Raw genomic sequence first — 60,948 nt, forward strand, 5'->3', positions numbered from 1 at the left:
ATGTGGATGTTTATACAGAGTGTAGCACACTGTACAATAACAAGTCTTTGTCAGAAAAGTTCTAGACGCATCTGCTATGTTGTTTTATCCATGTTTGTTTCTCTGGCAGATAATATAGGATTCTCTGCCGAATACTGTACTCATTTTAGGGAGTTAATATGAAAGACTGTGACCTTACAACAGCCTTGAAGGTCCATTGTGAGGCCATAGTGGATGTTATTCTGAGAATGACACCCCGTTAGTGCTCAATTCCTTCTGCTCTGGGCAGTGATCACTGTAGTCATTCCCCTATGTGAAGCTTGTGGGTTGCCTCATAGTATTTTTAGTTCCTGGTCCAAATCCCCTTGAAGGCTTTGGCTTTTGATCAGGCCCTCTGAGAAGCTAAACTGTGATTTAGTTAGTGTGTGCAGAGGTTGGAAAACTGTAACACGTCTCAGCTGATGTTCTGAGAAGGGAATAGGGAAGGTGTCTTTCTCTGCTCATTAACCTTTGCTGTAAACAACACAGTGCCTGCCCCCATAATAAAATCCTTGCTTGCCCGTCACTAGTATTTGTCTCTACCTAATGTAAAGTGCAGTCACTATTTATGTGGAATTATACAGGGGAAAAAAATAGCATACTCCTCCTCTCAAAGTATAAATCCTGATTAGACTGTCTGATGGGGAGAGCTTGTAAAAGGTACTGAAATCCCTATAGCCAGAGGCCAAAACCTACTAGCCAGAAGGGAAAGTTACCTGCCCATCCTTTGAGCAAGGACCAGCAGCACGACCTGTCACAAAGCTCCCCAGCCCTGGATGACTGGAAAGAGTCACAGGGATTCCTCCTAAGACCTATTCCAAGGCCCTGTCTCTCTTTTTCATATTGGCCGTAGCAAGCAGATGTTTGATGAATGTAGAGTTCTCTCCTCTCCCTGCCTCCTGAGTGCTGTGATGGGGAAGCTGCTCTTTTCTCCCTCCAGGCCTTTGGGCAGCTGCAAGTACAGAACTTCTCTTTCCTCTGCCATCCTCTCGGCAGCTGGAGGGAGAAGGGGAGAGAATCTTTCACTTCTTAACTGACCCTGCCTCTTGGCTGTTGCGAAGAAAGGGTGATTCTTTCTCCTTCTCCTCAAACCAGCCTCCTGGTTTCTGTAAGTTGTTAAGACAGAAGTACTGCTCTTGGCAGGGGGCTGCATTTCAAGGAGTGGCTGCACTGTACTGGGGAGGGGTAACACACACCCATGTTTGTTCATTGTAAATAAATGCTGAGGTGCTATAATGGTTGAAACAAAAAATCCTTGAAACACAGATGCTGCAGGGGGGCAGAGGCAAGTGTAGTAGCTGAAACACTTTTTAAAAATTAAATTATTTGACCGTGTCCCTTTAAAAACTAACCTGCTGTTTTGGAAAATCTGTCTCAAAGTTTTCTCTTGTTTAAAAAGACAACACTAGCACAGTAATGTCTCTAATCATCGTGTTGTTGTAAATTGCAGTGCTTTGCACAATTATTGTAGAATACTATAATTCACCTTTTTGTGGGGATTATGGTCATGTCTGAGAAGGAAAGGATGAAACTGACTACAAACAGGAAGTGGAACTAACCAGACCAGTTCATTATTCAGACAGAATGAACACAAAACATGAACAACAACGAGCTGAGGCAGTATTAGAAACACAATATTAGTAACACAGTAAAGAAAAACGTTCAGTAGATAGTGTCTGTTCCTGCAGTCCTCATGGAAGCAAAACAACACCTGTTGCCTTTGATGGCAGTTTGCACTCCATTTTTATCACCCTACTTTTGTGGGCAATCGAAATGCAGAGCTGGTTACAGGGGTTGTTTGAAAGGGCATGCTCTGACAGTTGTGGGAGGGCTGCTGAATACCATCTGCTTTTGAATCCACTCTAACCTTTAGATGTGATTTCCCCACCCAGCAACATAGAGGATGCTTGCACTCCTGCTTGTCCCTAGTGTAGCTGTTCTGGGGATAAACAGAACATCAATCTGCGTCATTGTCAGTTGAGCAGAAATTTGCTTAATCTGGAGATCACAGGAGGCAGTATCTTGTGGGGTGGCAGGCTCCTTGGGGTACAATAACTGTCATTTCTATAACCTCATTCGTCTGTTAATCAAAACCACCTAAAGAGAGGAGAGTGGAAAGGTTGTGTACTGATTTCAGCACGCTTTTTGATGCAGCTGTAGTCCACTTCACACATTATGTAACCAAAACCAGCCACTCTTAGAGCCACAAACAGGGAAATCAAAAAGGGGAAGGAGTGTAAATCTCTGAGCATTTGAGGCCTGGTCTACACTTGCCTTCAAATTTGGCGGTAGTTGACAATGGGAGAGTAGCTTGAGTAATTCCCCTCGACTTCGTAACTCCTCTTCTATGTGACATCTTCTCTGCATTGTGCCACTTGAGGGGAATTCTGGATTGATTGAGCGGGTCTTCACTGACCGCTCAGTCGATCCAGATAGGTCGATCTGACAATGACGAATTTGCTGCCATCAGTGAAGATGTACTCTAGAAAGATTTTTTTTCAGTAGTCACGAGGGAGGGTTTGGTTGGGGAAGGGGCTGAGCACCTTCTGTAAGGTTATTGAACATGCTCCTCTCCCTGCAAATCAATGGACGATAAGGGTGTCTAGCACTTAGGAAGATCAGACCCTTTGTGAGCTCTTGAATCACTTAAATTTATTCAGGCAGATTAAACAAGTCAGTCAGGGTCAAATTTTCCTCTGTTACATCAGTTCAACTCTGTTGACTTCAATTGGATTTAGATGGTGTAATTGACAGAGAAATTTCACCCTTGGTACTAAAGTAGTAGTGTTGTGATTATTTTTTTTTTTTTTTTAAATTCTCAGACCAAATTCTACATTGATTTGCACCTGTGTAACCTCAGCTGAAAACAACACAGACTCTGACCCTGTGTTTTCCTAGTAAAGTAACTGAATTGCATAAGAATGGTCATAGTGGGTCAGACCAATGGATCATTTATCCCAGTATCCTGTCTTCCCATAGTGGCCAGTGCCAGATGCTTCAGCAGGAATGAACAGAACCGGGAAATCATTAGGTGATCCATCCCCTGTTGTCTGGTCCCAACTTCTGGCAGTCAGAGCAGGGGGTTGCATCCTTGATCAGGTTGGCTAATAGCCATTGATGGACCTATCCTCCAGGAACTTATCTAATTCTTGTTTGAACCAGTTATACTTCTGGCCTCCGCAACATCCTCTGGCAAGAAGTTCCACAGATTGACTATGCATTGTGTGAAGAAGTACTTCCTTATGTTTGTTTTAAAGCTGCTGTCTATTAATTTCATTGGGTGACGCCTGTTTTTGTATTATGTAAAGGGGTAAATAACACTTCATTATTCACTTTCTTAACACCCGTCATGATTTTATAGATCTCTATCATATCCCCCTTTAGTCATCTCTTTTCCAAGCATGATATTCTTGTGTAATGCATCCCTAGACAGTGATAGGAGAAATGGCTTGTGGGACGCAAATGCTAATTCTGCCACCCACACACAGTTGAGAATTAATTAGGAACGAAAGAACAGGATCAGACAAGATGACAAACATGCCAGTACAGCAATTGTTATTTACTTAAGAAGATGGAACAGTCAGAGGGATCTTAATTAAAAATACTTCTCTTATTATGACGCAGTGCTTGGCAGCATCTCCTGCTGATACTGTGATGGTGACAGACGACCTCCTTCCTGGAATGTATTTAGCATAGGTCTTTGTCACCATACAGGTATAATCCCCTTTGAAATCACAAGCTGAGGGAAAGAAGGGCAAAGCTCCCACAGTCAGGGAAAAATAAAGATTGTGCATTTATCAAGCTGACACTTGCCCCTAGGTGGAACACTTGTCCTACTTATGGGACTTTCAACCCTTACTCTATCTATGATTCAGTTTTCCCATCTGTAAAATGGGAATAATGATACAAGGGAGGTAAGTAAAATGCTTTGAGATCTATGGATGAAAAGTGCTACATGGGGGGAGGAGGGGTAACAATACCTTCTTGGTAAACCCTTTGAGCTCTACTGCTGAAAGGTGCTACAGAAGAACTACATACTATTAATCATAAAACAATAATGAGACAAATTCTACCCTCACTTACAAAGCTTAGTGTGAGCAAAGGCAGAATTTAGACTGTCCTCTACACTGATCTGGAAAGTTCTGTTTACATATGGGCTAAATTCTATTTGGAAATACACCCTATGCAACCCCATTTCATGGGGCATTATCTTAGATCAGAATTTGCTCCATAGTTCTCCAAAGGTCTTTCTTAATTAAATTAAAACCTAATTCTCATCCTTATTTTTAATTAATTCTTCTATCTTCTGTTTCTCTGTCTTTTTCTCCTATTTTCACTTATTGGTGTAAATATAACAATGTGGCTTCAGGGAAGCCAAAGGAGTTATGCCGATTTACACAAGTTGAGGATCTGGACCTGTGGATTAACACTGGTGTCACTGAAGTCAGAAACTGTCCCACTCTCTCTATTCAGCCTAAATTGCCACTTCGTGGAACCTTCTAATTCTGGCAATCTTCTGATTAAAGGCCTGCCCATGTCAGGCAGGGGCAACTATGGGACAAAGCTTCCTCCCAGAGATGTTCTGTTGAGATGCTTGTAAAAGCTGCCATCACCACATTCCTATGCTGATGTCTACCAGAAATGCAGGGCAGCTACCAGTAGGTGAGTACGTCCTCAACTGGCTATTACAGCAGTAAATATGCCTATTCTCTACTATTTTTCTTTTTATTTCCAGCCCTATGTGCCAGACCCAGTCTGTGCAGCCGGGCGGGCATGCACCGGACCGACCTGTGCCATCCAGGAGGGCATGTGCTGGAAGAGGCTTGCACCAGTTCCAGGAAAAATGACTTACTAGGTATAGCCTATTGCATGAAAAACCCTCTTCACCCCTGAGCCATAGCCCCGCCCTTCGAGTCAGAGCCCCGCCCCTTGAACTGCAGGCCCTCCTCTTCTCCAGCGATAGGCCCGCCCCCTGAGCCTCAGGCTCCGCCCCTCCAGCGCTACTCCCTGGCCGCTCGTGCTGCCTGTCAGCCTGGCCCTAGACCCCGCCCCTCCCGTGGCCGTGTTCGCGGCGTAGGTTTTCCCCATAAAGTCGCTGTGGGCGGGGCGGGAGGAGCGTTGAGCTGCGCTGCTCTGCGCTGCGCGCGGCCCGGGGAGGGACGCACACAAACAAACATGGCGGCTGGTGCGGGGCGATGCGGCGCCGCCGGGGATGGGCGGAGGCGAGGGGCCGAGTGAGCGCAGCCCCCGCGCGGCCCGAGCCCGCACTGCCGCCGCCGCCGCCCCGCGGGACACGGGATGGAGGCGGCGGGGTCCGGGGAGGAGGCTGAGGAGACGCCCAAGGAGGCCCGGATCCTGGGCTCGGAGCTGGTGGAGAGCTACACGGTGAGGGGGCGGAGGGCAGGCTGCCGCCGCCCGGGTGGGTGCCGGGGTGAGGTGGGGCTGCGGAGCGGGCGCAGGGCAGTGATGAGGGACGGGAGCTGCCCGAGACGTGGCTTGGAGTGGCCGCGCGTCGTCCCCTCAGTTGGCTGCGCTCCTCGCCCCGCTGCCGGCACTTCCCGGGGTGTCGCTGCCCCGCCGCCGGGCCGTGGAGAGCGCCCAGCTGAGCACGAGCGTGGGCCGCTAATGCGAGTTCCTGGGCGCTGGGCGCTCCTCGAAATCCGGCGGGTCCCCGTGGCTGGTGCGGAGCCCTTGAAAAGGAGGCCCTGGGGGTCTTTTGACGATCTAGCCCCGTGGAGCAACAAGCGACGCCTTTATTTAGGCAGGATTTGCCCGAGTGGCTGTCATGGCCTCAGCATGTATTTGCTGTGAGAATTTGTCAGCAAGTGAAGCGAGGTTTCAAACCTACAGTAAACCTTCGTGATTCACACACTTGAAACCTTTCTTCTAGCTGAAAAGTTGTGAGGGTTTTCTGGGGGAAATCCCGTGAGTTGGGGAGGGGGATTAGGGTTAAAAGTCTCAGCAAACATTTCTGAGTTTACTTAAACAACTTGGGGAAGGAGTTTAAAATGTTCACTCATTCTGTTTGTAAATTATGTGTATAAAATCGTTCATTGGTCTCTTTTTCAGGAAGAAAGAGTTTATTAAAAAACGAAACAAAACCTCATAGTAATTGAACACAGAAAACATTGTCACCAAACCACTGTTTATATAACTAAACATTTGTTCTCCTCCTTGCCTATTTTACTGTTAGAAATCTCACTGAATCCATCCGTATGACTACACACACGTCATTCAGCCCACTTTGGGCAGAACAAAGTGCTCAGAAAATGCTTAGAAAATTAAATGGGACAGTCATTTACAAATGGCATTTCTTTCTGAAAAAAATTGTACCTACTATTTTTACAAGTAACATCTAAGCTTACTGTAGCAGAAAAAATTTAAAAAATCCTCCTCTTTTTTCACATTATCTCAGGAACTTTCACACAGCAACAGGGGGCCGTTTTTAAATAGGAAAGTATGATTGTAGAACAGGGGTTCTCAAACTTTTTTTTTTGCTGGTGACCCCCTTTGAAAATATTTCAGGCTGTGGTGATCCCCCCAAAAAAGTGAGAAATCCCCCCCATACCACACCACTCTTCTGTGCTGCTGCTGGAGGTGGCACTGCTTCCAGTGGGTCTTTGGCCACCCAGCTCTGGTCGGGCTGTTAGCCCCGTGCATTCCTGACAACCACTACCCTGGCATGCGTGGGGGCTAACAACTCATGACCCCCTATATAATAACCTGGCGACCCCCTGAGATGTTGCGATCCCCCGCTTGAGAACCCCTGTAGACTTAGGAATTGGCAGGAGGACTTGAACAGATGTAGTGCCTGAAATTCTGTAACTGTTTAGATTTACTAGTTTTCAGGTTGGTGTTGTCCCTTGTAATATGACTGTCATTCTTATGTTTTTCCACACTTTGCAATGAGTCAGATGTTACAAGCAAATTTATTTGCTGTTTAAGAGCAATCACTGTTTGCTGTATAGGAGACTCCTATATTCGGAATAATAAATAAAAATATAAGTATCTAGCAAATATTTCAATTAACTTGGTTAAGAGGTGCATTCAGCCACATTAGTTTTGTTAGAAGTTAAATGCTTTTTAGAACTTTCTTATCAATGTTCTGACTGGTCCTCTTAATCTGATTATAACTAACATTTTTTGCATATTTATATTGTTGCTGAAATGCTAAAAGTGTACTGTATAGCTGGAAACACAGTTCCTGTCCCAAGGAATTTAATTTAAAAGGCAAACATCAGACACGGCATTGGGAGACCTAGACCAGAGAGCACTGTGATAATTTAGAACATTTTGCTTTGTGTTTGGAACTCAAGCAGTAAGGATGTTAGTTTTCATGATTTTGATGAGCACCTTCTAAGTTTATTTTTGTTTAATGACAATTGGGTTCAGGAAATCTTAGTGTGGTGGTGCCATGTTCTGTAGGTATTGTAGGAGAGTTATGTAATATTTTTGTAGATTCTGCCTCCATGATCTTGTTTTGGCTGTAATCTGGAGAATCTGACAGGATTAACACACTATATGTAAATGAATATAAACAGCTAGCATGTCTCAAAACAGTGCAGCAAATTTTAGTAGCTCCGCTGGCCTTTCAGGTAGGAGGTGGGATATAAAGTAAAGAGAGGTGTGGAGTTTCCTATATTTACATTTAGGATTATGAGATCCCTCCCTTCATGTGACTGTCTCAATGCTGAGATAATGCTTCACATCACTAGGAGCCTTGGATACATCGCCCATCCTCATAGTCTGCTATATAATGTAACTGTAGACAGAGCAACACAACCTGGATGGAAAGCATTTGTACTAAACTTATTTATTGCTGATCCCTGGATCACATCTTTGTATCCTATTTTACTACTGTAGTGTTAGCAGAAAATCTAAGTATTTAACTGACTCATTTTTTTCTGCTCTTCCTGCTCTCAAATAAGTAATGAGCACTATAAACTAAAAGGTACACTTGTAAACTTAAATTTGACCTAAAATTTAAATTGTATAAAATCAAGCTTTTATAAAACATAAGGCCAATTATAATGTGTTTATGCATTTTTAAAAAGTCTCCAGATTTTTTTTTTTTCCAAATAAACATTTGTCTTCAGCGTTTGAAACCAACATTGCAGCAGTGGGAATCTGAAAGTGAAGCGGATTGCACAAAAGTAAAAGTGACTTAATTGATTTTTTCCATTCTGAGAAAAATGTAAAAAATAAAGAACATAATGAGCAACAAACTGCATTTTTGAAACTTCCACTTCTAGTAATCCAAGATAGAGGTAGCAACATTTATACTGTCACTTTTAAGTTCTCTCCTTTAAAAATAAATAAATAAAGATGGCCTGATCCTAGGTTTTAATAAGGCACATATGTACTGAGAACTCCCAATTAACTTAAAAATGTAAGGGGAAATAAGGAAAAAGTCCTTCTCTGTTTTGAATTTTCTGCATGGACTTTTATTTTGTTAGTGGTTTTAAAAGAACCAGCACGCTTTACAATGATTGCTTCTTATTTTTTTTTCCACCCTGTGAGACTACTGAATTCAAGAAGGTCACAGAAACTGGAAAAATTTCAAAAGCCATTTTAATACCTTACCTTCATAACAGCTTTGTCTTGTAAAATGATGTCAAGGGTTAGCCAAAAGTTCTAGGTGGCTTTGGAGATACTAGCATGTAAACAGATGTTAGCATTTCTCACTGAAACTGTTACAGATGCTGAGGAATGGAAGGCAGGATTATGTATTAAACTAACCTGAAGGAAACTAAACTTGCTAATGAGTCTGTTTCTTTGAAAACATTTATTGACAAAAATATGAAGTCAGGGCTTTCTCTTGTTTTTTTCCTACCTTTGCTTCTGTATTGTTCTTCTTGTGACTTAAGCTTCAGACATACCATAGCTTTGTCCTTCTTACTTATGCCGTTGCTATTAGATACTGTATTCACTGAAGGTTGTCTGGTTAAAGAAAGGACTCTCATCCCACTAGTGCTGCATTGTTTCCCCCACACACCTGGTTCATTGCCCTTGAGTTATGTGCTCCTGCATTTCCTGGCAATTGCAAACATTTTTTAATATAAAAATATAATAAAAAATAAATAAAATAAAATACAAAAAAAATATAAAAACATACTTATCTTGATTTTTTTCTAAAGGAAATTATTGCAGCTTCTTGTATTGATATATAGAATGTTCACCTACCTGTAGCTTTATTAGGGAAGAAGTATGATTTTACAGTTATGTCACAGGTCTAGAATTTGGAAGTTGTTGGCGATATGCATATCTTTGGTCAAGTCCCCGTTTCTACGTCTGTAAAATGGAGGTAACTTGCCATTTTCACCATTATGTTAAGGCATAATTCTTTAACATCTACTGTGCTTTGAGGCCCTCAGGTAGAAGTTGCTATTGAAGTACAAAGCATTAAAGTCTATAATTTGAGACTAACAGTTTTCTTCCTTGCATATAGAGCAAGTGGACTGAAATCAGGCTGCGACATTAATGTTCACTTTAGCAAAAGGGGATAAAAATCATACTCTTTCTGAAATGCTAAATTATTATAACGTTTTCTTCATGTGCTTGAGTGGTATTTTATCTAGGAAGTAAATTCCTAACTATAACATCAATCTTAAAAAAAAAAAAATAGTAACAGCTATCTGTTGTTCTTACTAAAAATAGCCCGTTGTCTGATACGCACATTTCAAACAGATTAAAATATTGAAGTCACTCGTCTGAATAAATAACCTCAACAAGTCAAGAATGAAGAGAGATACACATGCCCAGTCCTGTAAACGTATTAGCATGAAAAAATGACTGCACTATAAATACACTGAAAACTTTACAAGAAAGGATCTAACCTGTCCAAGACAATTAGTATATGCTGAAGGGTACAGAACCCCCCATTAATCCTTTTTTAAATCGGATTTTTGCTTTAAAAATTAGTATTTAATTCTGTATCAATTTTTGAAACTCTGCTTTGCAGGAAATCCAAGGATCTATCTGTATTTACTGAGCAAGTTATGGGAATGTGGATTACTCTGGTTGCTAATGCTGTTAGGGGTGTGTATATGTGTACTAATGCACTGTGAATCAAATCTATACACAGGACTCTTGTTGCAGTTATTTTAAAATAGCATTTTATGACTCTTATCAATGCACCTAACAGTTGTTAATTTGATTAGATCCATTACTGATCATATGCATTTGCTTCTAATAATTGGCCAGTATTTGTTGCTTCAGCAGGAGTATGAACCCTCCATAATTCAGCTAAGTTAATTGTCTAGTACTTCATTACATTAGGTGAGAAGAGTAAATTCCTTCCTCCTTGCCGCAGGTTATCAGTTTATACTATGAAGTTTGAGATTTGATTAATTGTACCTTTATCATAGCTTGTCTACTTTGAGTACTGTTGATCATACAATCTGTGTTTTACATATAATCACAGGTTATAACCTCCGATAACAGTTAATTCATAAAGCTAATTTTGCTGCATAAAGTATTTCCTCTTATTGGTTCTAAATTTAATGCCCTCCTCTTTCATTAAGTCTTCCCCGTGCTTTTATATGGGAGTGGGTTATAGGGAGGGACTGATAGTTTTCATCGTACACTTAATAATTAACACTCCTCCAACTTGTTTCTGTTGAATAGTGCTAGGCCAGATACACACTACAGACATAGGTTGGTCTAACTTCGTTGCTCAGGGGTGTGAAAAATCCACACCCCCTGAGCAACATAGTTATACTGACCTAACCCTTGGCATAGACAGTGCTGTGTTGAAGGGAGAGCTTCTTCTGTCGACATAGCTACTGCCTCTCACGGAGTGGGATTAATTACGCTGATGGGAGAAACTCTCCCTTCAGTGTAGAAATGTCTTCACTTAAGCATACAGCAGCACAGCTGCATTGGTACAGCAGCACCAATGCAGGGTTTTAAATGTAGACCTGTTCCGAAGCTTTGCAAATTCTCATGGAGCGCAAGTTCCATCATACCCTGTGAGCTTTTATAATTGGACACAGTACTCAGATGAGTTTGTAATTCTTTGTATGACCTAACTTCTATCTTTTCTTTACTGTATTTCAAATACCCAAGCACTGTGTCCTGTAGCAGCTGCTCTGCACTAGCTAAATATCTTGATTGCATTCACCTCTGTGATTGTAGCCCTCATTTTTCTTACAGCATACTAACTAAGTTCAGATGTTTCGTGAACAATTAAGTATCTTTGATATAGCCCACTTTTAAAGTGTAAATTGTAGCCTATTTTAGTATCTTGTATCCTTGTCCTCTGGGCTGATTACATAAAACAAAGGCATTCTTCATTTGTTAAAAAGATTTGAAAATGGATCACACTTAATTTTTTTCAAATGTGATTAGTGATAGAACTGTTTTATTGAGTTACAAGAGCTGTGAAATGTGACCAGGTGACCTGCAGTCTCTTCCTGATTCTATCAAGTGATTTCAAGGTTTGCTGCTCAGCTGATTGTTTAACTTTCTTCTGGGATGTGCATGAAGTGAATAATGGGGTGCCTTACATTTTGTGTTTTCATGTTGTACACGTAGGGATTAGGTCTGTTGGTTCAGAGTTCACCCCTGTCCCCCTTTTTGTCTTCCTGCTTCAACAACTGCCAAGTTTCATCATGATGGCTTCCTTCCAACCTGTCAGAAGGTGGATTGTGAGTTTCCCGTAGACCCAGTCAATGTGGCTGTAAAAGGTTTCACAAATGAAAATCTTAAGGTTTATCTATTCAACATATACAGAGTAAAATACTTTTTGGGTCCCCCAATGTAAGTTGGGTCCAGTTTAGCTGGAATGCCCCATCATGCACAGTCACACCTACTGTGAAGCTCTGTCATGCCTGCAGCAAGCTCATTGGACCTTGAGTAAGCCTGTTTATCTTGTCTGGCTTCTCAGTTTCTGTACCCTTTTAAAAAACTGCAAAACCATTAAATGGACTTGCTTAGGCTTCTCTGAGCTCTGCTGGAGTTTCATGGCAACTGTGTGCAGAAAGAAGTGGAACTTTGAGATATTTGTGGTTCCCCTTTAAATCATACAGATAAATGGTAGCTGAGTTTAAATGAGAACCAACTGCCTGTCCTCATGTGCCAGCTTGGTAAGTGAGAGCAGGTTCCTTGTATATCAGCTCTGTCACTGATTAGTTGGGTGTGCTTAGACACTGGGTTTTGGTTAACCTTTATACATATAATAAACTACTACTGCGGGATCATTTTCCAATGTTATGTTAACATAGACCTAGAGTCATTGTCAGCTTTTCTTTAATGTTAATGCTTCTCAAGTGCTTTACTTTGCTGTTTGCTTTATTTAGGTATATATTATTCAAATCAGTGTTGGGACTCATCAGTGGACAGTCAAACATCGTTACAGTGACTTCCATGACCTGCATGAAAAGGTAAAGATCCTAAGTCTGTGGTCTTGAGCTCTTGCAAAATATTTTGAATAACTTGTCAAATCTTGCTGCATGGCACCAGCTTACTGACATCCTTTATAAAATATATATGTCTGCCAATAAGAGGGTAGTTGAACTACTAAGAAGGGTCCTGGCCATTTTGCTTGGCAGGGTGAAGAATGTTTTCATTGTGCCCATGCGAATGAGCCAAAAAAGCCCCTCAAAACCCAACCACAGCTGTCCAATCAGCAGAGGAAAAAAGCTGCTCATGTAGTGCAAAGCAAAAATAAAGAAAAGCAGTGTGACACCCCGTGGAAGTTGGCATTTGCTTGTCACCAAACCCTAGAACCAACCTTGCGGACACTAACCCTTACATTCTTTGCTGAGAGTGCCATATGTGATCTGTTCAACAGAATCTGGTTTCAGACCAAAGACATGCTTCATACCTGTACTGATTTAAACCAGAAAAATGGAAATGGAAGGATTTGAGTCCCAAGACATCCAGACCTGCTTTTTGAATGCCTCAGTGTCTCACTTGAGGTTCTATAGTACATGTCTACTTAAGTATTTATATTGCATTCATCACTGTGGTTTCTGAACATTTTGTGGAACAGTGCAGGTGGTTGTATTTAATGTTTTTGGGGAGGATAGGGATGAATGGATTCCCAAGATTTCAGACACAGTGAGCCAAAATAAAATATACGTATTGTTTGTTTTCATGTTCTAATATTTTTACTTCTCACCAAAAATATCTGACTGAAATTGATAGAAGTTGAGGTAACTGGCAAAACCTTTTGAAGTAACTGCAGTTTCAGAGAAATGTCACAGGAAAAAAGAAAACATTCTCTTAATACGTTTAGTTATACAATATTGCATCCTTCTTGCAAGATCAAAAACTACTTCGGGTAGTAATTTATAACATTGCTGTTTCTATAGCTTGTTTCAGAAAAGAAGATAGATAAAAACCTGCTGCCTCCCAAGAAGATTATTGGGAAAAATTCCAAAAGTCTGGTGGAAAAAAGACAGAAGGAATTAGAAGTCTACCTGCAAACGCTTCTGGTCAAGTTCCCCATTGCGGCACCCAAAGCGTTGTCACACTTCTTACACTTTAATTTATATGTAAGTTACATCCTAGCTATCTAGGTATTTATAAAGTGCACTCTCACTCTGATATCTTGCCCATTTGAGTCAATGAGCAGAGCAGGAGTCCAGTGAAGTTTTCACACTAACTTTGAATAGCTTGGCATTTTTTTACTTGATTTTTAACAAAATAGCTTTAAAATCAGTCCCTTTGCAAGATTTGGACAACAAAAAAGTTAGGCTCATAGGATGAGCTTTTCCAGTGAAGTCTTTCATGTTGTCCCTACTGTCATTGAAACTACTAGCAAATAATGTGGACTTTTGCAAGAAAAATACGTTGGAGGGATACTCTGATGCTGTGAATGAATCTGCAATTGCTTTAATTGTTGGACTGAAATCAATTATTGCTAGGTCTCAAAAGGAACATTATGTAATTGAACCCATCCCCTGCTTAATGGTTAGTGGTTAGAACTGTGGTTCATATTGAGACAGCTTTCAGTAGGCCAAATGAAGAAAAATGGTATCTCTCCATGAAAACATATTGATGGAGTGGCCTCTAGAGAAATATCTCTACCAGCAGATAGAGTATTATAGCAGAAGATGCTTGAAGTAAGAAGAAATAACTTCCTATTGTGGTTCACAGATTGAAAACGGTTGATTCATCTTTTGTGATTGGGTTTCTCCTTTTTGTAGCATGCTGTTGTGTTGTAAGGGTAAGCAGATATTACAAAGAGAAATATGCACTGGGATTTGAGCAAGAAAGAAAAGTAGCAATTGCTTTAAATGGAGGGATATGTGATGGGGATGGATAATTGTCGTTCAATCAAGAGGTCCTGGAAGTGGGTCGCAAATGATCAGTTAAGTAAGTTGATTAAGTTTTAGTGACCAAAGCAAAAACCATTTCAAGACACATAATGTGATCATAAATGAGTTTACAAAGCTTGACTTGGATAACTAGAGGGTTTGTTTCATATTGGTCTTTCATTTTGAACAGAAGCACTAGTTTGTACCCTGGTAAGTTAAAATGACTAACAGCTTTTTAAAATATTATAATTGTGCATAGTAACATGGCATAGTGTTTAAAATACAGGATAAGGAGATAGATGTGGATTCTAGTCTGGCTTTGCACAAGCTTCTTGAATGACCATGAGCAAGTCACTTAATCTTCCTGTACTTTAGTTTCCCTGTCTGTATAATGGGAGTTAATACTTTGATTCATTAATGTTTTGGAAGTGCTTTGATTTCAAAAGGAATTACGGATACGGTGGGCAGGTAAAGCATTTCTGTGTAGTCAATTCATCCTATATTCTCCCCCTTCAAAAAGTATTGGTTTGGAAAATGGCATATTTAGGAAGACCTCTAGATCTAAATTTTCAAATACATGTTGTTTTTGTGTCTTGACTGTGGCTGCCCAGTTTGAGATACTTGGACGTGTGAATTTCAGAGGTGCTGTATACCCATAGCTGCCACTGAAATTGTGCTTGCCCACACCTCTGAAAATCAACCTTTTGTATCTGACCTCGAGCATCTAAACTGTTTCTGTAACAGCATGTATAATTCGCTATTTAAATTGATTTTTGGTTCAGCATGCAAGCTGCTAAATTAATTCAGAATACCTCAGGATTCAAAATGCTTTACAAACCCTAAATATACTTTAGACTTGCAAGAATTTGATTTTTATTTTTTTTATAATTTTGACATGAGGTTTATTTTTAAGCATTTTTTCTATTTAAATTTTCACACTTGTGAGAAATTATTGGGGGGATCAGACAATTTAATGACAGTAGATAGTGAGATTCAGAAAGTTAAACCTTCATAGCTGTTAAACACAAATTGTGAACATCACATGTCAAAATAGACAAAGTAAATATCCTTAAAACAAACTCTAATTAGTTCTAAAGCAGCACATTTCTTGCTTTGACTATCTGTAAATTTTGATTGTTACCTAGGGTAATAGTTTTTCCTCCGTTTCTATGTTTATGGTGAAATCAGCGTTTATTGACATTTATCAATAACAATCTCATCCTTCCAAATCTAAGTATATATAATGAGAAAGGCATTGTAATAACATTTTAAGGTTGTGCAAACTCAGGGACAGAGGTAGAGACTTGATAAGTCAGTGGCAGAGATGAGAAGAGGATTAGGAGTCCCAACACCCAGTCCTCTGCTGTTATGCTAAACTACTTTCCCTCTTGTGTCTTGGAATATATCCAAATGCAACTCATTGAAATGTCTGGTAAATTTTTATTTAAACAGACCTGCTATGTATTCATTCACTTATCTTTATTTTTAAAATATTAGAACTAGGGTTAGTTAGTAGACATCAACCCTCATCCTGTCTTTGGATATTTGTATTTGTGTGTTAGCAGCAAGTGTAATGTTACTTAAATGATACCTCTTTTCCAGTAGGCAAATCTGGGTTGATGTATGAACTTAAGACTTTTGCTTGGATGTTCTAGAATACTTTTAAATATTTACAATATTAGTTAGTTGCATATCAAAATACCTAAATATTAACTTAGCAATTTTGCTAAATAAAAACTCCCTCCAGCAGGCCTTTAAGAACATAACATAAGAAAAGCCATACTGAGTCAGACGGATGGTCAGTCTAGCCCAGTGTCCTGTCTTCTGACAATGGCCGGTGCTAGATGCTTCAGAGGGAATGAACAGAACAGGACAATAATTGAGTGATCCATCCCTCATAGTCCAGTCCCAACTTCTGGCAGTCAGGAGGTTTGGGGACACCCCGAGCATGGGGTTGCATCCCGACCATTTTGGCTAACAGCCATTGATGGACCTATCCTCCATGAACTTACCTAATTCTTTTTTGACTCTAGTTATAGTTTTGACCTTCACAACACCCCCTGGCAAGGAGTTCCACAGGTTGACTGTGCACTGTGTGAAGTACTTCCTTATGTTTGCTTTAATCCTGCTGCCTGTTAATTTCATGATAACTCCTGATTCGTGTGTTATGTGTAGGGGTAAATAACACTTCCCTATTCACTTTCTCCACACCTTTCATGATTTTATAGCCCTCTATCATATCCCACTTTAGTTGTCCGTTTTCTAAATTGAACAGTCAGAGTATTTTTAATCTCTCCCTCTATGGAAGATTTACCACACCCTAATCATTTTTGTTGCTCTTCTGTACTATTTTCAATTCTAATGTATCTTTTCTGAGATGAGGCAACCAGAACAGCTCACAATAGTCAAGGTGTGGGTGTACCATGGATTTTATATAGTGGTGTGATACTTTGTCTTATTTTCTACTCCTTTTCTAATGGTCCCTAACATTCTGTTAGCATTTTTAATTGCCGCTGCATATTAAGCAGATGTTTTCAGAGAACTATCCATAGTGACTCCAAGTTTCCCTTCTTGAGCGGTAACAGCTAATTTAGACCCCCATCATTTTATATGTATAATTGGGATTGTGTTTTCCAGTGTGCATTACTTTGCATTGATCAACATTGAATTTCATCTGCCATTTTCTTGCCCAGATACCCCATTTTGTGAGATCCCTTTGTAACTCTTGACAGTCAGTTTTGCACCTGCGTATCTTGAGTAATTTAGTATTATCTGCAAACCTTGCCATCTCATTGTTTACCCCTTTATCTACATCACTTATGAATGAGTTGAACAGCTCTGGTCCCAATACGGTTCATTGGTGGACCCTGCTGTTTACCACTCTTAATTGTGAAAACCTATCCTTTGTTTCCTATCTTTTAACCAGTTATTGATCCATGAAAGGAGTTTCCTTCTTATCCCATGGCTGCTTTACTTTGCTGAAGAGCCTTTGGTGAGGAACCTTGTCAAAGGCTATGTACACTATTCACTGCATCATCCTTGTCCACGTGTTTGTTGGACCCCCTCAAATAATTCTAATAGACTGATGAAGCTTGATTTCCCTTTACAAAAACCATGTTGATTCTTCCTCAACGTATTGTGTTTATCAGTTTCTGGTAATTCTGTTCTTCACTATAGATTCAGCCAGTTTGTCTGGTGCTGAAGTTAGGCTTACTGGCCTGTAATTGCCAGGATCACCTCTGGATCCTTTTTAAAAATCAGCTATCCTCTGGTCATCTGGTACAGAGGTTGATTTAAGTGATAGGGTACATCCCACAATTAGTAGTTCTGCAGTTTGGTATTTGAGTTCCTTCAGAACTCTTGGGTGAATCCCAGCTGGTCCTGGTGACTTACTGCTGTTTAATTTATCAGTTAAAAGCATGGGAATCTCCCTCACATGCACTGCAGTGAAGACTAATTCAAAAAATTCATTTAGCTTCTCTGCAATGAACTTGTCTTCATTGAGTGTTTTAGCACCTTGATTATCCAATGGCCCCACTGATTGTTTGGCAGATTTCCTGCAGCTGATGTACTTAAAAAAACATTTTGCTGTTTAGTTTTTGTATCTTTTGCTAATTTCTCTTCAAATTCTTTTTTGGCCTACCTAATTATACTTTTACACTTGACTTGCCAGAGTGTATGCTCCTTTCTATTTTCCTAAGTAGGATTTGACTTTCAGTTTTTAAAGGATGTCTTTTTGTCTCTACCCACCTTTTACTCTGTTTAGCAATGGTGGCATTTTTTGGGTCCTCTTACTGTTATGTCATTTGGAGTTTACATTTAGTTTAAGCCTCTATTGTGATGTTTTAAAAAAGTTTCCATGCAGCATGCAGGCATTTCACTCTTGTGATGGTTTCTTTTAATTTCAATTTAACTAGCTTCCTCATTTTTGCATTGTTTCCCTTTCTGAAGTTAAATACTACTGTGGTGGGTTTCTCTGGTATTTTTCTCCCTACAAGGATTTTACATTTAATTACATTACAGTTGCTATTACCGAGTGATTCACCTATTTTCACCTCTTGGACCAGAACCTGTGTACTACTTAAAACTAAATCAAGAATTGCCTTGCGGGTTCCCACTCTAGATGCTTCAAGAAGTAGTCGTTAACGGTGTCTATAAATTTTATCTCTGCATCCATCGTGTGCCCGGTCAATATGGGGATAGTTGAAATCCCCAGTTATTGGATTTTCTGTTTTTGTAGCTTCTCTAATTTCCCTGAACATTTTACAGTCATCACTATCCTTGTCAGTGGGTTGGTAGTATATTCCTACTGCTATACTCTTATTATTCAAGCATGGAATTCTATTCATAAAGATTCTATGGTACAGTTTGAATCATTTAAGATTTTTACTATATTTGACTCTGTACTTCCTTATACATATAGTGTGCCACTCCCTCACCAGCATGACCTACTCTGTCACTCTTTCATATTTTGTACTCTAGTGTTGTCGTGTCCCATTGATTATCATTATTCCACCAAGTTTTTGTGATGTCTATCCTCATTTAATTACTAGGCACTGAGGTTCACCCATCTTAGTATTTAGACTTCTAGCATTTGTTTACAAGCACTTATAAACTTGGTCAATATTTAGTTGTCTGCCTTAATGTGATGCCTTTGGTCATGTTTTCTATTTGAGGCATGTACATAGTCCCAAATACATGCTTCAGCCAGTTTAGACCCCAGTATGTTTCATTCAGTTTTTCCAAGCAGATTGCTTTGCATCTGTTAACTCCTACATGCCGTATCTTCAACAGATGATTGCTCAATTTATTTTTCCAGTTAAATTAGGTAAAATGTACATAGTACTGAACAGTTTGACTGAATTTAAAGTGCTTTGACACACCTACAAATTATGAGGTAAGGCCAACTATGGACAGTTGAGCAAAGAGAGAGAATAGGATGCAGTAGGGAGGAGCAATAGATGGGTTGCTGGTTTCTTGACTTGAAGGGCAGTAGAAGAGGAGGGAGGCCTTATGTTGACAAAGGAATTGAAACCTGTTGCACAGTCCTGTTCTTCTCTTTTGACACCTGAATTGACTCCTCTGCTAAACTTACAAATAAAACTTGTAGCAAAGAAAAGAGGGTGGGTGCTCCTGGTAGTATAGGTGAAAACCATTTCCATGAATAGAAGACTGCTGTGGACTAGAGAAATAGAGATATGACTAGGGCAGTGCTAGACACAGGGATTTCTCTCTTTCTACACCTCCCAGATCTGCCATCGGAGCAGGGATTCTTTATCCACCAGCTGATTGCTGTGTGGCCTTGGCAAAGTCATTTAACTTGTTCCTATCTTACAGATGGAAAAACATACTTTCCTATTTCACAAATGAGGTGGTGAGGATTAGCAAGTGTTTATACAGCTTTGTCATCAGGGGCATATGTGCTAAGTATTACTGTTGTAATTTGTTCATCTAAAACAGGAGCCAGAACAATTCTGTGCCACTGAATTATTTTTTAGAATGCAGTTTTTGTAGCTTTTGGTCCTAATTTTATTTTGGTTTGAAGATTTTTAGACTCATCCATGCTCAGTGCAATTTCTATTCAGCTTATATTTTAGGAGTATATTTTCTAAAATACTTGCCTCAATAAATGAGCAAAACAATTTGCAGCCTGATGGGCTCTTTGTGGCTTTATCCCCATGTTGTGAAGCGTTAGAGGTGCCTGTGAACAAAGTAAACTCTGGATGAGTACTGAATTAAGATTCATTTGTCTTCTATTGCTTCCTCCCTTTATAAATGAAATACCTAATTCAAGATTAAGCTTAATTATTGCATGAAGGTTTTTGTTTGGTGCTGTTTCTACAGGGTTTTCTTTGTGTCTAACAGAGAATTAGTGAAAGAGTTATCTTATTACTGTTGCATTTTACCCAAAACTGCCTCTGGTTTTCCAAGGACCTTTGATCATCGTGTGGGGAATAGTTTCATTCCCCATCTCGGTGCCTTTCATTCCCCTCCTTTATGGAGTTGGGGAGGCAGAATAGTTGACATCTCTCTATTGAAATAGTTTTGGCCTCATCCTCACTTCCAAAGTTGTCTATACATCTACCTGCTGACTCATAGAGCTGCATTAATGGTGATGCTAGCGCAGGAGAGAGGTGGACAGCACTTATGCTGAAAAGAAAATGTAATGAAGAAAAGTCTAGCGGAATGAATTGAATTGCCTTTTCTATAGCTGTCCTTTTCTTTAGACTTGAGCAAGCCAAAGAAGGCACCTTTTCCATATTAGTGGAATGCAGTCTCAGTCTGACATAGAAGAGGAAGTCTTGAATGTTTAATAAATTAATAGCCTATTCCAAGACGTCTCTTCAAATTAGTGGAATTGCTGTTTCTCAGCAAAGAGTGGTTATTAGAACTTGTTTAAGAAATGAGCTTACTTTCAAGTAGTGCTGATATTCTTGGTGGTAATTGCTCCAGTGTCTGTTACATTTAACAGAGGGTAAAGACATCTAGTTAAGAATGTGCCTATTTAACTGTAGTTTAATGCTGTCTTTCTTTATCTATATACTATTTTAATTTTCAAAATGATTGCAGGTTATTGCCTTAAAGTATCTTTAGTATTAAAAAAAATCATAAGACATAAATTAAGTATTTAGACCATAATTTTAAAGATATTTCTGAAGATCTTTTAATACAGTAGGAAAGGAAGATTTTTAGTAATTGTCAGAAGTGTTGAACAATTGAAGAATGGAAAACATTTAAATTAGTCAGTTACAGTGATTTGTTCTTTGCAGGAAATCAATGGGATCACAGCTGCATTGGCTGAAGAGCTCTTTCACAGAGGTACTGTAACGAATTGCCTAGAATTTAACAGAATAATCATGTGTATTTGGAATGCAAATTTTCTTAAAATTATGTTGTATATGAATATACATGGGGTGATGGGTCTCCAGGCAGCCAGATACAGATTTCTCTTTTGAATGTTCTGAATCATGTTTTCTTTAATGGTTTTTTTTTTTGGTTTTTTTTTTTGATCTACTCCCCTCTGTCTCTTGCTATCAACTCTTCCCTACTGGATGCTCCACATGGACAGATGTATTTTGTTTTGAGCAATGCTGGGCCATTGTCAATGCTGGCTTGTAGAGATGCTCTCAACAGCAATGTGACTACCCACTGAAATTCAGTAAATAGATATTGCCATGAATCTGCTTTCCCCAGCTCTTGGAATGGACTTACTGGAACATCCCCCACATTTGGAACTCTCAAATGAGAAGCACAGCGTGCCCTCGCCAGGAATTTTTCATCAAATCTCTTGACGTGGCATGTTATTCCAACACTTTCTCCTGCAATTTACACACATGTTTTTTTCCATATTGATTAATGATGTGGTAATGTAAACTGAATTAAAACTTAATTTGTTCACTGCACATAAATTTGTGGCAACTTTGTACTTCTAACTTACTAGTTTAGTTACCTTCATAATTATAGTATCGTGAATGCATCCGAGTCAGCTTGTTAAAAGGCATTCTTTTCTGAGACTTGGAGATAGAATGCTTTTTCCATTAGTGCAGTGAGTTAGCTTATGCTCTTGATGCTGATGGAGCTGGTCTGGATTGCAGCAGTAGGGAACTTGTGAAGTTGTAAAACAGTTTCAAAGGGAGTATTCAGAAAATTTTGGAATTCTTTAAAATAGTAGTTACAGGACAAAATTCTGTCCTGACTTGTAGCACATGCAACCTGGTTAGCATCAACGGAGTTACTCTAGATTTACATTGATGTACAGCAGCAAAGCAGAACCTGGCATTGATTTGTAACTTCAGCACTTAGGATGATATTTCCAAAGGTGCTCTCCAGCTGGCCTTACTCTGCTCCCATTGAAGCGGGGTGGGCGGGAGAATCATTGACTGAGTGCTTTTGAAAATCCCATCCATAATTTATAAAGTTTATTATGAGAGCTGGTACCCTGTCCTGTCCCTAATGTCTGAATGATGCCTCTGAGTGAGAAAGAAATGTTAATTCCAGAACAGTGTATTATTTCTTGTTTGTTGGCTATCGTCATGATAGAACTTTCCAGTGTCTGTGAGGGCTGACAAGCTTATGTTATTTCTTACTATTTGAATACCAATCGAAAATAAGAGTGCTAGAGTGAGAAGGGATTGAAGAAATGTTGATGGAAAATCAGGATAGGTGGGGATGTATGCTGTATTTCAGATAGTGGGAGTTCATTTTGACATTTTGAGTACAGTGGGAGCCCTTTGCTTAGACCTACCGGTATAGCCATTATAAATGTTTTCTATAATTCCCCATTATATACAGCAAATACTATGAAGTCTGTAAATATTTTTTTATAGACAGGACCAACTCTTCTGCAAGCAGAACAATTAGTGTTAATTGTTAAGGAATTTATCTAAAGGTTAGCTTGAAGAAAGAGTGATCTTTTACATTAGATAAATGGACTTCAGTATGTCTGACTGATCCTGCTTCCATCAAAGGTAATGGGTTTGTGTCTTTAAGTTCATTAGGAGGCTTGGGCCTGTTGTGGCTGAAGGACCTATTTTAAACATTTAGATTGTTTCATGCAAGAAGTCCATAGTTTTCAGTTTTTCAAAGAGTTGTTTAAAATGGCAAAAAATGTGGATGATGCTTCAGTACTTAATCAGAGCTAGGGTGTAAAAGACAACCAATTAAATCTCCAGCCTGAGACACCCACCACCACCATGATTCTCCTCTCTTGCCCCTTCCCATGGTGGGCATCAACTGTTTCTCTCCCTGGATGAAATCTTAAAATATGATGACTACATGTTTAACATCACTGTACCATTGTTTTTCAGGAGAACAATTACTAATGGCTGGAGAAGTCTTCAGCATCAGACCATTGCAGCTATATGCTATCACTCAGCAGTTGCGGCAGGGGAAACCTACATGTGCTAATGGAGATGCCAAAACTGATCTAGGTCATATTCTGGATTTCACATGTAGACTCAGATATTTAAAGGTAGAATGTATTGATGTAAATAATGTAGACATTGTTGCCTGCAATTCTTTTGCAGCCTTCATTTATATTCACTAGAACTTCATGGTGTGCTGTCAGTGTCATTTAATTCTTTGAAAGCATGGAAACCCCTGTATTAAGGCTGATTCGGTGGCCTAGAATCTTCACCTTATTGTGTCTAGAAGTAATAACACACAGAGGTTGATAATTTCCTGCATGATATGGGCTCCCCAGAGCCCCCTGAAGGCGCTTTGTACGTAAGCATACAGCCATGTAATCTTTCTGAGCATTGGTTGGCCTTTGGGGGATGCACATAACTCCCTTACACTATCCATTGAATATAGAGCTCATAAAAACCCTGCCACCCAACAGTCTCACTCATTGTTTTGTATCTGTAATTGTAAATAGTAACTGCTCCATAGTTGAGGTTGCAACTGAGTTTCCACTGAAGACCAGTTTTAGCCCCTTATCTTAATAACAGCTTCAAAATTAGTAGTTTCAGTCTGGAGCCAAGACAAATTTTTTGTTCCCTACCAAATTGGAAATGAAATGGAAAAGGTTTTCCTCATGTACCAAAATGAGACGTTTCGCCAGAATGAAGAAGACTGGGTTTTTTTACTCTTCATAGAAAAAAAGAGAACAGCTTCCCTCTGTCTTAACTGACTTCTAATTTAAGTCTGTCCAATTGAACATACAGCTTCTGAAGTCCAGCTTTAAAGATAACATGAACTACTTTTAAAGTCAGACGGAGAGTACTATGTTGTTGCAACTCTGTTGGGGCAAAGCTAAGAAAAGCAGACTTTGGCTCCCTCAGGGAGCTGATGAGCAGGATCCCCTGGGAGGCTAATATGAGGGGGAAAGGAATCCAAGAGAGCTGGTTGTATTTTAAAGAAACCTGATTGAGAGTGCAGGAACAAACCATCCCAATGTGCAGAAAGAATAGCAAATATTGTAGGCACCCAGCTTGGCTTAACAAAGAAGTCTTTGGTGAGCTTAAACACAAAAAAGAAGCTTACGAGAAGTGGAAGCTTGGTCAGATGACTAGGGAGGAGTATAAAAATACTGCTTGAACATGCAGGAATGAAATCAGGAAGGCCAAAGCACAATTGGAGCTGCAGCTAGCAAGGGACGTGAAGGGGAACAAGAAGGGTTTCTATAGGTATGTTACCAACAAGAGGAAGATTAGGGAAAGTGTGGGCCCCTTACAGAATGAGGGAGGCAGTCCAGTGACAGAGGGTGTGGAGAAAGCTGAGGTACTCAATACCGTTTTGCCTCTGTCTTCACAGACGAGGTCAGCTCCCAGACTACTGCACTGGGCGGCACAGAATGGGAAGGAGGTGAACATCCCTGAGTGCTGAAGGAACAGGTTCAGGACTATTTAGAAAGATTGGACATACACGAGTCCATGGGGCCAGATGCAATGCATCCGAGGGTACTGAGGGAGTTGGCTGATGTGATTTCAAAGCCATTGGCTTTTATCTTTGAAAGCTCATGGCAACTGGGGGAGGTCCCTGATGATTGGAAAAAGGCAAATATAGTGCCCATCTTCCAGAAAGGGAAGAGAAAGGACCAAGGGAACTACAGACCGGTCAGCCTCACCTCAATCCCTGGAACAATCATGGAGCAGGTCCTCAAAGAATCCATTTTAAGGCACTTGGAAGAGAGGAAGGTGATCAGGAACAGTCAACATAGATTCACCAAGGGCAAATCATGCCTGACCAATCTGATTGCTTCTGTGAAGAGGTGACTGGCTCTGTGGTTGTGGGGAAAGCGGTGGACGTGATATACCTTGACTTTAGCAAAGCTTTTGATACAGTCTCCCACAGTATTCTTATCAGCAAGTTAAAGAAGTTTGGGTTGGATGAATGGACTTATAAAAAGAGCTGGCTAGATCATCGGGCTCAACGGGTAGTGATCAATGGCTCCATGTCTAGCTGGCAGCCAGTCACAAGCGAAGTGCCCCAGGGGTTGGTGCTGGGGCCGGTTTTGTTCAACATCTTCATTAATTATCTGGAGGATGGGATAGATTGCACCCTCAGCAAGTTTGCAGATGACACTAAGCTAGGGGGAGTGGTAGATACCCTGGAAGGTAGGGATAGGATACAGAAGGACCTAAACAAATTGGAGGATTGGGCCAAACGAAATTTGATGAGGTTCAACAAGGACAAGTGCAGAGTCCTGCACTTTGGACGGAAGAATCCCATACACAGCTACAGACTGGGGACCGATGAGCTAGGCAGCGGTTCTGCAGAAAAGGACCTGGGGGTTACAGTGGATAAGAAGCTGGATATGAGTCAGCAGTGTGCCCTGGTTGCCAAGAAGGCTAATAGCATAGTGGGCTGCATTAGTAGGAGCATTGCCAGCAGTCGAGGGAAGTGATTATTTCCCTCTATTCGGCATTGGTGAGGCTGCATTTGGAGTATTGTGTCCAGTTTTGGGCCCCCCACTACAAAAAGGATGTGGACAAGTTGGAAAGAGTCCAGCGGAGGGCAACAAAAACGATTAAAGGGCTGGAGCACAAGACTTATGAGGAGAGACTGAGGGAACTAGGCTTGTTTAGTCTGCAAAAGAGAAGAATGAGGGGAGATTTGATAGCAGCCTTTAACTACCTGAAAGGGGGTTCCAGGGAGGATGGAGCTAGGCTGTTCTGGATGGTAGTAGATGACAGAACAAGGAGCAACGGTCTCAAGTTGCAGTGGGGGAGGTCTAGGTTGGATATTAGGAAAAAGTTTTTCACTAGGAGGGTGGTGAAGCACTGGAATGGGTTACCTAGAGAGGTGGTGGAATCTCCCTCTTCAGAGTTTTTTTTAAGCTGCGGCTTCTCAAAGCCCTGGCTAGGATATTTAGCTGAGGTTAGTCCTGCTTTGAGCAAGGTTAGTCTAGATGACCTCTTGAAGTCCCTTCCAACTCTAATATTCTATGATTCTAAGGTAGTGGTGGTGATTTGAGTGGGATCCTGTGACTTGTGGAAGTGTAACCTTAACTCTTAATTTCCTGTTTTTTACATTTGTTTTTGTTTGACATTCTTGAGAGTTCAAAGCACTCATGTTATGTGCTTGCACACTTAATTAAACCTGAATCAAATTTTTTGTCTGGGATTAGAGTAGTTATGGTGTCGGAGCAGTGGCCAGGGCATCCGGTCCCTTAATAGGCAAAAATGAGCAGCTGGGAAGCATATGGAAGTGTCATCAGAAGCTTTTGCGCCCTGTGGAAGCAAATGTCCCTGCAGTTCCATTTATATAGAGTTCTTTAGCCTTGCAGCTCCAGTGCTATAGAACTTACACAGGCTTAGAGAGAGAGAGAGAGATCTCTGTTCTTTGGCCCCCGTGGTTTTTTCAGACCCTGTAAGCTCTGATAGCTTGTGCTTAGATCATGTCAGCTCCTTCCCAGCTTACAAGCTCCAGAGGAGTCCAAGCAAGATACCCTGCAGACATCTCAAATTCAGATGTTTATAGTAAGTGTTTCTGAACCATGTGTGTTGGTACTAATATTAATTCAAGACAAGCAAATAAAACCAATTTTGTGTTTCTAGATTCGCATTTCATTTATTAGAAATTTAAGAGAATACTCACTTTTTTCAAGTTCTCAACTTGGAAATGCCTTGTCCTTGGAACTCTGGAATGGAAATAGGCATAATTTTCTGATATCTTTTCAAGAAGAGAATTTGTTTTTAGGAATGGGGATTAGGATGTTTGTTAGTTTAGAGTGGAAAACTAGTTACAATCGTAACTATGAAGTCTTTGCTGCAACTCCATGTGCTACAATGTATAAGAATAAGGTGTCAGCCATAGGCCAGATCTACTTTATAAACTTACATTGGCATAACTACATTGCCCAGAGGTGTAAAAAATTCACATTCCTGAGTGACACTGTTATACTGACCTATAACCCCATTTAGACCGTGCTATGTCGATGGGAGGACCTTTCCTGTCAACATAGCTACCACCTCTTGCAAGGAGGATTAACTGTGCTGACAACAGAAACTCTCTTTTAGCATATTAGCATCTTCATTGAAGTGCTACAGCTGCAATGTCTTAAGTGTACACCTGCCTTAAGTTCAGCTCCTTGCTTTCTCTGTTTGGCTTTTGCCTTGAATTTTTTCCTTCTGTTTTTTTTAAATGCGAAAATGTGTTCAAGTGTCATTAACAGTGGAATCCTTCAATGTCTTTGTCTATCACTTTGGAAGGTTTTTCTCAGTTGTTGTATTTATGTGGCTCAATCTCTGTAATTTCCAACAGACACTGATAAACAGATGTGTGTGGATTGATTTTGTGCATTAATTCCACCTTTAATCTTGACTACTAGGTAACTGGCACAGAGGGACCTTTTGGAACCAGCAACATTCAGGAGCATCTCTTACCTTTTGATTTGTCAATATTTAAATCTCTTCATCAGATAGAGGTATGGTTGAGATATTGTTTGCTCAGTAACTTTTTAATGGCTGTTCAAAAGCAGAGTCTAATAATACCAATATCGCAGTGTATCACTTGGTATTGGTGAGCTATCATTTACTTTGGCTTGGCACTAGAAGTAATTACAGTGTGTTGTTATTTATTGTTAATAATTGGGACAAATGCCGCTTTCTCTTGTCTGGAAAAGATGGATGCCAGACTAGAAATTTAGAGCAGCTTATTTTGTACATTCCCCTGAAAGAGCAAGGTTCCTAATAGAATACAGTTGAACTTTGTCTTGGATATAAAAATCAAAGACAAAATTAGCAGTGAACTCCCTGCCTATTAGAAAAGATCTAATTACACAAAATTTTAGCAAGGTCTCATATTATTAAAACATTCTTTACTTGTCAAAATACCAAATACTTACAAATATACAATGAAATAAAATATATTTTCCCACAGTGCACTTTGTGGTGCGGTATTTTGCTTGTTAGCTTACTTGTTAATTTGCAAAATTTATTTATTTACATTTGGTCTGATGTTCATTAATGCAGCTTAGCAAGTTTTTGATAGAACTTCAGTCATTCATTTAGTGTATTACATCGTAGCTTGCTCACCAGACTGAATATTTACGAATTATGGAGACCTGCCAACATTTATACTTGTTATGAGATGTAAAGCAATAGTGAACTTCCATTTTGGGAGTACAGTAAATGTTAAAAATGCAAGGACACTGGTGTTGTTATGGCAAATGCACTAAAGAAGGCATTGAAACAGCTAAAAGAACTCAGACCCTTAAAGTCAATATAGAAACATAGAGTCTAAGGCCAGAATGGACCACTGTGATCATCTGGTCTGACTTCATGTATGACATGAGCCATAAAAGTTCCTCAAAATGATTCCTAGAACATATCTTTCAGAAAAACAGCCCATCTTGATTTAAAAATTGTCAGTGATGGAGAATCCACCACAACCCTGTGTGAATTGTTCCAGTGGTTGATTACTTTCACCGTTAAAAATTTACACCTTCTTTCCACTCTGATTTTGTCTAGCTTCAGCATCAAAGAGCCTATTATCAAATATTTGTTTCTTGTATAGGTACTTATAAACTACATAAATCATCCCTTAACCTTTTCTTTGTTAAACTTAATAGATTGAACTCCTTGAGTCTGTACTTACAAGGCAGGTTCTCATCATTTTGATTTTGAGCTCAGTGCTCAATCTTCCCTCTTTTTACCCTCTCCTTTTGCTATTTAACCCCTTCCTGACTTCTCTAGCCAACCTGTTCCTGAGGAGATTGGTCCCCCTTCTACTCAGGTGGAGGCAATCCAAACTATACAGCCCCCCTAGCCCCATAGAAGGTGCACCAGTGTTCCACAAAACCAAATTCCTTCATCCTACGCCACTTACCTAACCAGTGATTCATTTTCAGAATCTTCTACCTTTTGTCTTCTTGCTTGTGGGACAGGAAAGATTTCAGAGAAGATTGCTTGGACGTTCTTCTTTGGCATGCTTCTAAGCTCCCTAAAGTTATTCTTCTATTTGTGAGATATCCTGTGACGGTGACATTAGTGCTGATCTGAAGCTTCACCAATGGATTGTACCCTGTTGACTTCAGAAGCCTATCCAGTCTTAGAGTGATATCTCTTGTCTTGACTCTAGGAAGGTGGCACACTGTCCTGTTGGCCCCCTTTTCCCTGCAGAATGTCCTTTTGATTCTTCTGACTATTGAATCTCCAACAAGGATTGTCTATGTTCCTTGGATGGTCAGAGAACATTTTGCTGGCAGGCTTGATTTCTTACAGGATGAGCCCAACTGCCATCCACATGTGTGTCCTATACATCTTTCCATTCCCTTGGACACCCTGGATCTTGAGAAGTATTTTCTATAATTGTCATGTTGAAAACCTGATATCAATTTGAAACTTGTAGCTATGTGGAATTCTTCCTGGTAGTCTTCTCTCTGGCAGCCACAGCCTGCCCATCCTTATCTGTCTCCAGCTATGTAAAATGCCGCTGTGACCTCTTGCCTCTGGTGGTTACAAGCCACCAGATTTGCTATGACTTCCTCTCTCTCTGATTCCTTGGAGGTCATTCTAGATGATCATGATGGTCCCTTCTGGCCTTAAAGTCTATGAGTCCAGTGCCACTCTTCCTACAACCTGGAGTATTGGTGTTTCTCAAGCCTGGCTATCTCCTCACCTTCTCTGATTCTCAGTAGCATCTCAGTTTTTCCCTCCAATCCTAGAATCTTTTCGTCCAGCACAGTCAGCAACTTGCACTTCATGCACAGGAAATCCCTTCGGTCTTCAGGCAGGAAAGAGAATGTGGCACATCCATTGTAGGTCACCACCACTGTTCCATTGCTAGCCATCTTGGTATCTCACACAGTGCTGAACCTAGAAGGAAAGCCTCTCACACTCCCTATCCAAACTGTCTCTGAAACACCCGTTAGTTGCCTCTGTTAGTTGGAGCCTTACTGTCTTTGGCAAGGCACTGGTCAAAGTTCCAAGGGCTAGTGACTTGCAGCCTGTAGCAAGGCACCCTGCTTACTCATGGGCCCAGGGCTCAGCTACACAGCCCATACACAGACAGCAAACAGTCAATCCAACAACCCACTTATGGACCAAATGCTCCACTAACCAGGTCCTACTACCTCCAAGCACAGAGTCTGTAGCTACTCCCTCCAGAACTCCCCTGTTAGCTGCCTGTGTTGGTGGTGTTTATTTAATAAAGATTTTTAAAATTAAATATTTAATGTGGGAGGGAAATAAATCAATAACTCTTTGAGAGGGTCCAGAAGGCTACAACTAAAATGTGTTTGTTTATAAGGGCAAATCGCTTTTTTAAAAAAAGAACATGGAAAAGGAAAAATAAATAACACAAGGGATTTCATAATTTGAGTGTTCATGAAAAGTACTGGATTGACTGGCTCTGGATTGACATCTCCTTTACAATAATAATGCAAGCTTCCCCAGTAGTGTATTGTCTGTGTCATGGAAGAACCCCACTTCCAAGGGTGAGAGGAGCTCAGTTTCTACATCCATTCAACCTTGTCTCTTTGATACTGCCCACAAGATGCCATTTGTGGTGGTGGTTCTGCGATATCGGCTTCTGTCTACTACGAACTAACTGGACTGAGGCTGCTAATCACCTCAGGTGGCAATGTCCTTCAGCCACTATAGAGGGGCAGGTTGGAACCTAATGACTTCCAAGTAAAAAATTCAATATCCATTAATTTGCCATATGTAACAAAGTCACTGGGGAATTTGGCATTTAGCCTAGTCTCTCCCAATTCTTATAAAGCTTAATTTTTTTTAAATGTAGAGAATGCACAAGGATTGTTAGTATGATCAAATATCTGCTACTGTAACTATAGTTACGAGTATATAGTTATATAACTTACTTACGAGAGTCTTCCCATTTGGTAAGAGTGAAGTATTATGTCCAGTTAAGCTGCTTGGGTGGCTTCATCAGGATGAGAATTTTTACAAGTGCTGGGCAACTTTGTTGAAAGAGCTTTCTGAATTTTGCTTCTTATGGAAAAGAGATTTCCTGTAAATGTTCTGTGTATTGATATAATTGAACACCTGGTATACCAACTCTCACCAGCATCTTCTTCCTTACTTAATGCTTATATTTGTTCTAATACTCATGTACTTGTGGTTCACTTTATAAAGCTGTATTTTTCCTTTAAACAGATAAATCACTGTGTTGCAAATCTTATTAAAGGATTGACTTCATCAAAGCACACTTTAGCCACGTTGAGTGTTCGGTTTTCAGCAACTTCGATGAAAGTAAGTGCAATTTTCTAAGACTGGCAATTGTTTAAAGCATGTCCAAAAGCATTGTGATTACGGGAGTGTTTATCTGACATCATGTCTTTCTATGTCAAATTTTTCTATTAAAACCATATGATTGAAGGGTCCTGTATCATCTTGAGGGGTAATATCATTTTCATAAATTGAAAGGAAGTATTTATTATCAGCACACTGACTCTTTAACAGCTGTCTTTATAAATAAAATGTTGAAGGATTTTAAAATACCTTTATCAGAGCACAAGGAAACTATAGCTATTGATCCATAACTGTATACTTATTTCTTGGTTATTCCTACATTCTGATTGGTTGAGGGGCGTCTGGTGCTCCTGACAACTATAGTTTTCTCAGTAATCACAGTGTTTATGCAGATTCTCTGCTTGGATTGGCTACTGCTGTCAGAACTCCCCATCCATATGTTCAAAATAAGTATAGTTCTTCAACCCTGTCACTCCAGATATTAAGTACTATTAAATTTAATCTGAATGTGTCCTTTTAACATTTGCAAAGGTTCTTACAGAACTGTTGCAAGACGTCTTTTGAGAACTGTTAATTTTCCCTGAAGGCATAGATGTAGTGCTTTAATAATGTTTTTTAATGTCTGTCTTAAACAGGAAATTCTAGTGCCTGAGGCCTCTGAATTTGACCAATGGGAGCCAGAGGGTGCCCTTTCAGGTTGTCCTGTGACAGCGGTTATCCCAACTTGGAGGACTTTAACAACCTTAGATATGAGTCACAATAGCATATCTCAGATTGATGATTCAGTGGTAAGACCTCATGGAGCTTAATCTTCAAGACATTTTCTTGTTTGGAAAAAATACATAGCTAGCATGCTGTGGAGCAATCTAGCTAGCCAGCAGAGCTTTAAATTTACATTAGAAACTTAATTTTTTTTAGAGGATTTCTGTTTGCGTTCATATTTTGCTTTTAACTTAATATTGTAGACTGACAATCTAAATCACAGAAAAAGCAATATTGGACTCAATTTAAGCAATGAAATTGCAGGTTTGTTTGTTTGTTTGGTTTTTTTTACTTCAATAGTTTCTGCCCTCAGGCAAAGCATGGGCACTGGTACGTGCAGTGTCTGTATGCAGCGTTTGTGTATATGATTTGTTGAATTACAGGAATGCTGCAGACCTTTTTGAAACGTTTATTGTTCACACAAGTTTCATTTTTAATTCAGATATAAAAAACAAAATCCCATTCCGGGGTGGACTTTGTCAATGTTCTCTTGGTTGAAACTTACTGTATCTTACAGACCTTTATGTATTGGTGTTTAAAGGCAGTTATTGTAGCACAGTTATTGTAGCACAGTTGACGATGATACAGTATGAAAATTCTTTAGAACATGATGATCACATCCTAAGTATTCAGTTAAAACATTGCTTCCTTTGTTTTCCTTTCTATGCTGCTTCTACAGCTCCCAAAATATAGTTTACTTAATTATTTTTGTTTTTTTATAACTGTCACCCCTGTAATATCTGTGTGCCTCATAAATATTAACAGATTTTTTCTCACAACCCATGTGTGAGACAGGAAAATAGTTATCCTCATAACTCAGGTGGGGAACTGGAGCACAGATTAAGTGATTTGTCCAAGGTCACGAAATCTGTGACATAGACAACAATCTGGGTCTCCTGGGTCCGTGTCCAAGGCCTTAACCACAAGGCATTCCTTCCTTCCTTCAGTGTTTGCAAAGACTGATCTTTGGGGAGATCAAAACCAAAACAAGGATATAAAGCAGGCAGTATTACACCAAGTCTCTGAATGAGAATCAGTAACACAGACTTTAATTCTCCAATATGAATGAGTTTGAAGGTAAGGGTCTATATGGGATCTAGAGTTTATTGTGGCCCTATAACTGCTTCCCTGAGATATTAAGTTGCTGCATGAATTGTAGACATAAGAAGAGACTCAAGTTGATCTGACTCTTGCAATTTTTAGCTTTATCCAGATTGTTGCATAAATACCCATGCCTACTAAGGTGAAACATCTCAAATGAACTTGGGCTGTAATGAATGGCTTAATTGGGAGACAGCACATAAGTATTGAGTATGAAACCAGGATTTCAAAGTAGAACTTGACCTCCCTTCTCAAAATAGAGCTAATGTGTTTTTTTCCCCCAAGAAGTGCATGGTGCCACTTAGGTTGCTGAACTACCATATTGGGCGAGTGAGTGATTTGTTTTTGGATTTTTTTTTTTTTTTTTTAACTTTGAGACTCAGGACATAGACATATGCCTTTTTCTTAATCATTAATCAGCTGACAGCCTGGGAAATGTGGGCAGATTGACAGAAACATTTTACTGCATAAAAACATTTCTTTTCTTCCAGAAACTAATTCCGAAGATTGAATTCCTGGAATTGAGTCACAATAATGTGTCGCTAGTAGAGAATTTACAGGTCAGTGATGTTATTGAGGATTGAATTCTGTCTCCAAAGTCTTGAGATGTGAGAGCGCAGAGCTGCTTCATTTGGATTCTGGTGTTAGCTGCCAGTCTCGTGAATACAGCTCCCCTGCAGCTTTTATCACTTGGCCTTCACTGCCGGCTGGCTGCTCTGCAATGTGAGTCTGTAGGACTGAGACAGGAGGATCGCTCCCTCCCCACATCAGGCCCACATGGATAAATGATACCATTTTTCAGCAGTGCTGGCTAGTTTGCAGTGTAATCTTGCACACAGCTGGAGTGAGCCTTAGCACAATGTCTCAAATAGATGTTATTTAATTTGACTGAATTGGTATGTAATGTTGCTGTTGTGTTCTGATGTTGCAGCATCTTTACAACCTCATTCATCTGGACCTGTCCTACAACAAAATTGCATTGTTGGAAGGCGTTCATACAAAACTTGGGAACATCAAAACTCTGAATTTAGCAGGAAACCTCCTGCAAAGGCTGTGTGGCCTTAACAAACTGTATTCACTAGTCAACCTGGATCTTAGCAGCAACAAAATAGATCAGGTAACTGCTTAGCTTCATCACAACAATAAAATTAACTTTAAAAAAACTGTCCTTTGGTTTATGGGCAATTGGTTTCAAAGTGAGTGGTTTCAGATAAATTTGTTAAAATACAGATATAGCCGGTTTTTGTGCTTGCAGCATTATTATAGCTTTGCTGTTGTATATACCATTTATTTTAGTCTACACATTTATACATATGCTTATTTTCAAAGAATGGAAATTTCAGTGACACCTACATTTATATGTAAATACTTCCAGATTGACGAAATAAGAAACATAGGAAGCCTTCCATGTTTAGAAAAGGTGGTCTTATCCAACAATCCTTTGAGCATCATTCCTGATTACAGGACCAAAGTGCTAGCCCAATTTGGGGACAGAGCCTCAGAGGTAAGCCACAGGGAATTTTTTTTTTCTAAAATCTGTAGCAAAAACAAGTGGCTAGTTCAGTTTTATTTTATTGCAGAGATATTAGTTTGTAAATGATTATTATGTGTTGTAGAGGTTCTCTATTTTAGAGAATGAAACTACTGATAGTGTCAGTGATGGGAAGAAAACTTAAGACCCTGTGTCTGCAGAGAAGCAGCATATTTGTGCTTAAACACAATTTTTGCAGAAAGGTGTGAAAATAGCTTCTCTGGCATTTTTGACTTGCGTTAAAACTTGTCTCAGTCCTTTGGGAGTTAGGATGGGGAGGTCTTGTTTTCCATTCAAAGCGGCCTACAGATGTACTAAGTTTGCCTTTGTGGTATAAACATTTAAAGTAATTTGGTATTAGTGTAAACAGTGATCATCTCAAAATAGTGGGGGTATCTTGCGTTAGTCAATGCATCATTCTTCAGTATTGCTATTGAGGCTTAACGAAGCAATGTGTCTATGGATTTTCTTCAGGTCTGTTTGGATAGTATCAGTACCACAGAAAAGGAACTTGACACTGTAGAGGTATTGAAAGCTATTCAAAAAGCAAAGGAGGTTAAGTACAAACTGAATAACTCTGATAAGAAGGTGAGTTTTTAAGAGGCAGGATCAGGGGCTTGAAACCATGTGAGTAGAACATGCTTAAAAGATACTGATGATGGACAATGTGGTGTTTGCAAAAATAACCTGTAAAAGCTAAAATAATATCCCCTAAGTTACTTTTGGATCTATTTGGCTTATTAATGAAGCATCTATATTGTAACAATTTCTACAGCACATTCTTTGCTTGCTTGTTTAATATCTGATGCACTTTACATGCAGCAATTTTGAACATTTTTCCTATTCTGTTAGTTTACTTCAGTAACGTCATCTTGGCCTTCTTTTCTGTGGTGGTCTGGGAGATTGGGAGAAGGAAAGAGAGAGGTGGAATGACTTCACAATATACAGAGTAGCTAACTTGATGAGGAAAACAGCTGTGCTGGTCCATGTTATAAATTTTAAAGTCCATACAAAGATGATCACTAAACACAAATTCCACTGATTGTGCAGTAAAGTATTTCAATAATTTTCCAAAAATCCCTTTCTGTTGGCACTGGTGGAGATTCTTTGATTTTTTTTTTCTCTGAGAAACAAAGTAAAGAGAGACTGTCCCACCTCTGAGATTGTCTGCACTGTGAGCTAGAAGTATGATTCCCCTGCTCTGGTACACATACTCACACTAGCTCTCATCAAGCTAGTACAGGTATAAATAGCAGTGTAGCCAGGGCAGCATTGGTGGCAGCAGTGGAGGCATGGCTAAGCCATGCTGCATGTATTATACCCACCAGTTTCCAGAGCTTTTGTGCTTGGCACAGTCCTGTTTGTGCCTTCGCTGTCCATGCTATTTCTGCTACACTGCCATTTATACGCAATGACAGCTCGTCCGAATGTGTGCACGAACGGGAATCACACCCCTATCTTGTAGTGTCGACATATTCTGAGTACCAGCCGTTAAAGTGTGTTTCAGGTTTGCATTTTTGACTATGGCTGTTGGGACCATTTCTCTGTCCTTCTAGTCACTCATCTGAGTTGTGAAATTCGTTGTTCCATCAGTCTAGATATAGCGACTAGTTAATATTATCAGTATAATCAAAAAGGCATTTTCCAAAACGGTTCCTTATAAAAGGATTCCACTGTAACAGAAAATAAAATATAGACTTGAATGGATGTGAACTAAAAGTTGTTAATGCTAGCTGAGCTTTCACAGAAAACAGAAGCCATGTGATTATGTGGATTTGTTGTAGTTCTTGGATCTAATATTTGCTCTGTATGTTTTAGTGGTGCTAGATTCTTTTTTTCTTAACCACTACATACTTTCTTTATTAGATCAGTGAGGACTCCAGGCTCACTGCTGCCAGCTCCAAATCAAACTGTTGTTCTCTTACTGTTCATCCTTCCTCTCCTTCTCTGCCTCATCCTGTCAGCTCCAGCCAAGGTAATCATGTATGTATCGTGCTGCTGGCCTGGGCCTCTTAGTCCTGTTTTTCTAGGCTGCATTGATATACATCGTGTATATACCGAATTTGGGGCTTTGTCAGCATCAGTTGAAGCGTAAAGGCATACGGGTATTGTCCCAGACATCTAAGCTGTATTTACGGTGGCAAAATTCTGACCTGTAGTATTCCTCTGGTGGTGGTAACTGTAGCATAAACGAGGTGCAAATTTTTTTACCTCTGTATCTAATCCTGCTCAAACCACTGGTGGAGGACTGTGCTTTTCCTAATGTAGATAAAATCCTAGTGTCTTAATGGCAAACCCGTATTTACAGCGATGCTTTAAAATGGCTTTTCTTCCCTGTTTGGTATTGGGATATTAAGAGGGAGTTGATGTAGTGGTAGTTCCCATATTGCTTTTTGATAAGAGCCACAGTTTAGTCAGGAAATCTGAAAGAAGGTAGAAAAAAAAGGGGAGCAGAGGAAAAACATCAGTAGTTATGATATTAACTTGAGGGTTATTGCACTGATTCTGACCCCGTGATCACAGTATACCTAATGTGCCAAAATCCTTTTGACCTGACCTTAAAATTATCTTTTGACAAAGTTTCATAAAAGCAAACCCACTGCATTTATGGGGCATATACAAAAAGGCTTTGTGCTCTGTGTACTGCTTTTGCGGCAGCCAATAACACTTTATAGAGCTGTGCTCATTCCTGCTGATTTACAGGAATGCTAATGTATGACTGAGGATAAATGAACAACACTGACCTTTTTTGGCTTCTGTTGGGTTAGAAATGAAGAAAATGATTAAATGAAAATGGAAACAGATGGTAGGGGTTAAGACTATTTCTAATTCCTTAAGGGTATTGCAAACAAAGGCATATGTCAATTTTATGGGTTGGGATGGGAAGCAATTGACCAAATTCCTATAAACATTTTAGTCCAGTTGGGAAAGGTGGAAGTGTCCAAAGCTTGTGCTCCTATTCTGGGAAAGAACAAGATGTTACCAACATTTCTGCAAAATCTCATGAGGTTTCTCAAATATCATCTTGTGTGAAATTCAAAGATTGTTATGGTTGCACTCAGATGATTATTTGTACATGGCCAGTATAGGAACTGACATCTCAGAGGAGACAATGACTTCACCTAACCTTTCAATCTATTTTAGATTTCTTTTTTCAGTCAATTTTTCCAAACTCTGGGCAGCTGCTACTTAATTTGTATTAGGTAACCTGATTCTGTAGTTGCTTTTCCAAGTATTAAAATATTCCAGATTCTAGATTATTGCTTGAATGTGGAGTTTTTGTTATAAAATATCAATATGTAACTTTAGTTGGACATCGATAAAGATGTAAAGGGAAGGTGGAGAAATAGCTTACAAATAGCTGCAAAAATTGGAATTAAAAAATTGCTGCAAAATATTTAGGTTTATTTTTTTCTGTTATTATAAATGATTAGAAGTATGTAAAATTGTTGAATGAAAGAACTATAGACTTATTGACTGTAGTGCTCCGTCACCTTGTAGAAATTTGCTGCAAGAAAGGTAGCAGAAGGATTAAGATTTATTTACCTTAAATCTTTACTAAATTTATTTTAGTAACAAGTTGGGAACGGCTAAAAATAATGGTTGGAAAAGAAGTCAAATAACATAGCTGGCTACTATTGAGGTCAATTTATAAGACTTATGCTATGTCTACACTGATGGCGGCAAAGTTGCCACAGTCAGATCGACTTATCTGGATCGACTGAGCGGTCAGAGAAGACCCGCTCAGTTGATCCAGAAGTCGATGCAGTTAAACCACCCCTGCAAGTGGTGATAGTGCTGCTTCGGCGGGAACGCGGTTCCCATCAGTGCAGTGCAGTGAAGACGGCGCGCAGAAGAGAAGCACAGAAGTCGACAGGAGTTACGCAAGTTCTTTGCGTACTTTGCATAACTCCTGTCGACCATCACCGAATCGCTGAGGTAAGTGTAGACCAAGCCTCAATCTTTGCAAATATTTGAGCATCCAGAAAGTGCATTTTTTTAAATCTCACTTGATTTTAAGAAGTCTAGTTAGAAATTTTGTTGAAATATGTAAACTAATTATCAATTTCAATGTTAGGCTTGGAACTACCAAAAACTGAACTACACTCCCTGACACATTGTTTTTATGAGCTGTATTCTTTGCTGTCTTTCAAGACACCATCTGTTTCCATGATATATTAATTAAATTAAATGTTGCAGTAAATTGCTTATGGGAGAGTTGTAAGTAGGAAGCAAAATACCAGAAATATTGCTTTAGCTGCCTCTTAGCTACTTCTGTGTCCTACATAGCTAACAGCGTTTCCCTTGAAGAAATAACTTCTTTCATCTGAGTTGGAAAAGAATGTTTGGTTTGACATAGTGATCTTTTAAAGCTAATCTAGAAAGTTGCATCCATAACTTCTGTGCAAGTCCTGTGCCTCACATCAAGAATTACAGTATCAATAAATGGTCCAAGAACACTTGTCTAATCATTAATTAAATGTATTTCTCTGAAGTGCTGATATAAAACAATCCTTATAATTCATGGCATTGAAAAATTGATTCACTGTATCATCATATGCATAAACACTACTTATGTTACATAGGGCTTCCCATGCAACTCGTGTTTAAACACACTCAGGCCATGTAGTTTGGACAGCTTATCCTTGTGTAACTCAGATCAATTATTCTGAATCAGATGAAATAACTGTTTATGGATTAGTATTTTGGGTACCAGCCACATTTGAACTATCTGAGGATGTGTGTATATGAAGGGTTTGGAGGGATTTTGCGGCTCTAAACTAGTAGAACATAAAGATGTGAGAGAATGCACAAAATGCTCTACCAACCAATAAATGTTTAAAATGTCTTCAAATGATGACTGAGTTTGTTGTGTCAAATGTGGAGGCTAAACTCAATCCTTTGTTTTGACAGTCCTGCTCTAAGTGCAGCTACCAATGCCTCCGTAATTACTTAAATTCACCAGATAAACTAACTTCGTTTGATTGGTATAATCTGTTATATGAGGCTATCTTCTATTGTGTTAATGACCTGTGGTCAGCTTCTGCTTAGATATTTTAAGAATACTTGCCATACAGTTACAGCTAGAAGATGTGTTTTGTTTTGTTCCAACATTCTTTAAGAGCTATTTGTATTTGTTCCAGAAATAATTTGTAGAAAAACAGCCCTAGCCAGCAGTTTATCGCCACCCAGTAGTTCGACTCCTACGGACCATACAGTTACCCAGAGATGCTCTGAAATATTAGACTCTAGATACAGAAATCAGGTAACTGCAGATCTCCTCCCATGTCTCTTATGTTCAGAAATTGTTTTTAACTTATGATTTTTCCTGGTACAAAAACTCTTCTTGTTAAAATAATCCACAGCAGAATGTTCCTGTTCTACCAGTTAATCCGATTATTTCTATACTACGTAAGATGTTCTAATGGAGCAAAGAAGAGTTAGCCCCAGATTACTTGACAGTTAAGAGGTTACAGTTTGTAAAATAATCAAACTAATTTTTTTTACTTTCAACTTTTTAGTAAATTTGGTACACAATCAATTTTCAACTTCTAAGCAAGATATCCGAGTGCTAAAGGCAAACTTTCTACCTGTCCAGTTCTAAAGGACTAAGAACTAAAGACCTAATTTACAGTAACTGACATCTTTCAGTCCCATGGGCTCTTAATACTGATTTTTAGGAGTTTTCTTCTACCTGAATATGAATGTAACTGCTTTTCTAGTGCTGGAGGGCTTGGTCCACCTTTAGAACTGCTCAATTAGTGTATGGAGTTGCAGAGAATAGGAGAGCCATGTCCTGACCTTGCTTCACAGTACTTGCATTGTGTCAGCATCACATCACCATCACTAACAACCACCTAGCTGCTAAGCTAGGAGGGTGGGGCTTCCTCTCTCTCTCTCTCTCTGCCACTTCTGTCTGGTTGCTGAAGGTAGGATGGCCATTGTGGGGGAGGAGAGGGAGGCAGGGGTAACTATCCTTTTGCTGCTGGGTGGGAGAAGAAGTTTCTCTTTGCTGCTGATAGGGAAAATCAGGGTGGCTTCAATTTTCCGCACCCAGACTCCAGGTTCTTGGTGGTTCCTTTACCACTACCTCATTAGTTTTGAGCTACTTGCATTTGTTAAGTGATGTTGGGCGCATTCCTGTCATTTATGCTCCTGAATAGGGGTCTGAGTCAGCAGGACTCCTTGGTATCTGCCACTGGCTTGTATGATCTTCAGCAAGTCACTTTACGTCTCTGTGCCTCACTTTACCCATCTGCAGTAAAGTTTTGCGCTGCATAGCATCCTTCATCCAAAGATCTCAAACTGCTTTTCATACACAGTCTCGCGATGACCCACTGAGGTAAGTAAATACCCACTTTGCAGATGGGGAAATTGAGACACATGGGTCACGCAAAGAATCAGTACCAGAGCAAGGAATATAACCTATAGCTGCCTACCTATTGGGGTGTTCAGGCTGCTGAAGTAAAGTTAGCAAAATATTTTAAGGTCCTCTAATAAGGTTCCTTAAGTGAAAATTAATTACCAACTACTGCAAGAGGCATACCAACCAGACCTTTGGATTCAACCACTTGTTGACCTGACAGACTGAAAATAGCTCAAGAACCCTATATTGATTGATACTGTTTTATAACTAAACATATGTTTACTGAATTTTGTATGGCACTTCTGTTCATTAAATACAATGTGGCAGCTCCCTGACCTTCCTTTCTTCTTCTTAGGCACCTACTTCTCTATTGGACTTTTCAAAAGAATATGGAAAAGGTCATCACATTTGGTGAGATGAAATTAATAACTTCTAATATAAATCTGCTTATAATAGTTGGCTAATGTCTCTGGGTACTGTGTTTCTAGACACAGTCCTGGCCTTTAAAGCAGAACATGTTCCCATTTCTGGAACACTGCACCTGTTTTTCTCACCTTGAAATTTTCTTCATGTTAAGAAGTGTTTTGGGCCTTTGAACTGTGGGATGTATTTGAAAATCCACAACTCCCTCCCTGGCTGTATAGTGGAGTGGTCAAATGATAAGGTACCATCCTGCTTTAATACTGATTAAACAATCATTACACCTATGTTGATCAAATTTATTAGAGATGAGGAAGAGAAGATAAGTGAACGCTTCAATTCCTCTGTGCAGTTGTCAGTGCTCTTAGGATTAAATGATACCAGTTTTGTATTTAAAATTGTTGGCTGAAGAACACAGATTCTGTACAACTGCACTGTCAGTTATACTTTCTCTTGAAGTGATTGTATGGATTTGAGTATCAATGTCTTGATATGCAGTAGACAAGGTCTTGGATAGGTATGACTCCTCTTAAACTCAACTTTACACTTTACACTTACTGTGGTTTTTTTTTTTTCCAGTCTCTGAAGTTTGGACCATTCAGAACATGGTGCATTGCCTGACCCTCGTAACACCATCATCTTGCCCTTTACCTGTATGTCATACACTGCCACCAACCAGGATTTTATCCAGCACCTCTCCGCCTTGATAGGACAGGCTTTGCAGAGATCACCCCCTTCCTCTACTGAAACAGAAAACAAAGGGAGTTCTGTGAGTGATTCCAGTGCCGCAGATACCAAAGATGGCTATTTTGAAATGGGACTTGGAGACCGGACTTTTGAGTACAGTGCTACTTCAGATATTGCCCCAGCAGCTTCTGATGGTGCAAGAGTAGAGAGCATTGACATAGTAAAAGTTCTCTGGAGTTTTTCTATTCAGGTTCACAAAGGAGGACTGAAGCAGTTTGCCTCTTGTTTGGTTTTGACTGATAATGTAATAGCTGTGTTTGAGATTCCTCATCAAGATTCAAAAGGCAACTGCCAACATATCCCATCTGCCTTGAAACTAGCACTGTGCTTTCCATATACAGATCTTACAGAGTTTGGCTTTCTCATGCCAGAAATATGTTTAACCCTCAAGGTGAGAAATAATGACAACTGCCTATTTGTTGTTTCGGACTCCCAAAATCTTCAGGACTTCTATTCCTGTTTACAAACATGCTGCTCTCAATGCTGCACGTTCATGTTTTCAAGTTCTACGCTGTACTGTGGCAAAGCAAGCTTGCAAGAATTTGTCTACCAACTGATGGGATTTTATCACATCTCATCAGATGACATTGAGATAAAAGGTTGCTTCCCAACGTATCTTGTTTACAGTAATGAAACTGATGTTCAGAAAGCCTTGCATCTACCAGAATCAGTGGGTGATAAAAAAGCATTGTCTAACCATGCCTTGTGTTCTGCACTTTATTCCACATTGTATAAATCCACTGAACAGAGTCACTATGCATTCCATCCTTGTTGGATATTTCTGACACCCCAGCATTTGCACATAGTAAAGGTTGACTTTAATGTAATGCCAGCTAAATGGATAGACTCGGAAGATGCAAGAAATGTATTCCAACTGAGCAGGATTCCACTAGCTTCTGTTGTGTTACAGCCAACCAGTCATCCTGTCCAGCAGAAAGGGTCATTCTTAGATGGACATGTGCTTGAGTTACTCATCGGATACAAATTTGTTACAGCAGTGTTTGTTCTACCTCATGAAAAATTCCATTTTCTAAGAATCTACAGTCTTTTGAGGACACTTCTACATGATGTTAAAACTATAGTTATTTTGAAAACTTCCAACAGTTTGGAATCGATAAGAAATCACCTCTTGGATTCAAAAAACAGACACGGCCAGACAGCAGGGTAATTGACTCCCTTAAAATACATACGGTGCAGAGTTCAAATGATTGTGGCCTAACCAGCACAATGTTACTGAGAACTTAAATTTAACTGTGTAGCAGGGCCTTGGTATATGAAAATGAGGCCCCTAGTACTGGTATCTTTTCTTTCACTCTGGATACAGGGTTATACAGAGTTAGGTGACAGTTCACACCTGCTACTCAGCTTTGTTTACAACCGACTGTATGTTCTTGTGAAAGGAAGACTTGCATTTTGCCTGAAACCTAATAGAAGGAAAGCAAATGACGGATAGAGACTTTAAAGTAAAATAGTGTACTTAGTGAACAGGACATTGAGACAAGATATAGTACACTGTTACTAAAAGCACAAGTCTCTGTTCTGAGCTACTGAATGGAATTTAAAATGTGAATTTTGCTTATGTGGGGAAAAACTCTGCATCTCTGTTTTAGTTTTTGAGTGTGCATTTTGATGTGATGTTTCTTGCTCTCTTCTGCCTTGTAGCTTTTGCAAGCCTTGTTTGACGCTATCATCTTTATATCCATCTGAATTTCTGATGCAGAAAATTACAGAAGATAACCAAATTCCAGTTTATCTTCCAATCTCCTCATCTCTACAATATGTGGCGGGGCTAAAAGGAAATGCCATTGTGGAGTTTTTCCATAACAGCGTTGCTGAGGTATTATGCACAAATTAGGGACACTTTATGCAGGCTCCCATCAACCTTTTAAAAATAGAAATGTATTTAAAAGCTTTTCTTCAAACTTAAACCCAGAATTTAACAGATCATCCTAAATTTGGAAGTTGCTATTTAAGACGCCCCATCCTATAACTGATTCCAGTTGGGTGAGCCCCTGCATGCAGCCCCACTAAAATAGTTGGGACTCTACAAAGCTCCAGGTCTGGCCGCAAGGTCCTCAGTGCAGGATCAGGGCTTAAATTAATGTTGTGTTTGTCTTGAAAACGGTGTTTCTCCAAGGAGACAGCTCAGTTTTTCACTAAAATTTAGGGGAAGTTACAAACAATTGGTAGGATGGGCTTTGAGAGAATTTAGTTGGGTGTCATTCAGATTTCACTGGAAGGGTGTCTTAGGGCTTCTTAAGCAATGTTTGTGTATAAGCATAGACATAGCTATTGCAATGCTAAAAAGACTGGCTCCATGTTAGTTGACGCATCTAATTTCTGATGCCCAAGAGAATATTAGTTGGAACATTAATGGGTTGGATGTCAGGTTTGAAAATACAACTCGTCTCTTAATTCATTTTGCTGTAGTTTGAAAGAAAACTCACTATGAAAACTTACTATGAAAAAATCAGTTGAAAAGGTATTCAAACATGTCATGAACACCAAATAAATGTTTTTTCTGACTAATTGTCTAAAGTGCAGTTAGCCAGACTTACAGTAGCACTTTTACTCTGTCTATATGAAACTCAGTTCTGCAGTTCATAAGTCTTAGGACAACGATTTTAGTTTAGAAGCCACAGACTCTTTATGGAATGAGATCAAATTAGGAGCTGTTAAAATAATGGCTTAGGAAATTGTAACAGCAGCATTGTGCAAATGTTGGGTGGAGGATTTGTGAACTCACATAATTTGGAAAAATCATTAGCGTAGTTTCAACAGATGTTCAGTGTTCTGGGTATAACGTTTAAGAAACTATGCCATAAGTTAATATAGTAAAATGCGTTCTAATTCTTCTTCCCAGTATAATGTGTCTGAGGTATTGTTTGCTTTAACATAACATCTTTACTTCAGAGTGCTTTACCAAGATGAACAAGTACTGCTTCTGGGGAAGCTGATGCAGAGGTTAAGAGACTCACCCAAGATCACACAATAAATTTGTGGCAATCTAGACTAGAAGCCCGATGGCCTAGCACAAATGCTTGCTCTAATTGTTCGTCATGCTGCCTTGTTCTTTCATAAAGCTGCTTGAATCCAATCTCCTCAGCAGTATTTGAAGGTTTGTGTTGATCTTTGAGATATGGCAGGCATTGTCAATTTTATATATTCTTAGAGAAGTTCCTTAACTAAGTTTGCTGAAGTAATTGAGTTAGATATTTTTATAGTTCCTCATCAACTCTGTGAAACTAGGAGTTAAATAGTGCTGTAGGCTTGACCACAACAAAAACTTCTTGTCAGCCATTCTTTATCTCATGCACACTAGAACAGTTTCTCGGACAACTCTTCCGAAACAGCTGTACTCAGCAACTTTGGGGAAAATATGATCACGGTTGTGTTCAGATGTTAGTTTTCCATCAAAAGCAGCTTCTAGCAAGTCAGAGGTGAAAATGTGCAAAATCATTCAAGCAGCACAATTTGCCTTGCAGGTGGAAAATGAAGAGCTAAGGCATCTTATGTGGTCTTCTGTTTTATTTTATAAAACTCCTGATGTGGAAGTGACAGCTTGTGTGCTGCTCTCAACAAAAGCTATTTACTTTCTGATGGACGATTCTGTAACTCATACCAATGAGCACCAGTTGGGTAAGACAAAAAGGGTTAATTTTGAGTGTCTATTAAAGTTGCAGGGTTAATTGGTAAGTAAGTCTATCTTCACTGTCTTTCTCCTTTATATTCAGGGTAATTTTGACTAGCACTCTTACTTTTGCAGTCAGGGGACTCTAAACATTCCATCGTGGGTTTTTCCAAACTCACCATTTGCAATATTCATGCGTGCATGGGGCTTTACTTTGCAAGGACGGCTTTGGGTCTTCATCCAGCACTGGACCACAAATAGCCCCTTCTCCATGACATCTGTGCATGCATCTTTTTGGTGTTACTTCTCCAGCATCCCCAGCATCTTCTGGGCAATTGAAATGCCATTCCATTGCCAGCAGTAATGTGTGAAGAGCCTAACTGGCTGTATTGTGCCTCTCTTACAGGTAAGTATTTACTAATGTGCTTGTCAGTGGGAGTTACATATGGTTCACGGGCACATTGTGGCCCTGCAGATGCGACACACTCCCAGGGATATTTGCCCCCTCGAGGAGCAAAACACCTCAATTGCTTTTGACACTGGGTTTCCCAGTCTGCATTAGCAGTTTCCCACATGATGGTCTTCACAGGAATGGAGCTTAATATTTTTGGACTGAGGATGCACAGTTTTATTCTGATTTTACATATAATCCATTTCTTGAACATGCTTATCCTCAAGAGGCTAAGTACATGTTTGCATTGTGGCTCGTTGTAGATCAGTGGCATGTGTGGTAGATGGCTTTCTTCTGGTTTGGGCAAGAATAAGACTTCTTCAAAAACCTTTTTTCTCTTAGCCTTCCTCTGTTCACTCTGGCATGTGCATTTTGGACTAGATTCTTATTTCAGGTATACAACCAAAAATGAGGTTCAGAGCTGTAGTTTGCCCCAAGAAAGCCCTTATTAGCTACCATTCATAAAGTGTGGTATCTTATGACAAGTTTCTGCCTTTGAGTGCAGACCATGTCCATGTGTTTAGGGCTCCTGTGCCTTTGTGATATACTATGTTCTCAAACAAAATCTGAAAGCAAGTTGTATCATTTTCGTAGATAGTGACAGCATGAACATTTTTCCTTTCTGAGCGTCTGACAAGTATCTGCATAAAGAAGGCTTCCAATATTAAATGAGCAGTCATTCAAGAAAAATGCTTTCAAGCAGGATTGTTTCAAGCACAACAATAGAGATATTTGTAATTTAAATTTTTAATAAAGATCACTCTAAGATCTGAATATAATTATCATATTTGTAGAATAAACATATCCTTCCTTTTGGTGACTTGCTCCTTTAAAATAATATATTCTTCTCCGTTCATTAGACTTTTGGAACAAAGAAAACTCAGATTGTGAAAATAGCTCTTTCCATCTCTCTTGCTGCTTTGTGCTAAAACTTAACGATCTGCAATCAGTCAATGTTGGACTTTTTGATCAATATTTTCGAATTACTGGTGAGTAACATTTTATGCTGTAGATTTTTCTTGTTGCAGATACTACTGTCATCTTAAATTTATCTCTGTCTTCACTTTACTCTTGTTACAGAGGACCATGTTATTTTGCTGTCTTTTTGTAATTAACACATTTCCAATATGTTAACATTTATGATGTCACACTGGTACTACTGTATAAATAAGCATGGATGAAATGCTGTCCACTTCCAGTGGCTTATGGTGCACAAATAATTTTGGAGTGTGAAATTTTACATTTCCCTCATCTTAAGTGAAATAAAATGTGGGGAAAATAATCACTTCGGCCATGTATAAAACATTCAAGAGTGGAGGAAGGCAGGAGTAAACTTTCTCCAATTAAATGTTTCAGATCTTTTTACCCTTTGATGAATATTTGAATTTAAAACATGTATGTGTAAAACACTCAAAGGATTAAAAGATCAGTGAATGAAAATGGTTTACTGTGGATGTGTAGTATGTTTTTCTTAATTTGTGTGCATAGTGGATGACTTTACACAAGTGGAAATATTCATGTGTTATGTAATGCTCGCATTACAACTTGTAGCCTTGATGTGATGCAGTAGTGGAAATGTTTCACCCTTAGTGCCTCTGTAATTAAGATTGTGTAGGCAAATAACCAGGAACTAGTATAAAATGGTGATGCTTATTGTGTCTGTGGCTATAACTTCATTCAAACAAAAAGCAGAAAATGATTTTATGATGGTTTAATGATGACATTTGGCTATTGCCTCAGGACTTAAATGGATGGAAATGGAGATAGTAACGAACTCTAAACATTGAATATAAGTAAGTTATGTTTTAATGGCTTATCTGACATGTTTGCTGAGTAGAGACCATCCAGCTTTTTAATCTAGTTGCGCACAAATCTATTTTGAAATAGATGAAACATTGCTTGACTCTACTCCATTGTTGGAGTTTGTGCCTATTGCCAGGAGACAGTTTGATGTCAGATGTTGCTTGAACACTCTTCCCAGATAAATAGGATTATTAAACAAGGGAAATGTAAACTATTCTCCCCTAATGTTTCATACTTAAGAGTTTGTTAGCACCCTCTGTTTTTTAATGTGAATTTATCCAAGTCACTTATTAAATGTCAAACATCTTGGGCTTTCATTTCTCAATTTAAAACAGTATCTACCTATGGAATATTTATATCTTTTCTTTTGGTCTCCAGAAATTATTGTAAATGTTTATGCCTTGAAGCCTCTGTTCCATCCTTCCAATCAATTTTTAAGATTGCATGACATGTCCTATTTTCACCTCTCAGTGGTGTGACACCATCACAGACCTCCAGCAAAGGTAAAAGAGGTAGACAAAAACTAAACTTCTAGCTAACATAGGGCAACATTTTCAAAAGCACCTGTCCTATTTTGAAAAGTGACGTAGGTACTTAGATGGCTAAATCTCAATGAAAGTCAAAGGGACTCAAGTGACTTAATAGCCTTTGTGCTTTTGAAAATTTTACCCCTGCTCTTTTTGGGACTGCAATATATTAGAATAGTTTAGTTCTCTTAGAAACAAACCCAATCAAAGAATAATAATATCTAACTCCTATCTAGCACTTTTTATCAGTAAGGCAAGATAGGTTAAAAAAAATCCATAAAAATTAATTTTCATGTTATGGACCTGAGACCCACCAAAATAAAGAAATCCAAAGTTAGGGCTACAGCTGTCAACTCTGTCCTTAGCTTTCACTGTTGTATGAAGATTTGAGATTGAAGGTTACAATTCGTACTGCAAAGTTTATGGCATACTTTGAGTCTGAAACCCAGTCCTTACACTTTGTTTAAAGGGATTCTGTCACCTTGAAATCTAGTCCATTTAACAGGTGAGTTAAGGTATTACAACTTGCCTTTGAAACTTCCTGACAGTTAGTCACATTTTCCTGTTTTTTCTTTGTGTCCCTAAATCTCTGACTACCAGATACTGGGATTGAATGACTGGGGATGGATCATTCAGTAATTGCCCTGTTCTGTTCATTCTCTCTGAAGCATCTGGCATTGGCCATGGTCAGAAGACAGGATATCGGGCTAGGTGGATCATTGGTCTGACCCAGTATGTCCATTCTTATATCCTCTCTACTTGGCCATGAGCTTCTAATGAGGAAATTGACCATAAAGAGGAGATGCTGTAGGTGACCTTATAGGAAGTGTAAATGCACACATTAAACTGAAAAGGCAGGGATTTTTTTCTTTAATCTTAGTTCCCTTGTAACATCAATAAGTAAAATATTTTCAGAAATTAAGTTGAGAGTCTCTTCTTTTGAAGGTAAATTTTCAGAGCAATGTGCATTCATGCAGTTAAATGTCTAAATTCAGAATGTTCACATCTACTATTCCAAAATAAGATACCTTTATGAATGTGCATGCTCTAATCTTTTAATAGGTCTGGGCAGGTTTCCTTATCTTTTAGTCAGAGGATCAGTTCTACCTAATTAACCAAATAAAGATACATCTCAAATCAGTCACTACAGGAAATTTTCTGTAGTGTTGGATGAACATCTGCTGAAGTTGTAGTAAAGCTGCAAATAGATATGTAAGTGGCTTATGTTCTTCTGTCTTTTCCAGGACACTCTGCAGATCATATAGTAACCTGCCTAACCAGAGACAGTTACAGCACTCATGCCTTTATACAGCACCTCATGACAGTGCTGTCATTGCTGGCACGCACACCTTCACCAGAACCAGTAGATAAGGACTTCTACTCAGAATTTGGGAATAAAAACACAGGTAAATGGTCCATTCGACGCTCTTAGGTTAGTACATAAAATACTGTGTAATGAGTGGTGTTTTTAACAATCCCAGAATGAAAGATTTTATGCAGTGATTATATTTGCTTCCTGTTAACTCAGTTCTACTTGCACTTGAAGTCCTGTGTGAGTTTACCTTAGACTGTCCCTATCTGAACAGAAGTGTTTAATTTCAAATACTTTTTCATAGAGGGAGGGAGACAAGATGATAATATACCTTCTCCTTTTATAGAATCCAATAAATTACATCCCTTACACAATTTTTGGGCCATCCACAGGTGTGGCTTTTATTTATAGATTAGGCTTATAATTTATAGCTCTTAACACCTGCAGGGAGAGGAACCTTTTTGGTCTGTAAAGGTCATGGAGCAATGATAATGACAGATTAGGTTAGATTTAAGGGATTTTTAACATGTTAAATTTGTACTTTCAACCATTAAAATGTCCAGTGATAACTCTGCTTTTATCTAGATTTCTAAATTTTAGCAGAAAGGTTCTCTAAATAAAGCTGAATTCTTTGATAATGCTTGTGGTGATTTCCTTAAAAGCTTTCTTAAAATAGTTGCTTAAATCTGGTCTGAAGCATTTTACTTACAGCTGTATATGATAGACCCGTAAGCAATAATATGGGATTTCATATTTGTGTTCTCAGTAATTCTGTACTGGATTCAATCAGTTTATAACTCAAAAATTGATTTGATTCCCTAACCCCCCAGCTACCAGCAAGGCAAATACTATCTGTGACATGAGAATCCTGCTGTTTTTTTCTGCCTCTTACACCACCACCACTAATAAAGATTCTGTAATTGGAACTGAACTGAAAATCGTTGATGATGTAAGAGGCAGATGAGAAATCCAGTAGAGACATGCAATTGGAATATATTCATATATTTTATACAAATAAAAACTGTGTATAAATAAATGCTAAATTTGAGTTATTCCAGCTGCAGCAAACTCTGTCAAAGGATCTAATGTTTAGCCACACGCATCAGGGAAGCATTGTGTAATATCAAGTGTAAAGTACAATTAATGTATATTTGTGCTTGCAGGCAAAATGGAGAATTATGAACTTATTCACTCTAGTAAAGTAAAGTTTATATATCCCAATGAAGAGGAAATTGGGGACCTTGCTTTTCTAGTGGCAGAGAAGATGGACAGTTTGTCTAACCACCGGTCTCTAAATATCCTTCTGTATGTGTTGGCATTTCAAGTGAATCATGTAGAAGGAATTGCTCAAGCCAATAGTTCACTTCAGCCTAAAACACTCATTTTAACCAGCTCTGATTTGTTCCTTTTCAATGAAGATTATATCAGTTACCCGCTACCTGAATTTGCAAAGGAACCACCACAGAAAGACAAATATCAGCTCACAGATGGAAGACGAATCCGGGATTTAGATAGAGTGCTTATGGGCTATCAGACATATCCACAGGCCCTCACGTTTGTGTTTGATGATGTTCAGAACCAAGATCTCATGCAGAACCTAACACTGGATCACTTTGGAGAGACTTTCACTGCCCCAAAGGTAAATACGAAATATGAAAGCAGAGGGAATAGAGAGATCCAGTGGTACATCTTTATCCCAAGTGCAGAAAGCCGTGAGAAACTAATCTCACTGCTTGCAAGACAGTGGGAGATCTTATGTGGTAGGGAGCTGCCTTTGGAACTCACTGGGTAATTGTCGCACAGCTAATTGATTGGAATGTGAAGTAAAGCACAGTATTTGAATAAGCAGGACTTCTGGAATTCTCTCAAAACTCAGTCAGGCTGATGCTGGACTCCATTGTCATTATGGTTCCCTTGTGCAGTGAACAATTTAATATGGTAATACAGTATAACCTTCTGAAGTGTTAGCTGGGAATTAAGCTTTTTGTAAATTCTATTTTTATGCAATAGTATATGTACACAATTTTCATGAAGCATCCTGGGAAACTGTATGGAACAAAAGGAGTCAACACTAGACATTGTCTAGGGCTATTACTGTTTCCACTATTTTCAGTATATATTAATCTAGCTGTTCTATACAAATCATATTGTGTAAATAATTGTAAGAAAAATGATTGTGATATGTTAAAAGTGCAATGGTATTTGTACAAGATGTATTTTATTGGGTATGCTGCTAACACATTATTTAATGACTTTACAAACACTTTTACATTTTGTCTTTTTGAGGTCAGATTTAATTGCTTGCTGCTAATCATGAACCTAGTAGCAAAAGTTACCTGGATAAACCACAAGTAAATGCTACATTTTCATCTGAAATTATAGGTCCATGGCACTGTTTTTCATTACAGATTGGTAAAAAGATTAATCAGTTTGCTACCATCATGGAAATGAAGAGTGCCCAGCATTGATATACTAACATTTTGTCAGCAAAGAATTTGTACCTCTGAGCACCAAGTGTTGTTTCTGTTGCCTACTTTCTCAATACCAATAAAGTGAAATTTGACACAATTTGTTTCCCTGACTTGTTTTCTTATTTCTTTATTCACGCTGATTCTTTCAAGCATTTGCAAAATAGTGTAAAGTAGCATAGCTGCAGTGACTACTATAGAGCTATGCCAGTTTAGATTGACTGAGGGAATGTCTACACTGATGGTGGCAAAGTCGCCACCATCAGATCGACCTTTCTGGATTGATTGAGCAGTCAGTGAAGACCCGCTCAATCGATCCAGAAGTCGATGCTGTAAAACCACTACCTCAAGTGGCGCAGTGCAGTGAAGATGCCGCGCAGAAGGGAAGCACAGCAGTCGATGGGAGTTACACAAGCTACTCTGCGTAGCTTGCGTAACTCCCATCGACTGCCGCTGGATCACCAGGTAAGTGTAGACCAGGCCTGAGTCTCTGGCCCTAAATCTCTAAAAGTATAGCCAATTGTTTTGGTGATGATTCTAAGTAAGTGCTTCTGATTTATAGCAAGACTGTTTTGTATACATTCTTATACCGCTGCGCTCATCACTGTAGTATCTGAGCGCCTTCCTGTAGTGCGTTAACTTTACTAGCATCTGTCGCATTTTGGGGGGAGAATTTTGTTTTGGAATATTTTTTATGATATAAGCATATATTGCTATATGTTTATGTTGGAGAAGGAAAGGTCAAAGAAAGGTGCCTTGCACTTAGCGGAAAATGTAGTGAGGTTTCTCACTGGTCCTTAGTTCCTGTGGGAGTTCATTCTACAACCTTGGACTGGCCCCCGATAAAGTGTCCTCTCGTGAACAGACAGGCTTTACCCATTGTGCCAGAGGAGCAAAGTTGTTAACTACAGTCTTCATCTCAGAGCTTCAGTCGGTTTTTTAGATATCCTGAGTCCAGACCATTGAGTGCCTTGAAGATAATGACCGAGACCTTGATATCAGTTGTGATATTCTATGGGAAGCCAATGTAGGGAGCAGAGGACAGAGTTGATGTATTTGCAGTAGCACATGTTGCTATAGAGATGTGTACCAGCTGGAGCTTCCTAAGCGCAGAAGGCTTTGTTCCTAGGTATATTGCAGTGCCATAGTCCAGCTGAGAGCTGACGAAGGCGTGAATAACTGAGGCCAGGTCATCATACACCGGATGGGACAGAGTCTCCTAGCCAACTGGGAAGCGTTACTGGCTGCCATGTAAGAGCTTAGCATCAATGAGCAAGTTCAGGAGCATCCCTAAACTACGGACTGAATTAACCAATTGTGGGTCTGAACCTTCTGCCAAAGGAGACTGCCCTGTGGCTCCAAACTCTTCAGGAAAGTAAGACATCTCTCCTACTTAAATAAGTCAGAAATTAATATACATTGACCTCTAATATCATTTCGTAGTCTTCTAAGCTTTGCTGCCTTTATACAAAAAATACCTCCTTCTTCTAGAGGTAAAATTTTCAATGGTGTTGAAGTCCAGTTGACTTCCAATGAGAATTATGCTCCTAAGGTACATTTAAAATTGTGACTTGGGTTCTTCTGAAAATATTTGCCTTTAGGGCAACTAAAAAAAGGTCTGTCTTGCAGATACTTCATAGAAAAGTCTAACGGATGACTTGTATACAAGTATAAGGGCCAGAGTCTGCTGTTTTAAACCAAAGTAAATACAGAGTGACTTTACTGGAGTTACTCTAGATTTGTGGCCATGTGAATGAAAGCACCTGTTTTTACCTATGCTAAAATGAAGAAGGAAGAGTGTTTATAGGTAGAGGTCTCCTAAAAGCAACACCGTGGCCTGAAACATGCTGGAAAGTGAATGCAAATAAGTAGATGTTTTACCATATACCGACTTATTTTTCAGGAATCATTCATTTTAAAAACTAAAATTAAGCAAATGTGAAGGGAATGGCATCTTGAAGAAGCTTCTCTGGTGCTGTGCACTTCTGTTAGATCCTTTAGTTCAAAATTCTCCACAGTCAGCCAAAAGTAATAGCTAGAGTATGACATGGAAATTGTTCTGTTGGAAACAGCCGCTCATCCCGGGGGGACGGGACATACAGAATGGTCTTTTTATTATCAGGTAGTTTTGCTACAAGCAATGCAAAATACTGGCCTGGAAAATGCTTGTCTCCTTGAATTTTCAGGATTTCCTACCACAAGGGGGTCCTGAGTCTGATTGGGGCATTTGACTGCGACTAGCACGAATAATAGCTGTTATAATACTGATGAGATGCACTTTGTGTGCTTGGAAGGAATTGCTCATAATTCTTCCTGCTTAGTTGGGATGTGGGGATTTGTTTTTTCTTTACACTCCTTGTGTACATGTGACTCAAAATTCTAAGCAGAAAACTCCATCTTGCTATTCACAAGCTCTTGTCCTGTGGGTCAGATGTGCTTAATTAGCTCAAAAACAGAACAGCTTGCCTTCCTGTCATGGAACCTATCTGTCTAGAGGAAGTCAATACATTAATTGCCTGAATGTTGAAACAATCAAATATGATCTGATCCAGATTCCACACCTTGGAAAATCTAATGTTCATGCTGTCATATAATACAGAGAGACCAAGGGCTGCAAAACTTTAAAATCCACACTCCCTAGCTGGGTCAAACTAGCAATCATGGAAATAGTAAAAAAGAGTAGGATTCCTCCTCAGGATCTTTGTACTCACTTCAGATTGACTGTCCATCTCTTCAGGGGCAGAAGTAGTTAAATAATTTATTGGACAAATATTGCCACTTTTCTCAAATCACGTAGATGTATTTACCCAATTTGGGGAGCTGAGTGCATGATCTGTAAATTGCATAACGTTTTTCTAATAAAATATTTTCATTTGTTTGTTCAGCAAGAAAAAGGAAGTGCCATGTCGTGTGTATTAAAGCGTCTTCCATCCTTAACCATCTCAACCAGCTCTTCATTCACTTTGGGATTTAGTTCATTATTACTCCTCTTGGTTTTGTTTTCTAAAATCTCATGCCAAGCATTTTCTTTTGCTCCCCTCTGACTTTGGCTCTAATCCTGCAATTGGATTTGCTTTACATGGACCCTTCTGCCCATGAAGAGCACCCTTAAAATCACTGGGGCTTTGTGGGGGTGTCAGGAACTGTTCATGCTGATTCAACTACAGGATCAGAGCATTTGTTTCTGTTCCACTCCCTTCACTCAACTAGCACCAGCCTCTTGTGTGTCCTGTTGCACATCATTCTCTGTGTTCGTATCACATAATGCCTAGGGCACAGTTCATCTCTGCACTTATCAACTCCATTCCTATTCTCCTTCAAAGCCTCTTATCTCTCTGAAAGCATCTTGCATGTAGTTGGTATAAAAGATGGCCTGCAAAATAAAACTGCGTTTTAAGCATGTGTGGGAGTTCAAAACAAATATCCTTTACCCCTTGGGGCTAAATTTCAGTGTGGAGTTTTGCAGGCTCCTTTTGTGATGTTTTTTCTACCCTAATTTGACTATAGTAGGTACCACTTGTTATGCTGCTGAGACAGTGTTCAGATTGGTGGTACAAGCTATGAGAGCACAAAGGTATCGGTAAAAGAAAATTACCCATTTCTGAGGGAAAATGGTTTCCCAAGACTATCTTACCTAAATTGTACGGGCTGGATCCACAGCTGGTGTAAATTGGTACAGCCCCACCAATTTTGGTGGTCAACTGAGCCATGATAATTTTTAACTTCTCATATGTATTATAACTGTAAAAATATGCATCTAAATGAATCTTCTTTCGAGCACATTTTAATGACCGAAGGAAAATAGTCCACGTTGTCCTGACCTGAACTTTGTCTCTCCTGTTTCAGGGTGAAATTTTACAGTGCTGGTTATATCCCCATAACTTCCCATCTGTGCCATATCCACTTTTATAGTATGTCTGCGCCATTCCAGCTGACCATCCTGCCTCTGAGTTTAAATTTTATCTGATTAATCCCAAAGACTCAATTAATTCATCTTCAGTTGTTGTTTAACTTAGAAAGGAAGTGAATTAAGAGGCGATATGATAAAATGTATAGAATAACAAGTAGTCTAAAGAAGGCACATCCAGAGCATCAGCTCTGTGTCTCATAATACAACAAGGTGGCAGTAAATTAAAAGGATAAATACTTTCACACCATCTATAGTTAGAATGTGGCGTTCGTCACAGGAAGTTACTGAGGCTGCGAACTTAGCAAGATTCATAAAGGGATGAACACTTTATATGAGTAATAAGAGTATCCAGAGCTGTCCTAATGACACAACATTTGGGAAGGGATGTAAAACCTTGTGCTTCAGGGCTTAAGTAGTTTCTGTTAGCGAACAGGATGAGATCTATGTCAGAGGCAGAATATCTCCCACATCTGCCTCCTGTGAGGTTCTCACGCCTTCCATTGTCAGAGGCAGGATGCTGGACTACACGGACCTATCCTGCATGGTAATTCTTCTCTTCCTAAAATAATGTTTTTAAAACATCTCTTGGATCTATGCTATGCATGCACAGATTGATCTGTTAGTAGCAGATCTAATGTAATTTCCAGGCTGGTATATCTATGTAGTTGAGCTATTTACCGTGCCCCCTAGAAAGTTTAAACTCTTCAGGGTTATGATTTCTACCCCAATATCCCTAATACTATCTAGGGTGCTTCAAAGCAGGCTGAGACTGAGGGAGCCCTATGTATCGCCTGCTAGCAACCCAGTCCTCAAATAGGTGCACGGTGGGGCAGTGATGTCAAGCTGTGTCAGACCTACCCAGGATAGCGTTTACTGCAGTGGAAAAGCAACAAGGGAGGAAACTTAAAAATAGCGGGCAGAGATCAAAAGGGATTTGCAGATTACCTCCAGGAGAGAGCCCATAGCTACTGAAATGCTCCTAGGGTTCTTGTGAGATGAGAGCCAGAGAGGAGCTCTAGGAAACTTGAGTGTTAATTAAATATTTCGCATTCCTCTCATTGACCTGAGATGGCCACACACAGGTGGCCTCCTGGAAGTTGCTGTGTTGTTTCAATTGAGCAGCACTACTTCCAGCTCCATGTCGAGCATGAGCCAAGCAGCTGAACCATAGTGTATTAGCTTTTCGTTTCAGCCGAGTCCATGGCAGACCACTTGCTGCTGTAGCCAGATATATTATCAAGTGTCTCCATCCCTACTCATTATCATACAGCACAGTCATGGAGCGCTGCACTACAGTTAGGGAATCGAATAAACTAGTGTCTCATGCTGACTTGAGCTGGTGGTTGCTTGAGCTGGGGTTTTCAAAGCAGCCTAAGGGAGTCCCGTTGAATTTCAGTGGGAGTTGAGTGTCTAACTCTCCTAGGCTGCTTTGACAATCCCAGATTCATAACATTACCTGCTGGGTTAGAAAGTTCACGAAATGAGGCTGTTAGATGGGAACATGTGGCTGGCACTCACTCGAGCAGAGAGAGATTTTAGTGTGTGTGTAAAGGACCTGGGTGTAGGCCATGGGGAGAAGTAGGCCTGAACTGACAGCATTCACTTGCCAATATTTCTACTGCAAGTGTCATGCTGCTCCTGAGCTACTTGAATTGACAAGATGTGAGCCTAGTTAATTTCCTCCTGAGTCACTTTTTGCTCCAAAGGGAGGTCAGTACAGGCACTGCTCAGCTGCTTGGAATAAGGCAGTTGCTTTTATGTGTGTGTGAAAGAGAGAGAAACCCTCTCTCCAAGTCACTCTCCGACCTCTTTTATTTTGCTGTCCTAAGCAGACTGAAATGCCCTCCCCTTCTAACTGGCCAAAAAGGAAAACAAGTCCCTTGCAAAATCACGCTCTGCTCTTGTAACCAATAGCCACAAGGGAATTTTGCTTCCTCTAGAAACTTCAAGCTTCTGTGGTAGAGTAGGCCCTGTTCTCCTACACAGTACTTGTGGCTTGGCTGATTGTACCCTTTAACAGTACCTTTTCAGTCCCACAGTCATCTAGGCATTTATATGATTCGGAGCAAATAGAATTTGTTTTTCCAAAGAGCATAATAAGGATGTTTATTTCTTTCCACTGATTTAAAATAATTTGCAACCCCCAAAAAAGCCACATGGTATGATAGAGTGAATGGTAAATCATTTGTCTTGGTTGTCTATAATTTCAGTCAAGATTGCGTAAACAAAAGATTTCAATAGCAGGAAATTGCCCAAGCTAACTGCAAACACTTTACAAAAGAAGGCTTGTGACCAAGTGTGTTAAAATATAGATGGATGTGAGTGTGTGGCAGCTTAGTAGACATTACTACATATCTTGCCTTTGTTAGAAACATTTACTTTCCAGTTGAGGTGCATTCAGTTACTTAACTAAAACCCAGGAACTCGCCATTTATCGTATTTACAAAATGAATGTCAACTAACAGCCGTTGCCTTCTCAACAGTTATAGTGCTCGGCTTGTTTCATTCACTCAGTTATGGGTAAGAAAAATTAGATGGGTGGCTGACAGAGAGCCTATAGGATAAATATCAAAGGCCTCCTGAATATAGTTGCCTGCAACTTTGGGGGTATGGAGCATTCTCCTCTCCCACTGAAGTCAGTGAGAGAGGAGACCCCTCCCCTATCTATTTGTATATTTATGTGGTTCTCATCACTCTTGTATCTAAGCACCTGACACTTACTAAGGCCCAGATCCTCAAAGGAATTTAGATGTCTAACTCCCATTTTATCCTCACGATGCCTTTGGAAGGCAGAGAAGTATTATCTCCATTGTATGGGTGGGAGATGAGGCATAGGGTAGATTAAGTGACCTGCACAGGAAGTCGGTGGCAGAGATGGAAATTGAAGCCAGCTCTCCCAAGCCCCAGTCTGGTGACCTAATCACTAGACATGCTAATCTTGGGGGATAATCAGGCCCTTGACTAGCGCTTCTGTTTCTTCAACCTCCAGGAGAACAATGCTTCCCAAGATAAATACACACACCCATTTTTAAACTTGCAGGTGTGGGGAAGGAATTGGAAATGTTTGAATGAGGACAGTGCACATTTCTTGATTGCAGTCTTTTTATCTGAATTTCTGAATCCTTGTAGTGCTCTCAAATGTCTCTTAGGGAATGAACAAGGCTCTGCCACCCTTGCCCTTCCTAGACTACTCTTTCCATGTCTTTAATGTTAAGTCCTATAAGTTTTTCCTTTCTAAGTATTGTTTGATAGAGGGGTTCTCTTGGTTGGCCCCTTTTGTGTGTTCCTTCAGCTGCACAAAGGCACGCCAGTCATGGCAGATGGTCTGGCTTCATTCTTAGCACGTGTCCCAGACATCTCCATCTTCTTTCTGGCTAACAAAGTCATTGAACTCTGACAAATCTCAGAAATTGTAATACATTCATTTTATTTAACACCTTGTATTTTCCTGAGGTATTTGCTTGAGAAGGTATTTAGGTGTCTGTCCATACCTTTGGTGGACTTTTTAATAGATCCAAAAATGGAAGTAGCACTGATTGAGTCGGCTATTGTTAGGAGTTAGCTGACAATAGAAATGATGGTTGTGTTCACACCACCAGAGTTCACCTGCAGTGTCTCAGGCAAAAGATGTCTCCCATCACTACTGCTGGCTAATCGGTTGGTTAGATTGAAATATTTTTTGCGGGTGTTGTCAGTTCAGCCACATAGAAATTACTACAGGCAGAGACTCTCATTTACCCATATCACATACATGCAGCAGTAGTGTAATTTGCCCTGCCCTGCCAATATTGTTTCTATTCAGTTTTTGGCCTCTTTAATGAGACTGCTCATGAGAGACAGATGAGAGAGCACTTTGATGTTGGCATCTATCCACTCTGAAATGGGGCTGAGACTGCTATCTGATGGTAATTACCGCTGACCACCCAGGACGGAAGGTATTGGATCCTGTTCCCAAAATCCAGAAGTGTTCAGTTTTGCCAGTTACTATAGCTGTTTATATTGTTCCAACTCCTGTAGTAACAAATAATGAAAGTTTTCTCTCATTGGGGCTGCACGTTTTTACACAGGCTGCTGGAATAACAACTGGAATAAATGACATGTTCCACTGGGAGGCAGCAATGTTGTCCGGTTTTAAAGAAAACCTTTTCATCCCTTATCTTATGCCGAGTCACTGTAAAATGGAATTGCTCAGTGTCTCTTTTAGATTGTGTATCCTCCTTTAACTTGTTTGTCTTAACTGAATTGTGCTCTGATAAGGCATAACCGTTGCCCTTCTCGGAGCACCATGACCATGATATATGTAACTCCGAAGAGAATTTCACTGCAGTAGATCAGGTACTATAGCGATAGGCAGGAGTATAAACGGTAAGACTGGTCCTTGTTTCATCTTTTGTACCTGTGGCATGGTGGGTGCTGAGCGCTTCTGGAAATCTGGCCATCATTGTTGCATTAGGAGCTATTGTGTGCTGAGCTTTTT

General features: G+C 39.6%; 1 protein-coding gene across 5 annotated transcripts; it reads left to right on the forward strand.

Moving 5' to 3' along the window:
- Positions 1–5,136: 5,136 nt before the first annotated feature.
- NISCH (nischarin) lies at positions 5,137–52,661 on the forward strand. Of its 5 annotated transcripts, none has more exons than XM_067568115.1 (21): positions 5,158–5,403; positions 12,318–12,401; positions 13,335–13,517; positions 21,053–21,101; positions 23,090–23,253; positions 27,556–27,651; positions 31,346–31,441; positions 32,077–32,229; positions 33,796–33,864; positions 34,236–34,421; positions 34,680–34,808; positions 35,310–35,423; positions 36,702–36,810; positions 39,980–40,101; positions 41,558–41,613; positions 42,211–43,533; positions 44,032–44,206; positions 45,855–46,008; positions 47,312–47,440; positions 50,026–50,187; positions 51,512–52,661. In XM_067568115.1, the coding sequence occupies exons 1-21, from the start codon at positions 5,317–5,319 to the stop codon at positions 51,883–51,885; spliced, it is 4,014 nt and encodes a 1,337-aa protein (XP_067424216.1). In that variant the 5' UTR covers positions 5,158–5,316; the 3' UTR covers positions 51,886–52,661. The 5 variants fall into 5 exon arrangements, with proteins under 5 accessions (XP_067424219.1, XP_067424218.1, XP_067424217.1 ...); XM_067568114.1 differs by having other exon boundaries at positions 5,161–5,403; positions 51,257–52,661; XM_067568116.1 differs by lacking the exons at positions 47,312–47,440; positions 50,026–50,187; positions 51,512–52,661 and adding an exon at positions 46,104–46,354 and having other exon boundaries at positions 5,145–5,403.
- The last annotated feature ends 8,287 nt before the right edge of the window (positions 52,662–60,948 follow it).

Source organism: Emydura macquarii, unplaced genomic scaffold (genome assembly GCF_026122565.2).
Source record: "Emydura macquarii macquarii isolate MOO-44397 ecotype Brisbane River unplaced genomic scaffold, CSIRO-AGI_Emac_v2 contig_2846, whole genome shotgun sequence".
NCBI classification, from domain to species: domain Eukaryota; kingdom Metazoa; phylum Chordata; order Testudines; family Chelidae; genus Emydura; species Emydura macquarii.

Bases quoted from the DNA above. Each gene is read 5' to 3' on its own strand.
- NISCH (XM_067568114.1), top strand. From the start codon at position 5,317: ATGGAGGCGGCGGGGTCCGGGGAGGAGGCTGAGGAGACGCCCAAGGAG. The intron at 5,404-12,317 runs GTGAGGGGGCGG...TGCTTTATTTAG, and splicing joins AGCTGGTGGAGAGCTACACG to GTATATATTATTCAAATCAG. The intron at 13,518-21,052 runs GTAAGTTACATC...TGTTCTTTGCAG, and splicing joins TCTTACACTTTAATTTATAT to GAAATCAATGGGATCACAGC.